The sequence below is a fragment of the Apium graveolens genome, chromosome 2, assembly GCF_009905375.1.
Source record: "Apium graveolens cultivar Ventura chromosome 2, ASM990537v1, whole genome shotgun sequence".
In the NCBI taxonomy this organism is placed as follows: domain Eukaryota; kingdom Viridiplantae; phylum Streptophyta; class Magnoliopsida; order Apiales; family Apiaceae; genus Apium; species Apium graveolens.
In genome coordinates, this window is record NC_133648.1 from 160,622,964 (window position 1) to 160,695,052 (window position 72,089).

The 72,089-nt window shown below is 34.1% G+C and overlaps 1 protein-coding gene across 1 annotated transcript; it reads left to right on the plus strand.

Annotated features, from left to right (window-relative positions):
• Positions 1-41,693: 41,693 nt before the first annotated feature.
• On the plus strand, positions 41,694-42,176 carry LOC141695202 (uncharacterized). Its single transcript, XM_074499459.1, has one exon. It carries the CDS (start codon positions 41,694-41,696, stop codon positions 42,174-42,176), a length of 483 nt encoding a protein of 160 aa, XP_074355560.1.
• The last annotated feature ends 29,913 nt before the right edge of the window (positions 42,177-72,089 follow it).

Below are 72,089 nucleotides of genomic sequence, written 5' to 3' on the forward strand. Positions count from 1 at the left end.
TCTTTAAAATATCATCAAAATAAAATGAAGTTACGAGATACTTCATTTGATGCAAACATCATTTTGAAAACTTGACCCTGCCAACACTCAACAATCGCCCAACCGTAGCCTTTCTATCGAAATGCTCTGGGTAGTGTTGCAGAAATATCCAATTGGATGATGAACTCATTACGGGAGTTTGCCGCGCCAGGAAGACCACTTACGATGATCAGTCGTAGTAGTGCAACCCCACCATTTTCTACATGTAGAGGAGAACCTGTCGGATTTACTTGTCAACCGAACACTGAACTCCTAAGGAATGGATCGCCTTAGCGGAACTTCCAGGCCATTTGGGCCAATATAATAAGGCTGGGCCGGCACCACTCGACCACTTACGCCACTCCTAGTTCAGATAAAATCCATGACTCTGAAACGTAAAGCTCGTTCCCCCTTTCCCCAAGTAGAAACTTGTTGATACGGCTCCACCAAGAAGTCGTATCTAGTTGGAAAGGAGAACTCACCGATATTTCCCAGGCGATGCCTGTTAATGGATTAACTTGTTCCAAGAATTTTACTTCCCGAGTATTGGGTAAGTAATCGATTCATTTAACAAAACAGCAACCTTGTTGCGAATATAAAACACACCATAGAGCCGGATCCCTCAGGTTTTGAGCGATTATTTAAATCCCCTTCGAAAGGAGGATCTTAAATATAAAAATGAGTTTTGGGATCCGCTCTAACTTTTAAAAATCATTTTGAAGACTCGCAAAACATTTTTAAGAATGCTTGGAGTGATGCTGATTTAACAAAATAAATCAGTCCCAATATATTAGAAAATATCTGAATATTATTATTTAAATAATATTTCCATAAAGAATAATCTTTATAAAAATAATTGAAGTAGAAGTTTTGAAATTTATACTTGAAATGAATATTAAATATCCAAAGATATACCTATACGAAAGTACTATCTTTATTTGAATAATCAAAAGTGAGTTTGATTATCGACACCTTATTCTTTAATAAAATAAAGAATATATCTCAGCAAATAATCGGAGTCATAGATCCTCAAATGAATATTCAAATAATATTCATTAAATAATATAAACTGAGTCATAAGCCCTCGAATGAATATTCAAATAATATTCAATAAATAATATAAAAGAGTCATAAGCCCTCGAATGAATATTCAAATAATATTCAGATAAATAAATAAAAGGTCATAAGCCCTCGAATGAATATTCAAATAATATTCAGATAAATAAATAAAAGGAGTCATAAATCCCCGAATGAATATTCAAAATAATATTCAATAAATAATATAAAAGAGTCATAAGCCCTCGAATGAATATTCAAATAATATTCAGATAAATAAATAAAAGGAGTCATAAGTCCCCGAATGAATATTCAAAATAATATTCATTAATAAAATAAAAGGAGTCATAAGTCCTCGAATGAATATTCAAAATAATATTCATTTAATATAAAGGAGTCATACGCCTTCGAATAATATTCGAAATAATATTCAATAATAAAATAAAGTTAAAGTTATCTAATAAACCTTATTCGATTAATAGTTTTGAAAACTATGACCATATATATATATATATGTATATATATATATATATATATATTTATATCCATATATACAAAATCTACTCGGGATCCTCGACTCCCGGTTTTAGAAAATATTTTCCCCTTTGGGTCCCTGTACTAAGGGTATATGCAAATTACCGCTATCCTCTAGCATAGGTATTATCAACTGAATCAATAGATATATATGGAAAGAATGCGAAACAGGCATGCATATATATATACCATAGCAGCATGCTTCAATATATTGCATCATTTGCTAATTAACCAACATGCATCTATCGCAAGATAATGCAAATACATATATTCATCACAACAACAGTTATAACGGGTAGAAAACTTGCCTGAGCGACTTGGGGTGATAAAAGGCTCGGGACGAGTCTGGTAACCTATAAACAATAAGTAAGTTGGAATTAAACCAAAGTCACTTGTAAATCTATACTTTAACTAACTTAGACTCTAACGCTTGTTTTGCGCTTATTGATTCTCTTAAGTCACTCGAGTACCCTCGGCTCCACCATTTTTAATAAATTAACCATTACGAGTTTTAAAGCGATTCCTTCGCGAGTGTCTTACCAACTGCCTAACACTCTTACCATAATTGTTTCATACATTAATTAACCCTTTTTGGTCTTTAACCTATGTTTCAAAGTAAGGCGAGGGGAAATGATTCGTTCGCGAAACGCCGTTACTTGAAACGGTCGTTTCTCCTAAACCGTACATCGGAATCAAACGAACTACATATCAAAACGAAGCTCGTAACATGAACTATCTAAACATGGCAATGGTCATAATCTAGCAGGGAGTTCTCGGGTCCAAATGTTATGAACAAAAGCAGTCTAAAGTAAATCGGACATTACGACGGTTATGTTTACGCGATTACCAATGTTTAAACTACTCCAATTAACCACCAACCAACTCATAACCATCAATACAACAAAACTTCACCGAAACCATACCACATCAGTCCATAATCTCCAAGATTTTCAACTCAAACAACCACAATCAAGACCTATGAACTATAATCAAGCTTCAATTACCAAAACACTTCTAAATCAAACCAAACTACTAATAATCACAATCCATGCTTCTCATTTCATAAAACAAACCATTAAACTTACTAACAAATAAAGTAAAGGCTAGGGTTTGAAGTTTATACCTTACTTGGGAGGTGTTAAGTTGCTAGGAAGCCTTAGGGAGCCTCCTACAAGCTTGATCTTTCCAAAGAAATCAAGAACACAAAGTTAGGCTTTGAAGTTTCTAAAAGTCCGATTTAAAGAACTGTAAAAATGAGGGTCTTACCATGATTATTTGGACGAGACTTGTGAACAAGAGTTGTAGGTCATCTCAATACCTTTCCAATGAGCTATAGAACACAATATTTGAGTGAGAAATGAAGGAGATACAGCAGTTTTAGTGTGCTGGTTCTGTTTTGGCCGAGAGCATGAAGAACAATGCCTTGGTTTCTTTTTGATTTTGATGAAAAATGATTTGCTTGGCTTGGTTGGTTTGATTTTTGTGTTTGTTTTAGTAAATTACCTAGTTGCCCTTGATTTTGTGTGGTTAAAAAGCCACCACATCTCCTTCCTTCCCATGTCATGCTTGTGTCATCCTCATGATGTCATCCTCCCCTCCTTGTCCTCTTCTCATTGGTTGGGTGACATCATCCTCTCTAATCTCTTTGATTAACTTCCTAATTGTTTGCCTAATGACCGCTGATCTGTTATACTGTTCGCTTAACTTTCGTTTTCGTTTATCGTTTGAGGGATCATACCCGGGATCTTATACTTAGGTTCCCTTAACCTTTCTCAATACACTATATTCCTTTTTATGATCCTCTATTATAATCCTTTAATTTAAATCCTTTTATCCTGTTACCTTATACTCAATTCTTTCCGTATCTATTGGATTTCCGGAAAAAATCAAAGTGTTCGGATTTGAATTCTGACGATCTTTACATACACTTATATCTCATATAAAGTACTAATAAAATCTCAGAATATCCATACCAGAACCCCTATATAGTGTGGCATGAAAAGTTTTCTCATTCAGCAAAAACACTATTTATAAGGGTTTCAAAATTTCCCAAAAATTGGGGTTATTACATCACCCTTGCGCTAGGGACCACTTTTCGAGGCCTTGGAACTGACATCCAGTGGCCAGTTTTTGGTGAGGACTCTGCATATCCGCCTCCTGATACACCACCCACTGAGGGTGATGATGATGATGACTCCGAGTAGGTATACCCTGTGTTCCTTTCTACTACCTTCACTGGGGACAGTGAAGATTTTAAGTTTGGGGGTGGTAGTTAAGGAATATTTTGTGTGTGTGTCATATAGTTGCATATTCATGATAGTTTAGTTCATATAATTGCATATTTTTTGCCATATAGTTTTTTTTTATTTATAGCTTTAATTGTTTATCATGTCATGTAGCTCATGCATATGCCATGATCCCTTTTGCGGTAATTTGCCGACTGATTTGTGATGTTGATGCGAGAGTAGTGATAGCATTAAAGTGATGTTGAGTCGTGTAGGTTGATATGCATGCTAGAAACACTTGTATTTTCACTAAGTCTTAGAGAATGCTTAAGGACTAGATTGTTGTTATGGCCTGATTTTTTTCGAGGACAATCTATTTATTATGCTTAAAATTTTATAATAGGTTCTTAGTGATAAAGACATCAAAAGGAAAAAATGGAGTAAAAAAGTGGAATTCGTTGCTAATTGTGGCTAGGCGTCAAATGGCTAGTAGCCGGCTCGTATGTTTATGCGAGTAGTCTAGGGTTGAGCAAGATGTAGCGAAATGCACTTGCTCAGAAATTTTGAAAAAAAAAGAAAAAAAAAGAAAAAAAAGAAAATAAAAGTATGTGTTTATGCATAATTGATCACGAGTGGGCTCTTTGGTATTCGAGTTATTAAGTTCTTAGGGGACTTTGTGCCTAGTGACCTAAGGCTTTTAGAGTCTGGGATCCGCTAACCTAACGCTCGCTACATGGATACCATTGTATAAGTCTTTTGTGGACCTCACTCATTGCACGGTCAAATAAGCATTATTGTTATGAATAAAAAGCATGATTCCGTAATAAGCTCCAGGATTCTTGTAGTGTTATAAGTCACTTTGTGCCTAGAATTTTTATTTTTTGTATAATCATGTGATTGCCTTGATGATAGTTGAGTCATAATAATTGATCTAGTTCCGAAGTTTATCTGTTAAGCATCTGCACATACCACGTTTCTGGCTGTATGTTAGTTTGCATGATGTAATTGATCTTTAGTCGCCTAATTGCATTTGTTGAGATGTCGTAAGTTGGTTGGTTGGTCGTAGTAAGGGGGATCGCTGTATTTCACATAGATTGCATTCATGCATGTTTTTATTTTATTTTTGAGTCTGTGACGCTTGAGGACAAGCATCGATTTAAGTTTGGGGGTGTGTTAAGTGGCATTTTATACCACTTAGAACGTCTTATAGTAGCTTAAATTGGTATCTTGAAATCAAGTATTTTATGTATTTGATGCCTTTTTCTAGTGTTTGTGCGTTTCAGGGTATTAGTTGCATTTCGAGGGAGAAATCATCAATAATAAGCCTTGGCATGTGTTTAGCATTGCAAGTGGGAAGAGAGGAACAAATTACAGTGAAGAACGGAGCAAACAGACAAAAATTCCAGAAAGGGTTTGAGCGCCCGCTCAGCTATGCTGAGCGGCCGCGCAGGGTCGAGAATTTAGAATATTTATTTTAGACTTCTATTTCTGTTTGGCTTCCAACTTATGAGTAATCCGAGTTTTATGGGACTCCTATATAAGTAGATTTCAGAGATGTTTCACGTGTGTTGGATCGTTGTATTAATCGAGGAGCGAAGGAGATAAGGAAGAAGACCGTTTTAGGACACCGCAACGAAGAGGAAGCATATTTTCTTGTGATTCTTTATTTTGTTGTAACGTTGGATGCTAGTTTTGTTTACTTTGAACCTATTACTCTTGTGACGTACTCTGGTTTAATATAATTAGTTTAGTTATTATTCTTTTGTGTTTATTTATCATGTTTTCATATGAACCCATGATGACAATGAGTGCTAACATGGGCTAATCGTGATCATGGGGTCGTAACGGATTTACTATGGAATTCTTTAGTTAGTTGTTTAATACCTTAGTGTGTGATGATTGTATGATATCTAGTATTGGTTGTGCGTATTCGTCTTATGTGCATCGCGAACATATAAGATAGGGTGTTAATCTCTTGTAAAGCGACAGTGGATCTCGAGATTTAGAACTTGCCATGCTAGCATAGGTTCATGTACGAGCCTACATGATTAGTGGGTAACTCTAACCATTTTATTCGCCCTGTGTTATTAAAAGGAATAACTTGTTCTTAAATCATTATGTTGTCAATTTCTGTAGACATATAGGAACTCAACATAATTGATGTCTATTCAACTTCTATCTTAATTGTGGATGTTTGGTAGAATGGTATTAGTACAATGAAAGTTGGCTTTTATCAGTTTCATGTTATTCAATTAATATCATCACTGTTGCATGCTAAGGGTAATAACAATGACTATTGAAGGAAGTAGTAATGAAGTTGTGATCTCATGAGTGTTTTAATATTGGTAATTTGAAGTGTTAATTAAGTGGTTAATTTTAGTAGTGAATTGTAGTTAATAATTAGTTACTTAAATCTAAGTGTTATTGTCTTAACATTGAGAAGTAATCATACATTGGTGAGTGAGTTTAATTGAACATAATTAGTCTGAGTCTCTGTGGGAACGAACAAGAAAGTATTCTATATTACTTGCGAACGCGTATACTTGCGTGAATATTAGCGCGTGTTTTCGCCCTAACACATATCTTGTAATTGATAGAGATTAATTGTAGCTGTTTAGCATATAAACATAAAATAGGTTATCATATAGGTGTGACAAGTGCTTAATTCAAGTATTCGTTAACCTAGCAGCTCTTAAGAATATTGTTCTTGAGAGAGTTTTGTAACAGTTTATTAAAGATCAATATAAACTGTTATTTAATTCATTTGTGCTTACTTTACTTCCATAATACATTGATTTATTAAGTAATTGTATCCAACGCCCCTTGAACAATTACTTTACTGGGAAACACCTTTTATTGTAATAGAGGGATGCTCTCCGTTGATGCTCTGTATTACGGGCGTTAGCTTGGACCTCTGTATTGCTATGATTCCACTTGTTAGGTATAAAAGGCAAAAGAGGGGGTGAATGTGTTTTTCTAGATTTTTGATTAATTATAATAATTTATGGATTAATTATGATAATATACTAGATGCAGACACACAAACAATTAATCCAAAACTCACTTGATTTGTACAAAATCAAATTTGTCTCACTACACATCTGTGTTCTTGAAAATAAGAACTCAGCTACTTCTCTTGAGAGAATTACAAGATTTTTCTAGATATGTTTGTTTTTCAAACTAAACAAAGGACTCGTGACATGCTTTAAAGATCAGCATGCACGGTTTACATAACTTGCACTAAAATAGACTAACACATTTTCTAAAGCTTCTTTGTCTATTTTCATTTCTAGTGTTAGCAAACATGTGCAGAATCTACTAGGTCTGTGACCCACCTTTGTCCAGTTCATCTTAGCCCATGATCTTGTATTCTTCAAACTGTATTTAAAGGCTTTCCAATTCAATGATAGAATTGTTTGTTGACTGATAATATTGGATTTTAAGTTGTCTGTATCATGAATTCTGAAGTTATTTGTCGAGATCTTTTCTGTTGTGTAGAGATGTCACATTACGATAAGTAAAATGACTTGTCAATATCTCAAGATCTCTATATAGGCTTTTGCATTATCGAGGTCTCCAGTTCTCTACAAGTAAAATTACTTATCAATATCTCGAGTTCTCTACATAAGCTTTTGACTTGTCTATATCTCCAATTCTCTACATGAGGATTTGACTTGTCGATATCTCTAGTTCTCTACATGCAGATTTACTTGTCGATGTCTCTTGGGACTTCTCAATAAGTCATTTTAGACTTCTTGACATAATTCTCTACATTCCTTGATCTGTGACTTGTCAATATATGACTTAGAACATTTTTCCTAGAACAACAGTATTCAACTCTAAGCTTCTATACTTCTCTCTGAGGCATGATCAAGATTGATCTTCTTCAAAGTTTATTCCTTAGCTTGATGGCTATTCATAAAAACATCCTCCAGTATATTTTACTTAGCATTTTTATAGACTCGAGAAATACAATTACAATATATAGTTTGATTATCATACAACTTATCCTTAGGGTTTTCAAGATGACTTAGTCTTGTTATGCACATGCAGGTCTTGCATAATACAATCCTAGGCATGGGTTACCCCCGCCTAGGAGGCAATTTTATTTCCATGCGTAGAAATTATGTCTACTAGGAGCTATTTGGCTTAAAGCCTTCTTTGTTTATTTTCCCCTTTTTGCTTTTAATAAGATAAAGGTTTCTTCATTCGATTATAAATCCTAGGCGTGGGTTATCCACTACTGGAAGATAATATTTTAGCGAGGCCTAGGAATTGTGGTCCATGGGCGCTGTTTAAGGCCTTCACGGACAAAGACAACTTAGACGTGGGTTATCCCAACCTAGGATGCATACTTTCAATCACACCTAGGAACCTTGATTCCTGGGCACGATTTTTTTAGACTTTTGAGACTTCTTGGGCTCTTCATGCCCACCACCTCCAGGGTTTTAGCCCTTCATTTATACTAGGTGTTCTATGATAATTTCACTCAGTCTTTTTCTAAGTTAGAAGTTTTCAATATTATCAATTGACCTCTTAGGATTTCTTTAAAGAGTTTTGTGGAACTTTGAAGTACGTGATTTTGTGCCTTCAGTACATATCTATTTTGTCAACTCATGATTTGAGTTTGTTCGTGCTTTTCTAGTATAAGGCCATATCAAGGCTATAAGGTCTTCTGATGGGTGATGCTTTGTTCTTGCATGTCTTTGCTTGCCGCATGCGATTTCCGAACTTATTTGTTCAGTTTCTATTTGGGGTCATTCGCGGACTTAGACATTTATAACTTGTAACTTTATGGCCCTTCAGGACACGAGTCGTGATCTTTTGGATCTTCTTCCCGTGCATTTTGATGATCTACCCGTCTTTTATTTTTGTCATTTGATCATTTTAGACTTGCACTCAGCGGGTGCTGATATATAAGTAAAATTGTCAACAAGATAAACAGAGCAAACATGCATAAATAGCTAATAATCCTGGAAGATGGGTTCAACACTTAGATGGACTGAATAAAAGTTTTGTTAACCTTATTTCTACTACTAATAAATACTAAGAACGTGTATCGCACATCACAGATATAATATGTCTTCAAATTTAAAGTGTGCCTGGTGCGAGGCACTTCATCACCGTTCAGGATTTAAAACTTGTAGGATCCTCGTCCCAGCATCTTCTTGACCTTGTCAGGACCATCCCAATTAGGGGCTAGCTTTCCATTTCCACTGACTTCCGAGCCCTCAATCTTTCTTATGACCAAGTCTCCTTTGTCGAAAGAACCTTTCTTTAACCCTTTTATAGTAATAGAGGGAGGCTCTTCGTTGATGCTCTATATTACGGCTGTTAGCTTGGGCGTCTGTATTTCTCTGATACCACTTGTTAGGTATAAAGTTCAACAAAAGGGGGTGAATGTGTTTTTCTTTATTTTTAATTAACTGTGATAATTTATGGCTTATGGAACAAAACGGTTGAATGATTTTTGTAGTGATAAAATACTAGATGTAGACACACAAGCAATTTATCAAAAACTTGCTTGATTTGTATTAAATTAAATTCTTGCTATACATCTGTGTTCTTGAAAATAAGAACTCGGCTACTTCTCTTGAGAGAATTACAAGTTTTTTCTACATCTGTTTGTTTTTCAACTAAACAAAGGACTCGTGTTTAGATATTTAGATATTTGTGTGTAAATATTATAAACTTGCATGAATATGTGTTAACTAAATACTTATGTGACCAAGTTTAGCAGAATATTATAAATCGATGAGCGAAGTGTTTTATCTGGAATTTTGTTTGTGATTTTCAAGATATTATTAATTGACAATAATTACTTTTCAAAAATATATTTTCTTTAAAATTATAAAAGTGATCTCATTAAATTTTTAAAATTCCAAGCTATTTTATGGTATAAGTTTTATAATTTATGGAATTATATTTTTTTTATAAAAGTCATTCTTTTGAATGATATTTGGAATTATGAATTAATATTTGTTGATTACTAAATTGCCCTTGCATGCATTTTATCATCCGAAAGGAGAGAGGGACATTAATGTCATTTCTAACCCCACTAGCATCTTTTCCACTAGCCAATTTACTATAATAGCCTTGCATGCTAAAACTTGGTTGTATTGGAGGAAGGGTAACTTGGTACTTACTCACTCCACTATCCAATCAACACTGAAAAACACACAAACTTGTCAAGTGGAATCACTTTTAGAGATCAATCACTCAACCAAGCCAGTTTCTTTCTCTCCCTCTTCTCTCTTTTCTCTCTCTCGGACGAACCGAAAAAACACACATACACACACAATCAAATTTCATTCAATATTTCAAGATCCTAGTGTAATCTAACTCCCCCAACCCTTATTCAAGTTATCTTTGTATGTTTTGTGTAGAAATTTAAGTGATTAAGTGTTGCATGCCAAGTATACTTAACAACTCAAGTGGAAGGCCTTGATTCCTATAAATTTAAGCTCCAATTCATTGTTTTTGGAGAAAGTAATGGTTGGTGAAGTGTTATACTCCCACCATTTCCCTCCCAACCATTCGGAAATGGCTTTAAAAGGAGCCGAATGGAACCAATTTTAGTTGCCTTCTTTGCATTAGTGTAAAAATCATGTTTCAAAGCATATATCTTAGTTTTAACTCATGCATGTCAATGATCTCTATAGTTTTAAGTCTTGCATGTTAGTATAAACTCTTGCATGCCATGTTTTTCTTAATATATGATGATATAAATGCTTGCATGTTAGTTTTATGGTGTGAACTAAAGGTATTCGTAGAGTACTTTCAAGTTGTTATTGATGATATAAGTGGTGAAGTTTTGATCTTGGTATTGCTTTGCATGCACTAGATAGTGACTTACTTTGTCAGATTAAAGTATATTAAGTTGTTAAATGAGTTTATTTCATGGTTATCATGATTTTACTTGAGGTTAATATTTGAATATATGCATGTATATTCAAAAGTGTGATTAAGTGTCATGTATGCCTAGTTATGTTTATATAATGATTTATTTTGATAATTTTGGAGTATGGAATGATCTCATAGGTGGATAAGAGGAAGAATATGAGGGTTAATGATTTAGGCTCCGTTTGGGATTGTTGTTGCAGACAGCTACAACAGCTTTTTGTTGAAAAGTTGTCAGAAAGATTTTTGGTAAATTCTAAAAGCTGCTTCATGGAAAAGCGCTTTTGGTCTAAAAGCTGTTGTTAGCAAAAAGCATGTCCCCCCATGCTTTTGGAAAAAAGCTATTTTCATCTTTTACAAGAAGTAGATGTTAGTTTCACCATCAAACCTTCTCAAAAATATTATTTTTATATATTATGTCTCAAAATATGCATAAATTAAAAAATTACCAAACAGTCATCTAATTTTCTTGACAACACTTTTTCCACCAGCACTTTTTCTCACAGTACAGCAGTTTTCAACAGCACTTCCAAACAGAACCTTAGTTTTGGTTTTCCTTGTTGTGAAGTGGGCTTAAGTCAAATGGTGTTAAGGAGAAAAGAGTAGTGTAGTTTGAGTGTTGAGTTGAAAATTTATCTAAAGTTTGGAGTGTTTTGAGTGAGCGGTCGTGATGCCCTAGGAGGACCAAGCTCCAAAGTGTTAGGAATTAATATAAGCTTGATTCCAGTAGCCATAGATTGAGAAAAACATTGTGTTTTGGTAGGTGCATTGGTGTAAAACCGAGAGCAACCAAAAACAAGGACAGTTTATGAGTTAGTGTGTTGAGGGTCCAATTTAGGCTGGTTTTGGGTAATTAAACCACGGGCCTTGATTGATAAAGATGTAATGGAGTCTAGGAAAGAATATTAAGCCATTAGAATCGACCTTGGAGTTAAATTAATGAGTTTTAAGTTGGGTAAAACAGAGCAGTTTGTGAAGGTTCAGCTGCAGAATTGTGTGAACTTCATAGGAAGCCATAGGTGAGCCCAAGTGAGGCCTTAGTGTCAAATAAAGTTTGGGAGTTAGTTTTATGATCTAAGAGTTAGGAAAAGTCATAATTGAGTGAATGCACTAATTAGAAAGGTTCTTTTTTGCGAAGGCACACAAGGTGGTGCCGAATGGTGTACTCAGGAAGTTGGGTTTGTGTGAAGTGTTTATAAATTCAATTAGGGGAGGCCTAGGTGTGACTTGAATTGTGTAAGATAGGAAAAGGTCAGTAGAATGGAATGTACTAAGAATAATTAAGGTAATTGGATTTATAATACTTAGGAATTTCAGGGTTTTGTGATTAAGAATAAGAAATGGGAAGGATCGAGTGATCAAGGGTAGAGTCTCTCGAGATCATTCGATACTCGTATAATTATGTGAACTATATGTCATGATGCCATGTGACTACTTTTAATGATACATGATTCTGTGCACTAAGTGATTATGTGATAGAAATGCATGATAATAAGTGCAAGTAATACTTATGTGTTGCATTAGAGTCGGTAGTATATAAGAGACCTTCGAGTTGTGTATAAAACCTTTAGTAATGAGGCTATATTATGTGTAGGTTCAAGAGGAGATAGAGGAAAGACTCTTGCCATCAAAGTTGAGGAGGGGAGCTCAAGGTTGCTTTTATGTTAGCTACGATCGTTAGCAAAGGCAAGTGTTCCTCCCTTGTCAAGCTTATTTTATGCAAGTATTCTATTTTCCATCTTATGGTTATTGCAAGTCTCTAAACCCTATCGTTCATGGTTTCAATTTTATTCTCACAAGAAAATGCTTATACTTATCAATGCTTTTAAATTGTCATATTCACCTATTTTTTCTTAACCTATTGATTATTGATATACTTCCTTCAATACTTTCTTCCTTAGTCATTGAACCTTATGATACCATGATTATGATTCTTGATCTTGTGAATTATGCTATATTTCCATGATTAGTTATTCCTACTCTTGAATGATTGATCTTTCTTCTTTAATTTCCCCTCTAGTAAGCTGATGATTCCTTCCATGATAAGATCCTCAAACTTCTAATCCTTTAACTTTTGATTGTAATTCTATTGTCTGAATCCCTTGAAAATAGAACAAGTTAAATCCTTAATTAGAATCTTTGTAATTTCCCTCTGGCACCAGTTTTATAAAAGATAATTGCTTAAAAGAGATTTTCAAACAAAAGAATGTTTTTTTAAGATTAGTGGATTGGACTAAGATGCAAGTCCCTCTCACACTTAGTACATCAGGCTTAAAAGTTGCCTAGGGATCCCAATTAAAATTTGTTAGAACCCAGCGAGGTTTGGGATTACTTCGCGCCTGATCACCGGCTGTAATTCGTAGCGTCATAAAATGATTATTGAGTAATGATTGATTTAAAAAGGATTTTGACTTTAATAATGATGCCATCTACCCAAACCTTGAATTATGAATTACTATAATATTAATTTATGTCTCATTATATAACTTATTGAGCATTTGGCTCATCCCTTGCTATTTATTCATGTTATTTCAGCTAGCAAGTATGGTTAGATTCAAGCAGACTGCTCGTAAGTCTACCAGTGGAGATGCCGAGGCGTATGTGAGAGCTCAGGTAGTATAGTCGGCGTTCATGTGAGGACCGGTAGTTGTGTGAAAGCTGTAATATTGGTTGATAGTGTTGGACTGTTCAAACACTGAACCTTTGTGATCTTTAATTATGTGATAAACAACCATTTGTAATAATTATGTTTATCAGTAGTTATCTTTAAGTTATAGTTTCGGGCTGTGACAGGTTTTGGTATCAGAGCTAAGGTTTAGGGTCCCTGAATAGTCCAAATAGGTTATAGGATATATATATATATAGGAAATACGAGAGAGTAGGTAGATATTATTCGAGTAAGTCGCTAATATTCCCTTCATATATATATATATATATATATATTATTTTTCAGCAAAGGATGCATTCATCCTCGTCCTCGGCGCCGTCCGAAACTATTGCTTTCTCTGTGTATGCTGACTTGAGGCTTCAGTTTGATAGGCTCCAAGTGAAGTACGACCGACTTATGGAGAGACTAGATGTATCTTTTCAAGATGATACCCGGCTTAGGGAGGAAACTAAGGCACAGTTGATTGCGAGACTTGAGTGCTTGACACAGTTTGTTAACCCTAAGCTCAAGGAGATGCTAGTACACCGCAACCACATCAACCAGTATATCGTCTAGATGGTAGCGGATGAACTCCAGGGCATCGTGAAGGTACTTCAAGGGGAATAGTGGAAGGAGATCCCAATAGCTCGAGACGATAAGGAGGAGACTTATGAGGAGAACTATTAGGCCAAAACTAGGAGCGGAATTCCTATTTCCTTTCAAGTTGGCTATCTTCTATGTTGTTGTATCTTTCGAACTATGTATTTTCCTTATTTCCTTTCAGAACTATTTAATGATTATGCACTATCATTTTGCTTCGATTTTGCTTTCATTTCTATATCTAGAACGGTACATCACCATTATTACTAATAATCAGAATCTGAATGCATGTGATCACATTAACTTCGTAACACCTCAACTTTCAAATATTTGTAATATTTATAACTGTTTTGTTATACCTTTTATTTCAGAATCATTCCACCTAAAAAGACGAAGCAAATCGGTACTTCTACTACAACCCCAACAGATCCCAATGTTCTTCGAATATTGGAAAGCTTGTAACAACAAACCACTGCAATATCTCAGCAACAACAAACTCTTCAACAAAAATTCCAACAACAATAATTTCAAATCCCAGAGAATCATGATCAACACCAATATCAACCAGATCCACCAGTACCTCCTCAACCTGTTGGGACTTTTAAAGCTTTTCAGAATGTGAACCCTCCAGCTTTTGATGATACCACTGATCCAGTTGTAGCCAACATATGAATAAGAGATGTAATGAGCATTTGATTTATTTCAACTAGGAGAAGAACATAAGATGATGTATTCTCGTTATTTCCTAAAAGGTGAAGTTATCTATTGGTGGGATTCAATTCGAGCTCTAGAGGAAAGTCAAAGGTTTGCTTGGGAGCGATCCAAGGAACTATTTCTGGAGAAGTTTACAGAGTTATCGAGATTGGTGACGAAGTATGTTAATACCAAGGAAGAGAAGGCCAAAAGGTTTCAACAGGGCCTTGAGTATTGGATTAGAGATAGAGTGTCGATGTTTGGGATTAGTACCTATGCAAGAGTGGTGCAGAAAGAAGCTTTGATTGAGAGCAACGGAGTGCAATCCAGGAAAGATAGAGATAACAAGAAAAGGAAGATGTCTTTTGGCAGAGATAGATCGGGATCCCGGGATCCGCAAGATAGGGATGTGAAGAGGGTTGAATTCCACAAGAATGGGCATTCTCAAAGGAAAGGAGAGATGAACAAGAGGCAGGATAACCAAGGGAGTTAATAGCATAATCAGGGCCAAGCAAGGGAAAATAGGCCACCAAGAGTTGAATGTAAGCATTGTGGAAAGAAGCATCTAGGAGTATGCAATTGTAGGATTTTATACATCACAGAAGCATGGTAAAACATTTTCTTAATATAAATTCCATATAATCGCATACAAATCATGAATAAATCGAGGGATCGATTACTAACCTTTAATAGCGATCCAAGAACGATGAACGGAGATCCTTAGCAGCTGCTCCTCAATTGTGAAGCACTCCACCGGTATCCACCAAGGGATCAAAATAATGGAGGGAGGAAGAGGTTGAGAGAATTAGTTGCCTCCCTTTCTTTTCTACTTTAGATTTAGGGTTTTTATTTTTGGTTTTTGGCAAATAGGGTTTATAATAGTATATTTATAGGCTAAATTTTCAGCTGAAAATTTTCCCATAAAATATTATTATTATTAACCCTTTAATTGATTATTCTTATTAACCAATAAACTAATAATTAAAACACCTTTTAATCATTAATCACTTTTCTAAACACTTTAGAAAAATAATTCTCTCACTTGATTTAATTTCAAAATTAAATTCTTAAATAATAATATTAAGAACTTTTCTTAATTAATTTATAATTAATTAAATATCATTTAATCAAGTATTAAATTTACCAATTAATTATTTATTTCACAAATAAATAATTACCAACCACTATTAATTAATTCCTCCACCATTAAATCATTCTCTTTTATGGTGTGACCCTGTAGGTTCAATATTAAGCCGGTAGTAGAAATATATAATAATAAAACTATGTTATCATTATTTATATAAATTCTCTAATTTATTAAATATGATTAATTAATAAATTAATCATGTTTATTCTACATCGTGAGAGATACTTCTCAGCATATCGCGATTATCCGGGTAATACGAATTCACTACTTAGAATACCAAGAACCTATTCAGTGAATGGTTACCGTACAATTAATTCCTTCTACCCTGCAATGTCATGATTAAATACAAGGCATGGAACTCATGTCAAGCCTATCTTATTTAATCATATGCTTTCCCATTAACTATGCTTAGTTCTAATTAATGTGAATTAGAAACTCCTTTCTAATTTCATTCACTCTGGCCAGAGATTTTTGAACTAGCATAAGTGCATCAACATTGAACATTCTCTTCCTTTCACTGGAAAGGGTAGATCCTTTATTGATCATACACTATCTTCGTGTACAAATTCCTACACCCAGTAGAGCCCTTATTATTGTCCCTGGAGACTAAGAACTAAACCAAAGTATAGTTCAGTGTACACAAGATGACTATGATGACCTCAAGTCTAAGGATACTTGTACAACTATCACTATATGAACATCTGCTGACACGTGAGTGAACTCCATCAGTTGTTCAGCTGTGTGAGTCATGTTCAGTGAACTTATTCTATAATAAGCACCTACATACTAGTTATAGTATCACCACACAAATGTCTATGGGAACAGACATCCTTCATAATGAAGCAAGCATAGTATGTACCGATCTTTGTGGATTACTAATTACCAGTTAGTAATCCTACGACCATGAAATATTTAAGTTCAGAGTTATCATCTTTTAGGTCTCATTATTATGATCTCGTCATAATCCATAAAAAGCTTTACTCTAAACTATGGTATATCTTATTTAAACACTTAAATAGATAAAGCCCGCAATAAAACCAAAACAAGTCTCTTATTAATATCAATGAAATCAAAACAGATTACATAAAAGTTATTCCTAAATCATTATACATGATTGGACTTAGGACACATCTCTTTCAATCTCCCACTTGTACTAAAGCCAATCACTCTGGTATCTAATACCCATCTTGTCTTTATGACGATCAAAGTGACTTTGAGAAAGTGGCTTTGTTAAAGGGTCTGCTATGTTGTTATGTATGTCAACTCTCTTGAGGTAGACATCTCCTCTTTCAACAATCTCCTTGATCAGATGAAAGTGCCGCAAGACATGCTTGGAATTCTTATGAGATCTTGGTTCCTTAGCTTGTGCTATTGCTACGTTGTTATCACAATACAACACAATAGGCTCCTCAAAGAGCTTGCCAACCAAGGTTTTTGACAAGCATGTGGAAGCGATAGGAGTCAGATGGATGGACACATATATTTTTATGTAATAGTGGATTAAATAAACACTAATGTACACATAGAATATTTTGAGTATAAGTGGGAGATTGTTAGTGTATACTGAAAATATTTATTTGAAGTATGTACATTTATTTCTGGCCAGTTTATTTGAGAATCATTTGAATGTTTACATGTTGTCTAATATTATATATTGTGAACAATCTAGTATCAAATGGGATACAGAATATTAGATTGTTAAATACGGTTATATAATATAATAAGGTTCACAGCACAGGTGGTGTTGGATAATCCACTGGTATGGCTGTAGTATTATTTAGATTAGTTTATATTGACTAATAAATAATGCTAGTATACTTTATGTATATTGAACAGGATCAAATTTAGAATTGTTCCCTTAATACTGATTAAGAAGGAGAACTAAGATTCTATGTTATTATTAATGCTTAGGTTCTTAATCTAGAAATAGTAATTGACACGTGTATATTATTTACATGCTTTGATTTATATATGAAATAATTCTTTTGAATTATATCATTATATTTTGGGTGATGGAATTATATACATGGTGGATATTATTTATTGAAGGAATCCATGTCCTGATAATATTCGGGTTAATGATGTCCCCTTGAAAGCTCAAAAAGATTTAATTATGTGAAACCCTGCAGGTGGAATTTATTCTGGCATAATTAAATAAAGGTTGAGTGGATGATCAAGGATAAAAGATATCAATTAAATAAATAATCAGTAATTTATTTAATTAATGGACATATGATATTTTAAACATGGGGAATATAATAAGCAAATAATATTGGAACCGAATTAATTAAATTACGGTATTAGAAAAGGTACTGCAAATATTAATTCTTTAGTGGATTGAATTAATATTTAATTACATTGGGCTAAGCTCAAGATGTAATTAGAAGGCCCAACCTAATTATCCATGGTCCCTATTGTAGCCTGTAAGTCATATGTCATAGCCTATTTGTATATTCGAGGATTCAACTCAACTCAAATAAGAATGTAATAAGTAAATAATGGATCGACCGTCAGAGAGATCTCGCAAAGTAACATCTGTCAGAGGATTCAGAAACAAGGTTCGTCTATAGACTTGAGGAGTTAATTCACTGGAAGAAGTTCAAGAAATTGATCAAGCCTCAGTGATGCAAATCAAGATTGTGGATTTAATCAAGTGACAGAGATCTCGTCAGAGTATCATTAATTACAAGGATTTAATCTGAAGAAAATCAAAGTATCAAAGTCAAGACATGAAGAAACATCACGGAAGTTAGTCACTCATGAACCAGACAGTACATCGAGTGTCAACGTTGAAGTGGTGGAATTGATTCATATATTTCAGTGATTTTCAGAAGATATTCAGAAGAATGGATGCTGCTCAAGATTACTATTAATTCTCTATTAATTAATTAAGTCATATAATTTAATTAAGAGAATAAATTATATCTGCAAAGATTAATTTATTTTATTAATTGAATTAATTGATTAATTAATTCAGAATTAATATTAAGGTTTTTCATAATTTTTAATTGGTTAAAATCTGTTTTAATTCCAAAAAGATAACTGATTGTATTAGTATGACAATCGGTATGACAATCAATAGTCATACCGAAAGTCATGCTAATTCAGTTGATTGTCTTACCAGAATTATTATTAGATTAAAATCACTTATTAATTCAGCAAAAACAATCTGTTTGAACTACTATGACAATCGGTATGACAATTGATTGTCATACCGAAAGTCTTGCTAGTTCATTCTGATTGTCTTACTAGTTCTAAAAGATAGTCCTACCGAAAGTCTTGCTAAGCCAAAGAGATTGTCATGCCAGTTCAATTCTATTCGGTTAGTTGTTAAAAGAAGCAGAAGCAGCCATTCAACTTAATCATCCAAAAAAAACAGAACCCGAGAACAAAAGAAGAAAAAGAAGCAGACACAAATATTTCATCTCATCTGCTTACTTCAAGATTAAATTTCTAGTTTGTAAAGTTAAATCCAATCTACTAGAAATCTTTATCTTGTTCTTGTGTAACAATCTAGCGGATCAAAATCCCTAGAACTTAATCTCAAATCGCGTTTAGCATTTGATTCTAATTATTGCAAAAATAGAAAAAGTTCATGTCGAATTTATTCTAAATTTGTGATAATTAATTTGAGATTAATTCCTTGTAATTGATACAGTTGTTGTAACACCTTTCAAGTTTAATAATATTCTTATTTAACTTGAATTTTGTTTCACATTTTTTTATCCCGCATTTATTCGATTATTCGGTATCGTTTGTATTCAACCCCCCTTCTACAAACGCATTGGGACCTAACATAGCCTATATATATTCTTATTATCTTCTTGCTTGGGATTGTGTGAAAACATATTGTAGCCACCAAGGAGCAAGAAGAGAGGATAACTTGAGAAGACGGAGGCCACACTTCGCTCAAGGGAATTTGGGAATACAATAGAAGAGCGTGGAATCAACCATTAACAAGGTAATCCTCTTTTCGTAATCTTTATCGTAAAACGTAGTAACACCCTAAGTCCGTGGTTCCCAACAACTTTAGGGTATTACTGTTACACCGATCATCAGATGTTTGTCTCCAAACATGCTACCTTCTTGGAAAAGCAGTTTATCCTTGAAGGAAACTGTGGGAGCAAAATTGAACTTGATGAAGTTCAAGAAGCACAAACTACTACGGGTCAAGTGGAAACACCTGTTCAGACTGAACAACCTTCTGTGGAACAGCCCATTCGTAGGTCAGGGAGAGTGTCTCGCCAACCTGAGAGGTATTATGGCCTTGTCTTTGAGAATGACAATGAGTTGTCAATCATTGATGATGACGACCCTGTGACCTATAATGAGGCTATGAGTAGTGTTGACTCAGAAAAATGGCATAGTGCCATGAAATCCGAAATGGAATCTGTGTATACCAACCAAGTATGGACTCTGGTTGAGGCGCCTGAAGGTGTTAAGCCTATTGGGTGCAAGTGGGTATACAAAATAAAGATTGGAGCAGATGGGCAGGTAGAGACCTATAAGGCCAGGTTCGTGGCAAAAGGATTCAGACAAAGGCAAGGGATTGAATTTGCTGAAACTTTTTTGCATGTAGCCCTGTTAAAATCAATTCAGATTTTGCTTGCGATTGCTGCTTACTACGACTATGAGATCTGGAAAATGGAAGTGAAAACGGTCTTTCTCAATGGGAAACTTGAAGAGGAAGTGTATATGACACAGCCAGAGGGTTTTCTTTCCAAGGGAAATTAACACCTAGTGTGTAAGCTGTTGTGAACCATATATGGTTTAAAGCAAGATTCTCGTAGATGGAACATCCGTTTTGATGAGACAATCAAAGAGTTTGGTTTTATCAAAAACATAGATGAACCATGTGTCTACAAAAAGGTTAGTGGGAGCGCGATAACATTTCTTGTATTATATTGAAAGAGGAGACGTCAAGAGAGTTGACACACATAACAACGTAGCAGACCCACTCACAAAGCCACTTTCTCAAAGTCACTTTGATCGTCATAAAGACAAGATGAGTATTAGATACCAGAGTGATTGGCTTTAGTACAAGTGGGAGATTGAAAGAGATGTGTCCTAAGTCCAATCATGTATGATGATTTAGGAATAACTTTTATGTAATCTGTTTTGATTTCATTGATATTAATAAAAGATTAGTTTTGGTTTTATTACGGGCTTTATTTATTTACATGTTTAAATAAGATATACCATAGTTTAGAGTAAAGCTTTTTATGGATTATGATGAGATCATAATAATGAGACCTAAAAGATGATAACTGTAAACTTAAATATTTCCTGGTCGTAGGATTACTAACTTGTAATTAGTAATCCACAAAGATCGGTACATACTATGCTTGCTTTATTATGAAGGATGTATGTTCTCATAGACATTTGTGTGGTGACACTATAGCTAGTATGTAGGTGCTTATTATAGAATAAGTTCACTGAACATGACTCAGACAGCCGAACAACTGATGGAGTTTACTCACATGTCAGCAGTTGTTCACATAGTGATAGTTGTACAAGTATCCTTAGACTTGAGGTCATTATAGTCATCTTGTGTACACTGAACTATGCTTTGGTTTAGTTCTTAGTCTCCAAGGACAATTATAAGGGCTCTACTGGGTATAAGAATTTGTACACGAAGATAGTGTATGATCAATAAAGGGTCTACCCCTTCCAGTGAAGGAAGAGAATGTTCGATGCTGATTCACTTATTCTAGTTCAGGAATCACTGGCCAGAGTGAATGAAATTAGAAAGGAGTTTCTAATTTACATTAAATAGAACTAAACATAGTGAATGGGAAAGCAAATGATTAAATAAGATAAGCTTGACACAAGTTCCATGCCTTGTATTTAATCGTGACATTGCAGGGTAGAAGGAATTGATTGTACGGTAACTACTCACTGAATAGGTTCTTGGTATTCTAAGAAGTGAATTCGTATTATCCGGATAGTCGCGATATGCTGAGAAGTATCCCTCACGATGTAGAATAAATATGACTAATTTATTAATTAATCATATTTAATGAATTAGAGAATTTATATAAATAATGATAAAATAGTTTTATTATTATTTATTTCTACTACCGGCTTAATATTGAACCTACAGGGTCACACCATAAAAGAGAATGATTTAATGGTGGAGGAATTAATTAATAATGGATGTAATTATTTATTTGTGAAATAAATAATTAATTAACAGATTTAATAATTGATTAAATGAGATTTAATTAATTCTTAATATTATTAATTAAGAATTTAATTTTGGAAATAAAATCAAGTGAGAGAATAATTTTCTAAAGTGTTTAGAAAAGGGATTACTGATTAAAAGGTATTTTAATTATTAGTTAATTGGTTAATAAGAATAATCAATTAAAGGGTTAATAATAATAATATTTTATGGAAAATTTTCAGCTGAAAATTTTGCCTATAAATATACTATTATAAACCCTATTTGCCTCAACCCAAATAATTAACCCTAATTCTAAAGTAGAACAAGAGGGAGGCAACTAATTCTCTCAACCTCTTCCTCCTCCATCACATTGTACTCCTGGTGGATACCGGTGGAGTACTTTACACTTGAGGAGCAGCTGCTAGGGATTTTCGTTCATCATTCTTGGATCGCTATTAAAGACCATCATCTTTTCATTAACGTAAAGCTTCTTAAGGTAAACATACTGAATTACGAATTAAATATTATTTTTCGCATGGATCCTGCGGAGGGTTTCGGTTTTTTTTTAAGATTTAAATTTACATTTTTGTTGCGTTTATGTGCTAAAAACCCTTTACGGACAAGCATTGAAGCTGTAAACAGATGAAATATGGATGACGACCAATGATATCATTATTTTCCATAATACTATATATTCTTACGAATCTTGAATAAAGTATGAACTTCTTTCATGATCAGCTCTATGAGGTGATAAGAAAATTGTTGTATTCCTTTCAAAAAAATATTTTTCCTCAAGACTTATTTTCTGATTGAGATAAGTTGTGTTATTGTGTGACTCTTTGTCGGAATAATGAAGAGTCTGGTGGAATGCCACCTAGTCATGTTCTGTATACCATATAGTATGAAAGACTGACCATGTTGACTACAAATATGGTTGTCTCACTCATATCTAAATCTTTATTCATTCTTTCCTTTTCAATTATGACTTATTGATGTATAGATTCTTCCGATTGTTTCCTTGAACTGTTATTCTTTACAAAAGGTTTCCAATTAGAATCATATACACAAATTCCCTTCTTGTGTATGGTCTATTCTTTGAATGTTTTAAAAGGAAGTGAAATGACCTCATGTAGCAGATGGAGTTACATGATAAGTATGGATAATTGTAAGCCAATAAATGGTGGACATATACGTGCAAAGAAGAATCATTATGCCAATAACGTGGTTGTCACGACGACATCAAATCAAAAGCGGAAATCTGTATACATGATACATTTCAAGTCTGAGATTTTGGCATGAATTGAAGTAGTTAACGAACTGTATGAGGTAAATTAACTAGAGAAATAAGAAAGTAAAGCTGCGTATATCGGATAAGGAAAATGATTGATTGGGCAGCAGAAGCGAATGAAGAGATTCTTAATAATAACCAGATAATCGATTAATACATTGTGAAGATGAAGCATACCTCAATCATGTAGGAGATACTTGTCATGAAGGTTCAAGATAGAAGAAATGCTAGTTACGAATAAACTTTGAGTGTGTTCTTCGAGGAATGGTTTGGCTTTCCCACTCAAGTTAGTGAGTTATGGTAAATTTGATGCTCATAACTGAGCCAGCGAAGAAGGTTCATAATGGAAAGACATAGGTGGAGATGAAGATATGGTGGTTTAAATGCAACAATTTTAAAGAAGTAATGCTTTAAAACCAATTGAATTATTTCACAACATTATGATAGTGTTGGTTGAGACCGGGTGTTCATTATCAGAAGTTGAACAAGTTAACTAATAAGAACAAGTGTATATTGTCAAGGATAGATGAATTTTTAATTAAGGAGCTTGAATTGAAACATGAACTAGAAGAATTCTAGAATAATTTGTAATTGTACTCATTAGTGATATTCTGTTATAATTAGAAGATATGAGAAAAGGTATGGTATAATAAGAATTGTTCGCTATAATCTTAAGTTAAAATAAAAATATGGGTTGTACTGGTTAGTATTATATGTGATGGTGAAATGGTGAGTTTAGAAGGTGGCAGTTGATTGGTACACTTGGGGATTGATTGTTGGTTGTTTGATTGATTGTTGGTGTCAGCTTAAGTCCAACTTGTAGTCAATAAATTAATAAACGAACTGCTTAAAACCCGAATTTTCAGAAAATATCCTACTTTTAAAGATAGAAAATATACTTTCGTGTGTTATTGATATTCCTGTTGATAGTCCAAATAATGGTGATCTCGGTTTCGAAAGAGGTTGTTACCGCCAATCCGACTATATAGGATTGGTTTTTGATTTCATTTAGCTAGTCATCACTTGGTGCAATTATTTAATTAAGTGAGTTAATTGGTTAATTTTACCAATTAATGGTCAGTTAGATGGAAATCGATTCCAATTAGATTAAGTCAAATTTTTATGTGATTTTTAAATCCAAAATCAAAGCAATGAGGAATTTGGAGAAGGTAAGGACACCAGTAGAATTCAGAAATTGTTGCAAGTGTATGAAGCTTTACTTGGATGAATATGCCCTTGTAATAGACAAGAGAAATAAAAAGTTATCGGTATAGACAAGTGAGAATAATGTTTTTAAGAACTAAAGATTCGAGATAGAGCAAAGAGAAGGAAGGAGGGAAAGGAAGAAGGGAGGTGGAATAAAGAAAAGATTAGTAATTACACCAATATGGATTTAGTTAGACAATCAAAGAGATTTTATCAACTACAATAATGTTTTATTAAATGACTTAAAGGTATACCAATATAGAACAACGATGTAACGAGAATTACTCCAAAATACCGGAAAACTCGCGAATACAAGTATTCAACGTATGGTAGAAGTTAATAATGATAGCATATGAAAGAAGGATGTGGAAGCATCGGTTATTGAAGGAAAAAGTATGGAAATTACACAGACTCCAACAGATTAAGGTATACCTTCATCTAGAAAAAAATAAAATATGAGACAAAGATACGGGTTATAATTGATTTAAGATGATAGTTATAGTTGATGGAAGGATGATAGAGAAACTTTATAAGATGCCAGGATATAGGTAAGATGTGGGTATTATGTGGGACAGAAGTAAAGTGAAAAATTTGATAGGAAATGCATCCCAGGAGTACGATTAAGTACCGAGGGCTAAAAGAAAATATCTAATGACCGGACATGTAGAGAATGGGGGAAAATGTTAATTGAATCATTATTGATAGGTTATCCAAACCTAGTCATTCTTTTAATTTATAAGCAGTTTATCCAATAAGTGGGTTAGTTGCTGCTTGAATAAATTGTGGTACGTCATCATATCCAGGAATTGATTGGAAATGATCAATATTATTTGATTAGAGATTTGACAGGAGTATTCAGAATACGATGAATCATGTCAAACCAGAATAGTATATACCACTCCTAGATAAACGGACATTAAATAAAGCAGAACTAAAAGATAGGAATTTGGCTCAACATCGCTAACTCAAGGGATTCAAGTTACTCCAAGAATATGATACAAGACATAGATGTCAAAGAAGACTTTCTGATATTATGGCATAAAGAAAGAATAAGTGTTATATGTGACTAGACGTCAAGGAAGAACATTGCAGTCAGTTTCGTATGAGAACTCCCTAAAAAAATGATAATATGGGTTAAAATATGCGGGTGATGCCTCCAGGTTAGTATATTTTTCTTCTAAATAGTAAAAGATTTTCGCTCGGGAAATATACTCGATTGTGATTCAAGGAAAATAAGATATGGTGATAAGTTTGTGCGTCAATCATATCCAGTCGAGATTCTCTCGTTAATTCTTATTTCTGGTGTAATTTTAAGAACGTTAGAAATCGAATATGCCATGGTTTCAATATATTATTCGCAGATGGACAAGAAGATTAAGGGAACGATTAAAGAGCCTCAAATGCGATTGGAAGCGATTACAAACTAGGTTAATTGAACAAAAGAACATATGGGAATGAGGTTCAACAACCAGTAACTATTGCAAATATTCATGAGCACGAATTACTAGAATTAAAAAGAAAAGAGAATTAATATGCATTATTATGGTCCTTTTGGAACAGTAAAATAGGCAGGATAAGTGTAGGTGAGTTGGCTTCACCGCCACATGTATAGCAGGTTCATAGGGTGTTTATATGTGTATACTCATGAAGAGTATTTTAGCTCCATTATATATAAAAAGGAGACTTGAGTTGAGTTATATGAGCAACTAATAGAATATGATGTCAGCAAAAGGTTGTTGAGTAATGATTGATCTTGCGAGTAAAAGTTTATGAAAAGTTATAAGGTTGAGGGATCAACCTGAGAAAATGGAAGTGAGATACTTGAATGTATCATTATCTGATCCTTATTGTGATTTTGAGTACATGATCCTTTTAAGGAGGAAGGATGTAATATCCGGGACATAGCGTGTAATTGTTTTTATCAATAAATAATTAGTATGTCATTAATATGTACATTTTGGTGAATTACCTGATGATTGATAATAATATTTGGATGTTTATATATGATAAAATGTGAGTATGTTAATTTTATTATGTCCAGAATAAAATATAGTTGATTGTGATATTTTTCTGGTAATTTTTGGGCTGTTATATGATTTTAAATTGATTTATGAATTTATTAATTATTTTCTGAATATTTACAAAACTATTTTATAAAGCCGGGAATCGTCCAACTTCAACCGTTCTTGCTTTTTTACAACCCGAAACTGTAACGCCCCCAAATCCGGGGTCAGAAGATTTGGTCGTCACTATGAAACCTCAATCCAAAATAACCTGTTTAATCAAAATTAAATGCCAGCGGAAGATATTTATCATAAATGACCCCAAACTAATCCAAGATCTTTTAAGGTTACAGTTCTAGAAACAAGATATCCAAATTCCACAAATATTTTTTTCTCACTTTCTTTTAAAACTCTTTTCAATAAATTCCAACTCATAATTAAACCCACTAGTATAACTTCGAAATGAAGTATACTAGGCCCAAATAAAATATACAACTATAATATAATCTAATATAAATAACTTTACACAATAAAACTTACACTAGTCCGCAAACCCTGGACCAACCACCTTCCAAGAGCTTCTTATTTGCTTCCTTGAATTACGGAGCTAAGCAGTGCAAGCTAATCCTCACTGGAGGTTAAATTTAAAAACAGGCAAGTATGAGCGGAAGAAATGCTCAGCAAGATCATTATAGCATATATAGGGTCGTTTGATATAAAATCGATATCTGCATTAGAGCAGAACATTTAAAATCATAATTGCTGAATTATAAACTCTTTTTGATATTTTCAAGCGAAAGGCTTCAACAATACTTTGAATCTTGACGAGGATCAAACTCGTAAAACAGTGTTTACGGAAATATCGTAAACCACAATAACATGAAACCATGATTATGGATCGAATCATAAACTTTACTCAAAACCAAACTCTTGAGATTAATACTTATTTTGTTGTCATATCAAATTAGATATCAATACGAACTTTGATGCTAACAACATTCCATACTGAAGTCAACATCATTCATCTATACTAATACCACCTTTGATATTTAACAACAACGTAAGTATCAGCATAAATCACAATCTGAATCAAAACCGCACTTTACCATTATTCCAAAACAGAAACAGTTGATAAATCATTTATTCTATGAATATCAAAATAATATCATAATTTAGATTAGGATCATCCTCCGACGGACGTACTATCACATGCTGATCAGCCCGTGTGATAGCACAAGGTCATGATTCATAGAAACGTGACCCCAAAAACACAAGTACTCAAACAAAAAGGCATAACTAGCCTGTGGCAAAATGGTGTCATAATATTCATATGGCACTTAGAAATAGCCCTCCGCTGGACCGTCCGTCCCGGTCACTTACGCAATTATGATCCAATCTTAAAACCTTTTATTGAAATGGGGTCATGATACTCGACACCCGAAATAATTTTATTCCCCCAATTCTTGGGTAGGAATATTCATAACCAAATCACTTTTCTCAAAATCCAAAATATTTGTAAATCCGATAATTGGATAAGTAAAATCACTTAGCTACTCTGAATATAGAATAACGGAAGAATACTTGCATAAACAGAATTATTTAATTCAGCGATATGTAAAACATTTATCTATTCCGAACTGAGAATAGGAAAAGCAATACTTGCATAATAAGCTTCAAAATAAATATCACTTGAACAATAAGTGATGATAGGGAGACTTGCCTTTGGGTTTTAGTAGTTAGTCACACTCGCAAAGACGCATCTATTCTGACATTCTGTCTCAAAGCATCACCGTCCTGCTTTTCAACACTTTACTGATATGCTGCTCCTGCGATTGCTAGAAGCCTGATATCCAATACCATTCCATTTCATTCTTTATCCAACGTCTTGTCTTGATCAACTCGAGAGATCCACATCTATAATTAAAAGATATAGCTTTAATCGTCTAATCGATAATCACTCGATGAATTACGCGTCAATACCCTATCGTCTACCCATACGATAGCCCACACACAAGGAAATCAGTCAAACACAAGACTTATGACCCACATATGCACATAATTCATATAACACGTAATCACATAACTCACGTATCACATAATTCATATAACACAGGACTCAGTACGTTTAAAACTAAAATCGGATCAAAAATACAATTGTTTTTTTGATCAATATGCGACTCAGAATCACTCGTAAAATAAGAGACATTTCGAAACAAAAGGATTTGGGTTTCGAAAGTATTTTTATTGAAAGCAGAATATTTTTCTGAGTCTGGAGGCGTTCGTTTCGTATTAAACGGACGAACGATTGATTTATTATGAATTTTTGAACATTTTTCGGAATTAAAACGGTCTCTGAGTCATTTAATAATAAAATAATAGGGTTCAGACACCCTAAAATAATTTTATAAGATTTATCGAGCCTGGAAAATAATTTAAAATAATATCTTAAAGCTCGAAACTATTTTTCGGAATTTTTAAATCAATTTTAAATAATTAAATCTAATTAAATAATCAACTAAAATTAATTAACTAAATAATTTGGATTTATTTTTGAATTAAAAATAAATTTTCAGAATTAAAAATAATGATTTTTGGAATTTTAAAATAATTAAAATAATTTCTGAAATTAATTTATAAAAGAAATATAACTTTTGAAAGTTTTTAAAACAGAAAGCTTGAATTTACAAAAACACAAAACATTGGGGAGTTAAATTGCAAAAACAGCATTTCAGAATTTATTTTGAACAACATAGGATCAAAACCGGGTTTTTCACCGGGTCAGAATTCGGGTTAACGGGTCAGGAAACGGGCCGTCAGGAACAGGTTCGACCCGCCGGAAATCCGGAAAAAAAATCCGGCAGCCCCTCCCCTGTTCCGATGAGCTCCGAATCAAGCCCCAACATCACCGTTTTTCCTCGATTTTTAGTCGCTCACAACCCAGAAACACGACTATATCAGTAACCACCACAAACCAGTCGCCAATCTCAGAATCCGACCATTATCTCCATTAACGCCGGCGAACGTTCGACGTTTTCCGGTGACAATGCGAATTCAGTCGTTTTCTAACCAATTTCAAAGATTTTTATACTAAATCAAACCTGTATAACCTACAATCGATTACTAAGATCAAATCCTACAAACAATTCATCAATAACTAAAACAAAATCAAGATAAAACAACCAAGAAACAAGAACTCAACTTTGACGATTCCGAACTCAAACAAATCGGGTAAATATATAAATCGATTCACTGAATCATTCTAAAGCTGTTTGTAACTTCAAAAACAATCAATAATCAAAAGAAACCCAGGAACGATTTTAAGCCAAGAACACTAAAAATCGATATTTATAACCACTTCACCTCAGATTACGATTCTGATATGGATAGAAAGAGCTCTTCACAAGCTTTGATTTGATTATCAGAGCATCACAAACGGATTAGTAGATCTTTCAGAATCATAAGATGAAGAGGAAGAACAAATTATCACCCCCACAACTATGATTTCTATTTTGATAAAATTTTGATAATTATAAAAAATAATAAACCAATTCAGCTATTTATATTTTTGGAAAATAAATACCCCTAAAATCAATTAATGGTGTTTTATTCCCATAATTAAAATAATTAAGTCCCAAAATTATAATTACGGGGAATAATTTTAAAAACAGTAAAATGTAAAATTCGTATCAAAATTCCCCAAAAATTGCGAATATTTCAAAATTGTAGAAATACTGGGTATTTGAAATACGATTGATTTTATAAAAAATAAAAACACGAATTTTGTAGGGTTTGACGTCCCGGTGGGTCCTGGTTCGTTAATTTTTGAAAAACAAAAACGATACTTAATTTAACCCAAAAACTCGAACACGTATAAAATACATTCACACACATAAAATGAGATAAAACGAGTAACACAAATAAACACGTATCCAAATTACGGATCGATTCATATAAATGCATCTTAACCACGTAACAAGTATCTCGTTGGATCCTATCGGATCCGAAAATACATTACTTAGCCGCTAAGTAACTATAAACGATACAATTTAATACCAGAATTGGATAATTATCAAAACCGAGCTTTTTATAAAACACTATATACGAGAATAATATAAAAATATCCCGTCTCTCAAGAATACGGGTGTTATTGATTACCGAAATGATTGTCGTATCGAAAATATTGCGCCGGGCCGCGCACAAGTCAAACCGTAATCCGGATTGAAAAAATCAAAACACGGAAAATGTCCGGAATTACCAGATTAGGTTAGGAAGGAGTTTTCCGAAGAGTTTCAGGTTGCAAAAACGCAAAAACGATTGAAGTCGGATGATTCCCGGCTTTATAAAATAATTTTGGTAATTATTCAGAAAATAATTAATAATTCATAAATTAATATAAAATCATCTAACAGTCCAAAAATTACCAGAAAGATATCACAATTATCTATATTTTATTCTGGACATATAATAATTCAAATACTCAAATAATATCACATATAAACACCCGAACATCAATTCCACTTATCAGATAATTCACCAAAATTCACGTAAAATCACATAAATAATTCTAAATAATGATAATATTTGAAAATATGGGATATTACAATCTACCCTCCTTATAAGGATTCCATCCTCGGAATCAGCAGAAGACATCACTTAGGGTTTTCTAACCAACTTTCCATTTCCAAATAACCTCAATTTTCCATAATCTCAAATAAATCTTGTATTCCTTGTATAATAAAACTTTTACAGGAGCTTCACTGTGCACCACTGTTCCATTCACATCATTTGACCAATTCCTCAATAGAATCGCTTTACTGATTGCGAGTAAGAAGAATAAAGAGAAAGATATAGGGAAGAAAAGAAAGAAAGATAGAGAGAGAAATAAAAGAACAGATTGACTTCGCTATACGCCCCTGATATTCTAATCGCATTGCAGTCCACTGTCGTCCTTCGTAATTCCATCACATCGTCTTACTTTGACTTGAACAGGATACTCAGCTTAACTTGATTGGCATACCTTCGAATATTTGAAATGATAAAATCATAGAAAAGAAAAGAATTTCATATCATAACAGAATAGAATCTGAATTGGAGAAAAAGTATTGTTGAAATGAAATAATAACTGAGAGATCAATATGATCAAACGAACTTGGTATTGCGTGCCCAAATTAAGACACTACTAAAGGTTGTTAACCTTCATGTATTCACAACACACACAAGTGATGGCGTCCCATCCAACTCCTATCACACAGACAGGTATACCTTGCGTCCCCTATAGTTAGGGTTGTTCATCTCAGTCAGAATAAAAGAATATCAAAGGAATTCAAAATCAAATGAATAAAACTGAAAAGATTTCAAAGATGATATTTCTGAAGGAAATGAAATCCAGAGAATAAAATTCTGACACCAAATGAGCAACTGGTGTCACATCACCAAGAAACTATCCACCAAATAAGAAAAGTGGAATTAATTATCATAACTTGACAGAGCTATCAAAACCTGAAAAATAGGCTTCATTACAACCTCTGGCACATTTAAAACACAGTTATGATTGAAAATGAGTGTTAGGGAATATCTCCTCTAACAATTACTTCTTTTTGAGAGATGTCAAAAGGAATTATAGAAATAGAAGGTATTGCCAAAGTCTTAATATTTATCTTCAATTTGACTCTCCAGTTGACTCGCCATCTGATTCTAGACGCTTCTTCATGTTCCAAGGATATCGATAATCTTCATCGTCGTCAAAACGTAGTAGCTTCGAAAGGTTCCACAATAGAAGTTTTGCAACTGCCAGGAGTTCCATCCAGCTCAGCACAACCATCTCAAACGAATACGCCTTATCTTAACTTATTCGTTGGTACTATATCCAATAGTCCAACAGGAACTCGATATGAGCTCAAACGTCCTCACATAGCTATACACACTCCTACACACTCTCGTTTCTAGTTTACTATAACCTCAGCTCTGATACCAACCTGTAACGCCCCCAAATCCGGGGTCAGAAGATTTGGTCGTCACTATGAAACCTCAATCCAAAATAACCTGTTTAATCAAAATTAAATGCCAGCGGAAGATATTTATCATAAATGACCCCAAACTAATCCAAGATCTTTTAAGGTTACAGTTCTAGAAACAAGATATCCAAATTCCACAAATATTTTTTTCTCACTTTCTTTTAAAACTCTTTTCAATAAATTCCAACTCACAATTAAACCCACTAGTATAACTTCGAAATGAAGTATACTAGGCCCAAATAAAATATACAACTATAATATAATCTAATATAAATAACTTTACACAATAAAACTTACACTAGTCCTCAAACCCTGGACCAACCACCTTCCAAGAGCTTCTTCTTTGCTTCCTTGAATTACGGAGCTAAGCAGTGCAAGCTAATCCTCACTGGAGGTTAAATTTAAAAACAGGCAAGTATGAGCGGAAGAAATGCTCAGCAAGATCATTATAGCATATATAGGGTCGTTTGATATAAAATCGATATCTGCATTAGAGCAGAACATTTAAAATCATAATTGCTGAATTATAAACTCTTTTTGATATTTTCAAGCGAAAGGCTTCAGCAATACTTTGAATCTTGACGAGGATCAAACTCGTAAAACAGTGTTTACGGAAATATCGTAAACCACAATAACATGAAACCATGATTATGGATCGAATCATAAACTTTACTCAAAACCAAACTCTTGAGATTAATACTTATTTTGTTGTCATATCAAATTAGATATCAATACGAACTTTGATGCTAACAACATTCCATACTGAAGTCAATATCATTCATCTATACTAATACCACCTTTGATATTTAACAACAACGTAAGTATCAGCATAAATCACAATCTGAATCAAAACCGCACTTTACCATTATTCCAAAACAGAAACAGTTGATAAATCATTTATTCTATGATTATCAAAATAATATCATAATTTAGATTAGGATCATCCTCCGACGGACGTACTATCACATGCTGATCAGCCCGTGTGATAGCACAAGGTCATGATTCATAGAAACGTGACCCCAAAAACACAAGTACTCAAACAAAAAGGCATAACTAGCCTGTTGCAAAATGGTGTCATAATATTCATATGGCACTTAGAAATAGCCCTCCGCTGGACCGTCCGTCCCGGTCACTTACGCAATTATGATCCAATCTTAAAACCTTTTATTGAAATGGGGTCATGATACTCGACACCCGAAATAATTTTATTCCCCCAATTCTTGGGTAGGAATATTCACAACCAAATCACTTTTCTCAAAATCCAAAATATTTGTAAATCCGATAATTGGATAAGTAAAATCACTTAGCTACTCTGAATATAGAATAACGGAAGAATACTTGCATAAACAGAATTATTTAATTCAGCGATATGTAAAACATTTATCTATTCCGAACTGAGAATAGGAAAAGCAATACTTGCATAATAAGCTTCAAAATAAATATCACTTGAACAATAAGTGATGATAGGGATACTTGCCTTTGGGTTTTAGTAGTTAGTTACACTCGCAAAGACGCATCTATTCTGACATTCTGTCTCAAAGCATCACCGTCCTGCTTTTCAACACTTTACTGATATGCTGCTCCTGCGATTGCTAGAAGCCTGATATCCAATACCATTCCATTTCATTCTTTATCCAACGTCTTGTCTTGATCAACTCGAGAGATCCACATCTATAATTAAAAGATATAGCTTTAATCGTCTAATCGATAATCACTCGATGAATTACGCGTCAATACCCTATCGTCTACCCATACGATAGCCCACACACAAGGAAATCAGTCAAACACAAGACTTATGACCCACATATGCACATAATTCATATAACACGTAATCACATAACTCACGTATCACATAATTCATATAACACAGGACTCAGTACGTTTAAAACTAAAATCGGATCAAAAATACAATTTTTTTTTGATCAATATGCGACTCAGAATCACTCGTAAAACAAGCGACATTTCGAAACAAAAGGATTTGGGTTTCGAAAGTATTTTTATTGAAAGCAAAATATTTTTCTGAGTCTGGAGGCGTTCGTTTCGTATTAAACGGACGAACGGTTGATTTATTATGAATTTTTGAACATTTTTCGGAATTAAAACGGTCTCTGAGTCATTTAATAATAAAATAATAGGGTTCAGACACCCTAAAATAATTTTATAAGATTTATCGAGCCTGGAAAATAATTTAAAATAATATCTTAAAGCTCGAAACTATTTTTCGGAATTTTTAAATCAATTTTAAATAATTAAATCTAATTAAATAATCAACTAAAATTAATTAACTAAATAATTTGGATTTATTTTTGAATTAAAAATAAATTTTCAGAATTAAAAATAATGATTTTTGGAATTTTAAAATAATTAAAATAATTTCTGAAATTAATTTATAAAAGAAATATAACTTTTGAAAGTTTTTAAAACAGAAAGCTTGAATTTACAAAAACACAAAACATTGGGGAGTTAAATTGCAAAAACAGCATTTCAGAATTTAGTTTGAACAACATAGGATCAAAACCGGGTTTTTCACCGGGTCAGAATTCGGGTTAACGGGTCAGGAAACGGGCCGTCAGGAACAGGTTCGACCCGCCGGAAATCCGGAAAAAAAATCCGGCAGCCCCTCCCCTGTTCCGATGAGCTCCGAATCAAGCCCCAACATCACCGTTTTTCCTCGATTTTTAGTCGCTCACAACCCAGAAACACGACTATATCAGTAACCACCACAAACCAGTCGCCAATCTCAGAATCCGACCATTATCTCCATTAACGCCGGCGAACGTTCGACGTTTTCCGTTGACAATGCGAATTCAGTCGTTTTCTAACCAATTTCAAAGATTTTTATACTAAATCAAACCTGTATAACCTACAATCGATTACTAAGATCAAATCCTACAAACAATTCATCAATAACTAAAACAAAATCAAGATAAAACAACCAAGAAACAAGAACTCAACTTTGACGATTCCGAACTCAAACAAATCGGGTAAATATATAAATCGATTCACTGAATCATTCTAAAGCTGTTTGTAACTTCAAAAACAATCAATAATCAAAATAAACCCAGGAACGATTTTAAGCCAAGAACACTAAAAATCGATATTTATAACCACTTCACCTCAGATTACGATTCTGATATGGATAGAAAGAGCTCTTCACAAGCTTTGATTTGATTATCAGAGCATCACAAACGGATTAGTAGATCTTTCAGAATCATAAGATGAAGAGGAAGAACAAATTATCACCCCCACAACTATGATTTCTATTTTGATAAAATTTTGATAATTATAAAAAATAATAAACCAATTCAGCTATTTATATTTTTGGAAAATAAATACCCCTAAAATCAATTAATGGTGTTTTATTCCCATAATTAAAATAATTAAGTCCCAAAATTATAATTACGGGGAATAATTTTAAAAACAGTAAAATGTAAAATTCGTATCAAAATTCCCCAAAAATTGCGAATATTTCAAAATTGTAGAAATACTGGGTATTTGAAATACGATTGATTTTATAAAAAATAAAAACATGAATTTTGTAGGGTTTGACGTCCCAGTGGGTCCTGGTTCGTTAATTTTTGAAAAACAAAAACGATACTTAATTTAACCCAAAAACTCGAACACGTATAAAATACATTCACACACATAAAATGAGATAAAACGAGTAACACAAATAAACACGTATCCAAATTACGGATCGATTCATATAAATGCATCTTAACCACGTAACAAGTATCTCGTTGGATCCTATCGGATCCGAAAATACATTACTTAGCCGCTAAGTAACTATAAACGATACAATTTAATACCAGAATTGGATAATTATCAAAACCGAGCTTTTTATAAAACACTATATACGAGAATAATATAAAAATATCCCGTCTCTCGAGAATACGGGTTTTATTGATTACCGAAATGATTGTCGTATCGAAAATATTGCGCTGGGCCGCGCACAAGTCAAACCGTAATCCGGATTGAAAAAATCAAAACACGGAAAATGTCCGGAATTACCAGATTAGGTTAGGAAGGAGTTTTCCGAAGAGTTTCAGGTTGCAAAAACGCAAAAACGATTGAAGTCGGATGATTCCCGGCTTTATAAAATAATTTTGGTAATTATTCTGAAAATAATTAATAATTCATAAATTAATATAAAATCATCTAACAGTCCAAAAATTACCAGAAAGATATCACAATTATCTATATTTTATTCTGGACATATAATAATTCAAATACTCAAATAATATCACATATAAACACCCGAACATCAATTCCACTTATCAGATAATTCACCAAAATTCACGTAAAATCACATAAATAATTCTAAATAATAATAATGATAATATTTGAAAATATGGGATATTACAGAAACTCTTCGGAAAACTCCTTCCTAACCTAATCTGATCATTCTGGACAATTTCCGTGTTTTGACTTTTTCAATCCGGATTACAGTTTGACCTGTGCGCGTCCTGGCGCAAAATTTTGGATACGATAATCATTTTAATAACATTATATTCATATAAAGTGTTTTACAAGAAGCCCAGTCTTGAAAATTATCCAAAAGTTATAATAATTATCCAAAAGTTTTGATAATTATCCAAAACAGGATGATGGTTATACAAAACATTATCCAATCGGATCGTTTTTGTAGTTACTTAGCGACTAAGTAACTTATTTTTCGATCCAATACGATCTAACACATATTAATATTCCATAAATTTAAATAGCCAATACATTATTGTATTTTGTACAGATAAACATTTACAAACAGTAAAACTAGATAATTTCCAGAAAAAAACCTTAAAATTCTTCGAGTTCTTCATAATCAAACGAGGATTCGAAGGCGTTATCGAACTCCGATTCGAGCGTGCCATATATCAAATCGAAGTTCTCAAAAAGTTCTTTCATAATCAATCATCCATTTAAGAGCAGAAATCAAGGTAATTTTTATATTATTTAATTGTTTTAATTCGAATTATTTAATGATTAAAATATGAATTTTTGTTCTTGATGTTGTTTGTCTGATTTGATGCTTGAACATGTAGATCTTTTCTTCCTGGTCATTTTGGTGTATTATATGACTGATTTGCAGTTCAATAACATGTTCAAATTGCTGTTTGATTCTCGAATTGAAAAATTAGAGTTTATAGCTTTGAATGTTTTTAATTGAAATTTGGGCCTTTTTTATTTAAGGGTTATTAGTTAAAATTAATTATACAAGTTTCTAGATCGTGAAAAGACGAATTTATTGATGTACATATGAAGAAAGAGCGATTACTCGAAAGCTTTGATCAGAATTTAGAAGTTTCGCCGGCGGCGGATTTTTCCGTCGATTTTCCGGCCAAACAACAAGGTTTCTGGTGATTTTAAATGCATAATCAAGTTCATCTCATCGAATACTTGTGTTCTGCTCATTTTCATCGAGTTCTGGGCAGTCGACGGTGGCCGGCGACAGAGCCGCGTCGTCTCGCCAGAGAAGATGACCGGAGATTGGTAAATTGCAGATAGGTCCTCCAAGTTTTGTAGAAATTGCAATTTTAAGACTCCTGTTTTAAACACTTTTAAAAATCAGATTTCAGTTTTAGAAATATTTAAAAATCATATTTCTGTTTTATTATTTCAGAAAATGTATTTTCATTTGATAATATTTTCAGAAATTGATTTTTATTTATTTGAAAATTCAAAAATTCTTTAATATTTTCTGAAAATTATTTTTAAGTTAAAAATAAATCTTAATTATTTATTTAATTAATTTTAGTTGATATTTAATTTTTTTAATTTAAATATTAATTAATTAATTAGTTTAATTAGTTATTAATTAGTTTTAGTAGATATAATTATTTATTTGGATTTAAAAATTTCCAAAAATAGTTTCGAGATTTAAAATATTAGTTTAAATTATTTTCAAGGCTCGATGATTATTATTGCATTGTTTTAAAGTCAGATTCTGGTGTTCGAACCATATTATTTAATTATAAAATAATTCAGAGACCTGTTTTAACTCCAAAAAATGTTCAAAAATTCGTATTAAATACCTGGAAAATCATTTTGACCCCGAATCTTCTTTGAAAAATTATTTTGATCGAATATCTATGTGCTACGTGCTATCTGATTGATGTGTTATATGCCTATGTGGTTATTGTTTGACAGTTTTTGCTATAACTTCCAATCCGTAAATCGGATTTGGGTAAAACGAAGGATAGATAAAAGCTTATGAAGTCTATGTGACGATTAGAATAATATTATTTTGAATATTGAAAGATACTTGTGATGCCTAGCAGAGTAAGCGAGGTATAGAAAAGAAAGCCAATGATCAGTAAATAGAACTGAAGTGTAGAAAAAGGAAGCAAGTGATCGATGAATAGAAGCAAGACATAGAAAAAGAAGGAAAGTGATTGATGAGTAGAACTATTAGATGAGTACAAGTAAGGTTGGAAATCATCTGTGATAATGCAAGTACTTCGAAACCTTCATCAAGATATATTGCAAATATTTCTGAACTTTCTCATAACATGTTGTTAGTATTCAGGATAAATCATGTTATGTATTGCAAGCTCTTTAAACTATTCAACCTTGAACCCTAATCATTTCATTGAACTTGTGTTGTAAGCTTTCTTTCTTGTAAACCACCAATGGTTGATTTTTTTCCAGATACTAAACCATGCAAATACAATACTACTCCACAAATACATACACACCATTAACCAAGTATTGCAACAGAACTTCTTGACCATACATATTCTTATATACCCAGGAATACCCTATAACATCAAAGATCTATACCCAGTATTATCATTGAACCATTGTTCATCAGATACTTGATTCTTCATAAAGCTTGAAACCGTTCTTCATATTCATACCTTGATATACCCTGGTGATACCTATGAAATGTTTTCTGCTTCGAGATAAATGTTTTATCAATGTTAATTATGATTTTATTTTATTTAATTACAATGTTTATCATATTGGATCGTTTTAGAATTGGATGATTTTATAAATATGGACTTGATTCACGGTCAGACCAGATTCGTGGTCATGATAGGACAATGTGTGCCTTGGATCCAGTATATAGAGCAAAGCTGGAAGCCTTGCTCGGGGTTAGTACGTGACTGATCAACATGCTAACCTTGGTTTTTAAAATGAAAAGTGAATACGCAATTCTAATTATTCCTTATCCAGAAATTTGATTCTTTTAAATCATTTCAATTGATCATTGTTGAACCTCAGTTATTGTTATTATGACTTGTTGAGCTAGTTAGCTTACTCTTGCAAATCTGTTTATGTTTTTTACAGTTAAAAAGGAAATTGTTGGTAATGAGGATTCCCAGTCCAGAGTGCAAGCTAAGATTCCAACATAAGTTGGATCGAGTTAGCAATTTATATTATAGATGAGTTATGTAAGATTGTAAGGATGACATCATTATCATTTGGAATTTTAACTAGTTGGGATTTGGTACGATGTAATAAAATTTAAGGTTGTGGCTTGTTTTCATACTTTAACCTGTTGCGATCCGTGGTTGTGTAAAGAAGGGTCAATGCATATAATATTTTATCTAGATGTTAATATATTGTGTGTGTGTTGTGAACCCCAAACTTCTGACCCGGGTTTGGAGGGCGTCACACCAAGGACGCCTACGGAAGTGAGAAGTTTCTAGGATTGAAAGGATACTATAGAATATTCATAAAAGATTTTCAAGCCATTGACTAAGTTGACAAGGAAGAACTAGAAGTTTAAAGGGAATGCAGAATGTGAAAGAAGTTTTCAAGAGCTAAATTGGAAGTTAGTTATCGCTCCGGTGTTAATACTAGCAGAGGAGAAAGGAGAATTTGTGATATTTAGTGATACTGCACATAAAGGATTGGGTTATGTGCTAATGCAACACAATAAGGTGATTGTATATGCATCAAAAAAGCTCAAACCTCATGAACTGAAGTAACTGACGCACGATTTGGAGTTAGCATCCATTGTATTCGTGCTCAAGATATGGAGATACCACCTATATGGAGAAAGATGTGAAATTTACACTGACCATAAGAGCCTAAAGTATATATTTATACAAAAGGAACTCAATATGAGGCAACGAAGATGGTTAGAACTGATAAAGGGTTATGATTGCTCGAGACACAATCATCCGGGAAAAGCAAATGTGGTAGCTGATGCTTTGAGTAGAAAGGAGAAGTTAAACATAATGACATTGTTAAAAGAATTGTTTAAGGATATTGAGGAGTTTCAACTAGAACTTTGTATTGGCGGAGGAATGGAGGAAATGTGTCAAGCTATTACCTTCCAGCCTGAATTGTTTGAGAAGATAAGGAGACGTCAGGAAGAGGTATTGAACAAGGAGAATAATCAACTAATATGAGAAGAATTATGCATGCAAATGACCAAGGTGTGTATAGGTTTTCATCAAGAATCTGGATTCATCAGATGACCGAACTAAAGAATGAGATATTACAAGAGGCACAGAACTCAATATTTTTAATTCATCTAGGAAGCACGAAGATGTACCAGGATTTGAAGAAGAAGTTCTGGTGACCAAGTATGAAAAGGGAAATTGCAGAATGGGTCACCAAGTGTTACAATTGTCAAAGAGTGAAAGCGGAACATCAGAGACCTAGTGGTTTAATCCAGCCTTTAAAGATTCCCGAATGGAAGTGGGAGAATATTACCATAGATTTCATAGTAGGATTTCCATGAACAAGATCCGGGCACGATACTATATGGGTTATAGTTGATCGCCTTATGAAGTCGGCGCATTTTCTTCTGATTAATGAGAAGTCTTCGTTGGACAAGGTTCACTTGTACGTGCATGAAATTATATTAAGTCATGGCATACCTGTATCGATAGTTTCGGATCGAGACCCATGATTTAATTCAAGATTTTGGAGACAATTTCAAGAAAGTCTTAGAATAAAGCTGAATATGAGCACGGTGTATCATCCACAGACAGACGGTCAAAGAGAGCGAACTATTCAGACAATCGAAGACATGTTGTGTAGTTGTGCAATCAATTTCGCATGAAGTTGGGATGATCACCTACCACTTGTAGAGTTCTCTTATAACAATAGTTATCATTCCAGTATTGGCATGCCGCCATACGAAGCTCTATACGGAAGGAAGTGCAGATCGCCAACAAGTTGGGACGAAGTTGGAGAAAGAAAGATTTTCGGCCCCGAAATGGTTCAATAGATGAAAGAAATGGTCAAATTGATCCAGAAAAGATTGCTTGCTACTCAAGACATGCAACAGAAGTATGCAGACCCAGCTCGAAAGGACGTGAACTTCCAAGAAGGTGAAGCAGTATTGCTAAAAATATCACCATGGAAAGGATTGACCAGATTTGGGAAGAAAGGAAAATTAGCACTGCAATTCATTGGTCCTTTTGAAATTTTGGGTCAAGTGGGGAAAGTTTATTACGAGCTAGCTTTTTCGCCACAGTATCGGCATGTTTATAATATATTTCATGTGTCATTACTCAAAAAGTATAACCCAGATGTCAAGCATGTGATAAAGTTTGAGCCTATAGAAATCCAGGAAGATTTGTCTTATATAGAGCAACCCCTCAAGATACTCGAATGGCAAGAAAAAAGTCTAAGGAATAAATTAGTGAGATTAGTGAAAGTATTTTGGAGGAATCCCAAGGTTGAGGAATCAACGTGGGAGTTAAAGTGTGATATGTGAGTGCAATATCCTCATTTGTTCTCCTAGATTCTGAGGACAGAATCCTTTAAGGGGGAGAGGATGTTACGACCGGTATTTAATTACTCGTAATTGAGTTGTATTTAGAGATTTGTGTGTAAATATTATAAACTTATATGAATATGTGCCAATTAAATGCTTGTGTTACCAAGTGTAGCAGAATATTATAGAACGATGAGCGAAATGTTTTATCTGGAATTTTGTTTGTGATTTTCAAGATATTATTAATTGATAAAATTTACATTTCAAATATATATTTTCTTTAAAATTACAAAAGTGATCTCATAAAATATCTAAAATTCCAAGCTATTTTATGGTATAATTTTTGTAATTTATGGAATTATATTTTTATTTATAAAAGTCATTCTTTTAAATGATATTTGGAATTGTGAATAAATATTTGTTGATTACTAAATTACCCTTGTATGCATGTGATCATCCAAAAGGAGAGAGGGACACTAATGTCATTTTCAACCCACTAACATCTTTTCCACTAGCCAATTTACTAGAATAGCCTTTCATGCAAAAACTTGGTTGTTTTGGAGGAAGGGTTACTTGGTACTTACTCCACTATCTAATCAACACATAAAAACACATAAACTTGTCAAGTGGAATCATTTTTAGAGATCAATCACTCAACCAAGCCACTTTCTTTCTCTCCTTCCTTTCTCTTTTCTCTCTCTCGGTCGACCAAAAAAACATACATACACACACACAATCAAATTTCATTCAATATTTCATGATCCTAGTGTAATCTAACCCTCCAACCCTTGTTCAAGTTATCTTTGTATGTTTTGTGTGGAAATTTAAGTGATTATGTGTTGCATGCCTAGTATACTTAACAACTCAAGTGGAAGGTCTTGATTCTTATAAATTTAAGGTCCAAACCATGAGATACATTGTTTTTGGAGAATGTAATGGTTGGTGAAGTGTTATACTCCCACCATTTTCCTCTTCACCATTCGGTAATGGCTTTAAATTGAGCCGAATAGAACCAATTTTAGTTTCCTTCTTTTCATTAGTGTAAAAATCTTGTTTCAAAGCATATATCTTAGTTTAAACTCATGCATTATAATGATCTCTATAGTTTTAAGTCTTGCATGTTAGTATAAACTCTTTCATTCCATGTTTTTCTTAATATCTGATGATATAAATTCTTGCATGTTAGTTTTATGGTGTGAACTAAAGGTATTAGTAGAGTACTTTCAAGTTTAAATGATTTCATGACTATATGTTCAAGTGGTGAAGTTTTGATCTTGTTATTGCTTTGCATGCACTAGATAATGACTTGTTTTGTTAGATTAAATTATACTAAGTTGTTAAATGAGTTTATTTCGTGGGTATCATAATTTTACTTGAGGTTAATATTTGAATATATGCATGTATATTCAAAAGTGTAATTAAGTGTCATGTATGCCTAGTTATGTTTATATAATGATTTATTTTGATAATTTTGGAGTATGGAATGAACTCATAGGTGGATAATAGGAATAAAAATAGGGATAATGATTTAGTTTTGGTTGTCCTTGTTGTGAAGTGGGCTTAAAGTCAAATGGAGATAAGGAGAAAAGGGTAGTGTAGTTCGAGTGTTGAGTTGAGAATTTGTCTAAAGATTGGAGTGTTTTGAGTGAGCATTCGTGAGGCCTTAGGAGGCCCAAGCTCCAGAGTGTTAGAAATTGATATAATATTGAGTCCAGTAGCCATAGATTGAGAAAAACATTGTGTTTTGGTAGGTGCATTGGTGTAAAACCGATAGCAACCAAAAACAGGGACAATTTTGGAGTTAGTGTGTTTAGGGTCCAATTTAGGGTGGTTTTGGGTAATTAAACCGCGGGCCTTGATTGATAAAGATGTAATGGAGTCTAGGGAAGGATAATAAGCCATTATAATCGACCTTGGAGTTAAATTAATGAGTTTTAAGTTGGGTAAAACAGAGCAGTTTGTGAAGTTGCAACTGCAGAATTGTGTCAAATTCATAGGAAGCCATAGATGACCCAAGTGAATCCTTAGTGTCAAAACAAGTTTGAGAGTTATTTTTATGAGCTAGGAGTTAATAAAAGTTAGAATTGAGTGAATGCACTAAGTAGAAAGGTTCGTTTTTTCCAAGGCACACAAGGTGGTGCCGAATGGTGCACTCGGGAAGGTTGGGTTTGTGTGAAGTGTTTGTGAGTTCAATTAGGTGAGGCCTAGGTGTGACTTAAATTTTATAAGATAGAAAAAGGTCAGTATAAGGGAATGTGCTAAGAATAATTAAGGGAATCAGATTTAGAGTACTTAGGGATTTCAGGGTTTGGTGATTAAGAATAAGAAATAGAAAGGATCGATACTCATATATTTATGTGAACTATATGCCATGATTCCATGTGAATACTTGTAATGATACATGATTCTTTGCACTAAGTGATTATGTGATAAAAATGCATGATAATAAGTGAACTCATGTAAGTAATACTTATGTGTTGCATTAGAGTCGAGTAGTATATAAGAGTCCTTCGAGTTGTGTATAGAACCTTTAGTAATGAGGCTATATTATGTGTAGGTTCAAGAGGATATAGAGGAAAGACTCTTGCCATCAAAGTCGAGTAGGGGAGCTCAAAGTTTCTTTTGTGTTAACTAAGATCGTTAGGAAAGGCAAGTGTTCCTCCCTTATCAAGCTTATTTTATGCAAGTATTATATTTTCCATCTTATGGTTATTGCAAGTCTCTCAACCCTATCGTTCATGGTTTCAATTTTATTCTCACAGTGAAATGCTTGTACTTATCAATGCTTTTAAATTGTCATATGCAGCTATTTTGCCTTAACCTATTGATCATTGATATACTTCTTTCAATACTTTCTTCCTTAGTCATTGAACCTTATGATACCATGATTATGATTCTTGATCTTGTGAATCATGTGATATTCCCATGATTAGTTATTCCTACTCTTGAATGATTAATCTTTCGTCTCTAATGACCCCTCTAGTAAGATGATGATTCCTTCCTTGATAAGATCCTTGATAAAAGATAATTGCTTAAAAGAGATTTTCAAACACAAGAATAATTTCTTGATATTAGTGGATTGGACTAAGACGCAAGTCCCTTTCACACTTATTACATTAGGCTTAAAAGTTGCCTAGGGATCCCAATTAAAATTCGTTAGAACCCAGCGAGGTTCGGGATTACTTCACGGCTAATCACTGGTTGTAATCCGTAGCGTCATAAAATGATTTTTGAGTAATGATTGATTTAAAAAGGATTTTGAATTTAATAATGATGCCATCAACCTCAACCTTGAATTATAAATTACTATATTATTAATTTATGTCTAATTATATATCTTGATGTGCATTTGGCTCACCTCTTGCTATTTATTCATGTTATTTCAGCTAGAAAGTATGGTTAGATTCAAGAAGATTGCTCGTAAGTCTACCAGTAGAGATGCTGAGGCGTATGCTAGAGCTCAGGTAGTATAGCCAGCATTCATTTGAGGACCAGTAGTTATGTAAAAGATGCAATAGTTATTAGTGTTGGGTTGTTCAAACACTGAACCTTTGTGATCTTGGATTATGTGGTAAACAGCCGTTTGTAATAATTATGTTTATCAGTAGTTATCTTTTAGTTTAGTTTCAGGCTGCCACAACCCATACCCATGACATGCTTTATAGATCAACATGCACGGTTTATATAACTTGCACTAAAATAGACTAACACGTTTTCTAAAGTTTTTTTGTCTATTTCCGTTTCTAGTGTTACTATATATGTGTAGAATCTACTAGGTATGTGATCCTTCTTTGTCCAGTTCATCTTGGCACTTGATCTTGTATTCTTCAAGCTACATTTATAGGTTTTCCAATTCAATAATAGAATTATTTGTTGACTGATAATCTTGGATCTTCAAGTTGTATGTATTCTGAATTCTGAAGTTGTTTCTCGAGATCTCTTTTATCGTGTAGAGATATCACATATTGATAAGTAAAATAACTTATCGATATCTCAAGTTCTCTACATATGCTTTTGGCTTGTCGAGGTATCCAGATCTATACAAGTAGAATGACTTGTCAATATCTTTAGTTCTTTACATAAGCTTTTGACTTGTCGATATCTCCAGTTCTCTATATGAGGATTTGACTTGTCAATATCTCTAGTTCTCTACATGCAGATTTACTTATCGATATCTCTTGGGACTTCTCTACAAGTCATTTTAGAGTTCTCGACATACTTCTCTACATTTCTTGATCTGTGACTTGTCGATATCTGACTTAGAATATTTTTCCTAGAACAAAATTATTCAACTCCAAGCTTCTATACTTCTCTCTGAGGCATGATCATGATTGATCTTCTAGGGTTTATTCCTTAGCTTGATGGTTGTTCATAGAAAAATCCTCCAGCCTACTCTACTTACCATTTTTACAGACTCGAGAAATACAATTACAGAATATAATTGGATTATCATACAACTTATCCTTAGGATTGTACAGATGACTTAGTCTTGTTATGTACAGGCATATCTTGTACAATAATCTCCCCCAATTGGTGAGAAGATTACTTGTCACAAATTCATTCCTGATAACAAGACTAACCCCAAGCTAAAATTGAAGAAAGTAAGACTGAAAAATTTACAAGTATAACTTTTATACAATCTTGCAATTATATACAGAGTTGAGTTTACATGATAATCTGAATTTCACAAAGCATGATTTTTCTCTAATTAGATCTTTGAGTCTGACTAGTCATTCAAGTTCTTCAATAATCTCAGTTCCTCTTAGAGCTTCTAGCAGTTTGACCAATTCACTAAAGGAGTAACTCAAGATGATTTATTATATACCTTGATAACTTGTGAGTCTTGATATACAGAAACACACCATTTGGAGAAATGCTGCTCAATCCCTTAGCCTTTAGCTTATAAGAACTTTGCTCAAACATCTCAATTTCCTGGGCATATTTCCTTTTATTTTCTTCCCTATTATCCTTTTCCGTAGCATGTCTTTTATTCCTTTCACTCACCCTTTCATCTAACTTTGCCTTCCTCATTCTTGTAAAAGCATCCCTTGTATTCATCAAACTTATCACCTCTCAAGTTCTACAGCGGAGTAGTTCTAAATTACTTCTTTATTTAACAAATTGAAGGTCCCTTCTTGAAGTAAATTCCGACTTCTCCCAAAGATTAAATAAAGACTTTGACTATTTCTTCAGCTAGCTTTATGTGGTAGTCATCATCTATTATGATTTTTGAGATATGTAGAAAGTCACATTGATTAAAATAATCCCAAAGTGCACCAGATTCAACTTGAATTCTTTTTGGTTTTCTCTTAGTAGACTTGAAATGAGATTTAATTGAGGCTTGAATGAAGGAGGTTTGAGGAGTTTCCTTAAGGAAGTTTGGCTTGTCGTGATAGATATTTTGGGTAGATAGTTCACAATAGATTTTTACATGTACTTTGGCTTTAAGTTTTGACGTTTATGTTGAGATTGACAGAGTTTTAGATATTTTGGTTATTGGTGTTTTCTTTGAGTCGCTTCCATCTCATCCATCCTTCTTTTTCTTTTTGTTGTCATCCTTTCCCTTCTTCTTATCATCTTTGCTAGAATTATCTGTTACGACCGGTATTTCTAAACCCTATCTATATATTATTGTGTTTTTATAATTAAAATTAAAATTATATGGAATTATAAATGTGGATAATCTATATGACTGAGTGCCTATAAACTAAGTGTTTAATGTATTAGTTTATATAAAAAAAATTTGAAAAGAAAATCTTATCATTTAGTATTTTTAAATGATAATCAAAAGTACATTTTATATGAAAAATTGATTATAAAAATCTTTTAACAATAAAATTTCAAATTTTATATCATTAAACTTCTAAAATCATAAGCTATTTTATGATATTTATTTTGTGATTTATGGAGGTGCATTTATATTTATAAAAATTATTTTATATAAATTAGTTGAATTTTAAATTGCAAATTACTTAGTTGCCCATGCATGCAAATACCCTCCAATTCAATTTAAAAGGGCATAAGAGACAATTCATACCCCACTAACCTTCTCCTATCCACCAAAAGACTAAACTACCCTTACATGCAATTTTGCTTGGTTATTGGAGAAGGGCACTTTAGTACATTCCAAATTCCACTATTGAATTAGTGCATGATGAACCATAAAGAGAGGATTTAACCCAAAACCACACTCCACTCAAGCTCATCATTTTCACTCTCAAATTTTCTCTCCTCCCCATCTTTTTTTCTTCATTCGGCCGAGGCCCCTTCCCCATTCCCTTCAATTTTTCTTCATCAAATCCTTTCCATTCTAGTGTAATTCCATTACCCATTCATATAAGATACACTTTACAAGAAGTTCCATGCTTAGGAGATGAAGTTTAATGCTTGCATGTCTTGATTTTTACGTGATCTCCAAAGAGAAACTCTTAATTCATGTGGATTAAAGAGTTCTCTATGAGATATACTTTTTATGTGCATAAAATAAGTGTTTCCATGAATAAAACTCTTTTAAAACCTTTGCATGCTACTGATATTTAGTTGTAAAGTCATATTCTACTTTGTATGTTAGAGATAGGGCATTATTTTCAAGTATAATCATGTTATATATGCTCTTCTTTTCGAAAATGTACATGCATGCTTAGTTTATGTTAAATTCGACCTTATATGTGCTTAAAATGAATTGTTTCCTTGATATTATGCTTGATCTTAGTTTTTAAAAGGTAGTGTGCATGATCTGTTGAAGTAGTTAAGTATTTTAAGTCGAATTTATGAGCTAATAACCCTCCTGTTTAGTCGAACTTGATTTAGTGATCATCTTGAGTTGCATGTTAAGTTTTATTTTGCATGTTGGTACTATAGGGCATGGATGATCTCCATTATTGGTTGAGGCCTTAGTTTAGAGTCTTATAGTAGTAAGCTTTCCTTGGTTGAGATTTAATTCGTGGTTTTAAAGTGGGAGTTAAGGTGAAAAGACTAGGATAGAATCCTGAAAATTTTTCCAGATTTGCATGTGAGTTTTGTGTTGATTTTGAATGGGCATTTCTTAGGAATTGTATGGCCCAAGCCACGGGGAGTAAATACTTGGGGTATAATTGAGTCTAGAAGTTACAAATTAGAGAAACCCAACCATTTAGTGAGATGCACACACCAAAAAATAGAATTTATCCAGTAGGGGACGGTTTTGTTGTAACTTCGTAATGAGGAGTTTTGACCATGTCATGGGTAGGCCCTCACTAGTCCTTGGTTATCCCTAGTTAGAGGGAGTGTCAGAGGAGTTTTTCCAGCCATATTTCATAGGAATTGAGTTAGAATCATGTGTCATAAGTTAGTGCAAAACATGACACTTTTCTGTCCAAGAAAACTGGGGAACAAGGGACTTTAAGCTTAGGCCCGGGTAGGCCCAAGCTAGGCCCTTGATCCAAACCAAGTTTGAGAGTTGCCTCATGGTCAGAAGAGTTTAGTGTAGAATTTTAAGAGGTAAACTTGAAGTGTGAGTGTGTCGATTGTACTCATAAACCTATTGGTGTCACCCTGAAATCACTATAATGAGCAAAATCACTTAACTATTAGTTTTATGGCACTTATGAGTGAGGCCTAGGTTGACCACCATAGTAGTAAGATAGTATGAGGTCAGTAGAGTGTAAGGCCTAAGTCAGGGTCCATAAGAATCTGATGGTTTAGAAAAGGCACTTCGAGTTATGAGGACGATCTTAAGAGTTTTGGCTAGTTTAGCATAACTAAGTGACTTGATTAAGTGGAGTGAGATCATCCAAGACTAGTGATGCAATATAGTGTGTATGGATATATTATTATGTACTTAAATATTCTATATGAACATGAGTGGCTATGTGAACTATTATGCTTATAAGGTAATTATAAGCGTTTATGTGTATATAGGCCTAAGTGCCAATGTACGTAATTTTGGTTTATAATTAGGTTGAGTTAGTGAGTATATATTATAATGAGGATATTATTTTTTTGTGTAGGCTCTCGAGATGAGGGTAAACTTGCCATTAAAGTCGAGTGAAGCTCCAGTTGCTCTCATCTGCCAGTCAAGTCAAGCCTTTCTCAAGGCAAGTGTTTCAACCTACCTTTTTATTTATACTGCAAGATAGTGTTAGCCCAGATTTTATATATGATGCGAGTATTCTAATTCACCTTGATATATATGATCCAAATGGTTTCAAATTTATCTTTCGTATTATATGCAAATGCCATGAACCCTCAAGTATCTATTGCAAGTAGGTTAACTTTTCTTGGAGATTTCTATGCAAGTAATTCAAAAGTCGTACCATGCTAATATACCAAGTAATTGTGATGTGGAACCCTGTGCAGGTTATACTCACTAACCTTATCTTGATACCTAAAAGTCAGATATCCCTTAAAAGTCATTCAAGATTGCTTGATAACCCTATTCTTATTCCTAAAACATGATACCCTATTATACTTTGAAATGATGATCACCTTCTTTATATTTCAATACCTATGTCTTATCTAAAACCATTACCTTGAACCTAGTTTGACTTAGTTCCTTCATACTATCCGATAACCCTGCTAAATCTCATTGTCAAATTCCTTGTGAATAGAAACCTTGCAATTCCCTTGATAAAGTATAGTCTAGTTGATCATGGCCTTGAAATTTAGTGGACCTATTACCTGTGCTTCAAAGTTGATCTAGAACCCTTGATAAAGATGCTCACCGTTTAAGAAATTAATCGTCACTTGACATCAGTTTTTAAAATAAAAAGTTAAAATTTGGATTTCCAGTCCCAAATGGGGACACATATTTTCTTTAGATAGTGGATCTGGACTAAGACGCAAGTCATTTCCGCTCTTAATTTGTAGGCTTAAAAGTTGCCTAGGGATCCCATTAATGTTCTAGAACCCAGCGAGGTTCGGGATTACTTCGCTGCTGATCACCGACTGTAATCCGTAGCGTCATAAAATGGTTTTTGATAAGGAAATAGTTTTGAATGGTTTTATTATAATAAAAGATGCCATCATCCTGAAAGTTTATCTCTTGATACAATATTGTTGAATCTTTTGATTCCATTGTTAATGTATTATTCTTGTTTATGTATATTATAGAGCTTGATGAGCATTTGGCTCACTACTTGCTTACCCTGATATTACAGCTAGCAGATATGGTAAGATTCAAGCAGACAACGCATAAGACTTGTGATGCTGATTCGTATGTTCGAGCTCAGGTAGTTAGTGATTTTGTGTATGAGGACTCGATATTGAAATCAGGTTGTATTAGTTAATAGTGTTGGGCTGTTCCAAACCCTAAACTGTAAGATCTTGGATTCAGATGTATTTACTTCCTTTTATTAACTAATATAATTACTCGTATATTGTCTTTTGTAAATGTTTGGGGCGTGACAGGTTTTGGTATCATAGCTACGGTTTAGAGTCCCTGGATAGCCCGAATAAGTTATATATGTATATAGGTTTATAGAATATTATACGAGAGTGTAGGTATAGGATATTCTAGTCATTTGCTACTAATTCTCTTATATATATATGCATCGTTTGGTAGCAAAGGGCGCATTCCTCGTCATCTTCTGAACCGTCCGACTCAATTGCTTTCTCCGTGTATGCTGAGTTCGACAGGCTCCAGGGCAAGTACGATCGAATGTTAGAGCGATTGAAGAACGTGTATCCGGACAGCCGAAACTATGATGGAAAGCCTAAGGAGCAGATGACTGCGAGACTTGAGACCTTAGTTCAGTACGTTAACCCTAAGCTTGATGAGATGTCATCGCACCGAGACCGTACCAGCCAGTATACTATTCAGATGATTATGGACGAGCTCAAGTGCATTGTGAAGACACTTCGTGAAGAGAAGACTACCGGACCCCATGGAGTGGAGCCTTAGTTTTTTCCATTATCTACTTTCCATGTCGTTTTATTGTTGGACTTTGTATAATATCCTGTTGTTTCCTTTAATTAAGCATGTTATCCCTAGATTCAGACTCTATTCTAATATTGATTTACCTTGACCCTATTTTCAATAATTATGCATTATCGTTCTATTTGCTTTCAATTATTCTTATGCTTTTATATGCATCACCCTTATTGTTTAATTTGAAACCCAATTGAATGGAATGATTTGTTACACCATAACCATGAAATTTTCTGTATTGTTCATACCTGTTTTGATATAACTTTTATTTCAAGATCATGCCACCTAAAAAGAAGAACCCGACAACAACTTCTACCACAGATCCTAATATTCATCGACTTCTGGAAACCTTACAACAGCAAATAAATGCTATAGCTCAATAACAACTAACTCTTCAACAATAATTCAAAAACCAAGATAACCGTGAACCACACCAATCACCTGATCCACCAGTACTACCTCGACAAATTGTTACTTTCAAAGCTTTTCAGAATGTGAAGCCACCTGCATTTCATGATACCACTTATCCGGCAATAGCTAATACATGGATTAGGGAAATGGAAAGAGCTTTTAAATTGGTTCAGTTAGGAGTAGATCAGAAGACGCCATATGCTACTTATTTTCTGAAAGGGGAAGTCATCTATTGGTGGGATTCAGTGAAAGCTATGGAGACAAATCAGCCGGTTTCTTGGGAAAGGTTTAAGAGGTTATTCCAGGAAAAGTATTACCCTAAGTATATGCAGAATCAGATGGAGCCTAAATTTCTTGAATTGAAGCAAGGAATTATCTCTGTATTGGAGTACGAGAAGAAGTTTACGGAGCTGTCAAGGTTTGTGACGAAGTATACCAACACTGAGGAAGAGAAAGCAAAGAGATTCCAACAAGGATTAGAGCCTTGGATCATAGATAGAGTGGCTATATTTGAGCTTGATACTTATGCTGGAGTAGTACAGAAGGCTGCTCTGATTGAGAGTAATGGGATACATTCAAGGAAAGAAAAGGATAACAAGAAGAGAAAGGTTCCATTTTATGGAGAGAAGTCTGAAGCCGGAAGCTCACAAGACAGGAGTGTGAAAGGGATTGGATTCCACAAAGGCGGAAATTTTCAAAAGAAGGAAAATTTGAACAAGAGACAAGATTCTAAAGGGGACAACTAGTCAAGCCAAGGTCAAGTTGGAGAAAATAGATTTCAGAGACCAGAGTGCAAGCATTGTGGAAAAAGACATCCAGGAGTGTGTAATAAGTTGAACATGACATGTTATAGATGTAATCAGAAGGGACACTTAGCTAACGAGTGTAAGATACCGAAGCCGGGAGTTACATGCTATAAGTGTGGAAAGACTGGACACATAGCTAGGGAATGCAAGTCAACCGGACCAGTCAAGGCTTTGATGAACGTGGCCAGTACTAGTGCAAGCATGCCAGGTGAGGTATTGGCATTACCTCCACCATCTACCGCAACTCCGCAAGCGACAACAAGGACATTTGATTTAAAGATGAAGGACGCTCTTCATAATTCTGAGGTGATAGCAGGTAAACTTTTAATGAATAATGTTGAAGCTAAGGTATTGATTGATTCTGGAGCTAACTCCGCAAGCGACAACAAGGACATTTAATTTAAAGATGAAGGACGCTCTTCAGAATTCTGAGGTGATAGCAGGTAAACTTTTAATGAATAATGTTGAAGCTAAGGTATTGATTGATTCTGGAGCTACTAGATCTTTTATATCAGAAACTTTCATTAATAAACTTAAATATGATAAAATGACCCTGAACGAGGTAATAGATGTGGTAATTGCGAACCAAGAGAAGATTCATGTGAGTCAATTCTGTCCTAAGTGTGAGATTGATATTTCGGGGCATAAATTTTTAGCAGACTTGATACTTTTCAAGTTAGGGGAGTTTGACATAATCTTAGGCATGGATTGGTTAGGGAAGAATAACGCCCAGATAGATTGTAAATCTAAGAAAGTATATTTAAAGACAGAGATTGGAGAGAAACTGGTATTTAAGGGTCAGAGGCAAGAGCGACTATTTCTTACAATCGTCCAGGCTAAGAAATTGCTTAGGAGAGGTTACGAATTGTTCCTAGCCTATGTAGTGGATTCAAAAAGAGAGAGCCTCTGCATGGAAGATATCCCCGTAGTCAATAAATTTCCAGATGTGTTTCCAGATGAACTACCAGGTTTACCGCCCAATTGATAGATTGAGTTTGAGATCAACCTTGCTCCAGGCACGGAACCAGTTTCAAAGGCACCTTATAGAATGGAACCAGCAGAAATGAAAGAGTTGGCAAGACAGCTACAGGAATTGTTGGACAAAGGAGTGATACGGCCAAGTACATCACCATGGGTAGCACCTGTTCTATTCGTAAAGAAGAAGGATGGAAGCATGAGGTTATGTATAGACTATCGGGAGTTGAATAAGATGACGATTAAGAACCGTTACCCACTACCAAGGATAGATGATTTATTTGATCAGCTGAAAGGAGCTAAGTGCTTTTCCAAGATTTATTTAAGATCAGGATACCATCAATTGACGATCAAAGAAGATGACATCCCGAAGACAGCATTCAGAATAAGATACCGACATTATGAATTCTTAGTAATGCCTTTTGGGTTGACTAATGCTCCTGCTGCATTTATGGATCTAATGAATGGGATATTTAAAAAGTATTTGGACAAGTTTGTAGTGGTATTCATTGATGATATTCTTATATATTCAAAGTCAGAAGAAGAACATATGCAACATCTATGGTTAGCATTGGAGATACTCCGACAAGAGAAGTTGTATGCCAAGTTTTCTAAGTGTGAGTTCTGGTTAAAGGAAGTTCAATTTTTGGGACATGTTATTGGAAATGAAGGAGTCAAAGTGGATCCGGCAAAGATTGAGGCAATTATGAGTTGGGAGAGACCAAAGACACGTACGGAAGTACGAAGTTTTCTAGGATTGGCGGGATATTATAGAAAATTTGTTAAAGATTTATCGAAAATCGCCACGCCATTAACTAAGTTGACTAGGAAGAATCAAAAATTTGAATGGAATGCAGAATGTGAAGATAGTTTTCAAGAATTAAAACAGAGGCTGGTTACAGCTCCAGTACTAGTATTACCAGACGATCAAGGAGACTTTGTGATTTTCAGTGATGATTCACATAAGGGCATGGGTTGCGTGCTAATGCAACACAACAAGGTGATTGCATATGCGTCAAGACAGTTAAAACCGCATAAATTGAAGTATCCTACACATGACTTGGAATTAGCAGCTATAGTATTTACACTTAAGATCTGGAGGCATTACCTTTACGGTGAAAGGTGTGAGATCTACACGGATCACAAGAGTTTGAAGTATATTTTCACTCAGAAGGAGCTCAATATGAGGCAAATGAGATGGTTGGAATTAATTAAGGACTATGATTGCTCGATAAATTATCATCCGGGAAAGGCAAATGTGGTAGCTGATGCTTTGAGTAGGAAAGAGAGGTTGAATATGGCAGCGGTATCAAAGGAATTATCTGGAGAAATCAGGAGATTTGAATTAGAACTGTGTGTTTGCGGAAAAGCTGAGGAGATTTATCGTACTATGACTTTTCAGCCATCATTGTTGGAAAAGATAAAGAAATGTTAGGAAGAAGTGATGAAACAGGAGAATAATCAACTGACCGGAGAAGAGATTTGTACTCAAAGGGATGAACAAGGTATATTAAGGTTTTCCTCAAGAATTTGGATTCCTCATGTGACTGAATTAAAGAATGAGATATTGTAAGAAACTCATAATTCTAGATTTTCAATCCATCCGAGAAGCACCAAGATGTACCAGGACTTGAAGCTGAACTTTTGGTGGCCAAATATAAAGCGAGAAGTAGCAGAATGGGTTGCGAGGTGCTATACTTGTCAGAAAGTGAAGGCATAACATCAAAGACCAAGTGGATTAATTTAGCCTTTAAAGATTCCAGAATGGAAGTGAGAAAACATTGCCATAGACTTTATAGTAGGATTACCACGAACGAAATCCAGACATGACGCTATATGGGTTATAGTTGATCGCCTTACGAAGTCAGCACATTTTCTTCCGATCAACGAGTGGTTTTTATTGGACAGATTGGTCCACCTGTATGTGTGTGAAATCGTATTACGACATGGCGTACCTGTATCAATAGTTTCAGGCAGAGATCCACGATTTAACTCGAGATTCTGGAAGCAATTTCAAGAAAGTCTTGGCATCAAGTTGAATATGAGTAAGGCGTATCATCCGCAGACTGATGATCAAAGTGAGAGGACAATTCAAACAATTGAAGACATGTTGCATAGCTGTGCGATTGATTTTGCGGGAAGCTGGGATGACCACCTGCCAGTGGTAGAATTCTCCTATAAAAACAGCTATCATACCAGTATTGGCATGCCACCATACGAAGATTTATACGGACGGAAATGCAGATCACCAACCAGCTGGGATGAAGTGGGAGAAAGAAAGATTTTAGGCCTAGAATTGGTGCAACAAATGCATGAGATAGTCAAATTGATTCAGAAGAGTTTACTTGCTGCTTAAGATAGGCAAAGAAAGTATGCACACCCGACATGTAAGGATATCAGATTCCAAGTAGGTGAAGCCGTATTGCTGAAAGTATCACCGAGGAAAGAATTGTCTCAATTTGGCAAGAAAGGGAAGTTAGCACCTAGATATATTGGTCCTTTTGAAGTTTTGAGTCAAGTAGGGAATGTGGCCTATAAATTAGCTTTGTCGCCTCGGTATCAGCATGTGCATAACGTGTTTCATGTGTCATTACCTAAGAAGTATAATCTTGATGTCAACCATGTGATAGAATATGAACCTATAGAGATTCAGGCAGACCTGTCATTTATGGAGCAACCTGTCAAAATACTCGACTGGCAAGAGAAGAGTCTTAGAAATAAGTTGGTCAAGTTGGTAAGAGTACTTTGGAGAAATCCCAAGGTTGAAGAGTCAACGTGGGAACTAGAGTCGGATATGCGTAGCCGATATCCTCACTTATTCTCCTAGATTCTGAGGATAAAATCCTTAAAGGGGGAGAGGATGTTACGACCGATATTTCTAAACCCTATCTATATATAATTGTGTGTTTATAATTAAAATTAAATTGTATGGAATTATAAATATGGATGATCTATATGACTGAGTGCCTATAAACTAAGTGTTTAATGTATTAGTTTATATAATAAAATTTTGAAAATAAAATCTTATCATTTAGTTTTTTTAAATGATAATCAAAAGTACATCATTTTATATGAAAAATCGATTTTAAAAATCTTTTAACAATAAACTTTCAAATTTTATATCATTAAACTTCTAAAATAATAAGCTATTTTATGATATTTATTTTGTAATTTATGGAGGTGCATTTATATTTATAAAAATTGTTTTATATAAATTAGTTGATTTTTAAATTACAAATTACTAAGTTTCCCATGCATGCAAATACCCTCCAATTCAATTTAAAACGGTATAAGAGACAATTCATACCCTACTAACCTTCTTCTATCCACCAAAAGACTAAACTACCCTTGCATGCACTTTTATTTGGTTATTGGAGAAGGGCACTTTAGTACATTCCAAACTACTATTGAATTAGTTCATGATGAACCATAAAGAGAGGAGTTAACCCAAAACCACACTCCACTCAAGTTCATCATTTTCACTCTCAAATTTTATCTCCTCCCCCTCTCTTTTTCTTCATTCGGCCGAAGCCCCTTCCCCCATTCCCTTCAATTTTTCTTCAGCAAATCCTTGCCATTCTAGTGTAATTCCATTACCCATTCATCTAATATACACTTTACAAGAAGTTCCATGCTTCAGAGATGAAGTTTAATGCTTGCATGTCTTGATTTTATGTGATCTCCAAAGAGAAACTCGTAATTCATGTGGATCAAAGAGTTCTCTATGAGATATACTTCTTATGTGCAGAAACTAAGTGTTTCCATAAATAAAACTCTTTTAAAACCTTTGCATGCTACTGATCTTTAGTTTTAAATTCATATTCTACTTTGCATGCTAGAGATAGGGCATTATTTTCAAGTATAATCATGTTATATCTGTTCTTCTTTTCAAAAATGTTCATGCATGCTTAGTTTGTGTTAAATTCGACCTTATATATGCTTAAAATGAATTGTTTCCTTGATATTATGCTTGATCTTAGTTGTTAAAAGGTAGTGTGCATGATCTTTTGAAGTAGTTAAGTATTTTAAGTCGAAGTGATGAGCTAATAACCCTCTTGTTTAGTCGAATTTGATTTAGTGATCATCTTGAGTTGCATGTTAAGTTTTATTTTGCATGTTGGTACTATAAGGCATGGATGATCTCCATTATTGCTTGAGGCCTTAGTTTAGAGTCTTATAGTAGTAAACGTGCCTCGGTTGAGATTTAATTCATGGTTTTAAAGTGGGAGTTAAGGTGGAAAGGCTAGGACAGAATCCTGAAAATATTTCCAGATTTGCATGTGAGTTTTGTATTGATTTTGAATGGGCATTTCTTAGGAATTGTTAGGACCAAGCCACGGGGAGTTAATTCTTGGGGTATAATTGAGTCTAGAAGTCACAAATTAGAGAAACCCAACCATTTAGTGGGATGCACATACAAAAATTTAGAAGTTGTCCAGCAGGGGACAATTTTGTTGAACTTAGAAATGAGGAGTTTTGACCATGTCATGGGTAGGCCCTCACTAGGCCTTAGTTAGCCCTACTTAGAGGGAGTGTTAGAGGAGTTTTTCCAGCCATATTTCATAGTAATTGAGTTAGAATCATGTGTCATAAGTTAGTGCAAAACAGGACACTTTTCAGTCCAAGAAAATAGGGGAACATTGGACTTTAAGCTTAGGCCCAGGTAGGCCCAAGCTAGGCCCTTGAGCCACACCAAGTTTGAAAGTTGCCTCATGGACATAAGAGTCTAGTGTAGAATTTTTAGAGGTAAAATTGAAGTGTAAGTGTGTCAATTGTTCTCATAAACCCATTGGTATCACCCTGAAATCACTATAATGAGCAAAATCACTTAACCATTAGTTTTAGGGCACTTATGAGTGAGGCCTAGGTTGAAAACCATAGTTGTAAGATAGTATGGGGTCAGTAGAGTGTAAGGCCTAAGTCAGGGTCCATAATAACTTGATGGTTTAGAAAAGGCACTTCGAGTTATGAGGACGATATTAAGAGTTTTGGCTAGTTTAGCATAACTAAGTGACTTGAGTAAGTGGAGTGAGATTATCCAAGCCTAGTGATGCAATATAGTGTGTATGGATATATTATTATGTACTTAAATGTGCTATGTGAACATGAGTGGCTATGTGAACTATTATGCTTATAAGGTAATTATAAGCTTTTATGTGTATATAGGCCTAAGTGCCAATGTGCGTAATTTCGATTTATGATTAGGTTAAGTTAGTGAGTATATATTATAATGAGGATATTATTATTTTATGTAGGCTCTCGAGACGTGGGTAAACTTTCCATTAAAGTCGAGTGAAGCTCCAATTGCTCCCACCTGCCAGTCAAGTCAAGCCTTTCTCAAGACAAGTATTTCAACCTACCTTTTTATTTATACTGCAAGATAATGTTAGCCCAGCTTTTATATATGATGCGAGTGTTCTAATTCACCTTGATATATATGATCCAAATGGTTTCCAATCTATCTTTCGTATTATATGCAAATGCCATGAACCCTCAAGTATCTATTACAAGTAGTTTAACTTTGCTTGGAAATTTCAATGCAAGTTATTCAAAAGTCGTACCATGCTAATATACCAAGTAATTATGATGTGGAACCCTATGCAAGTTATACTCAGTAACCTTATCTTGATACCTAAAAGTCATCTATCCATTAAAAGTTGTTCATGATTGCTTAAAAACCCTATTCTTACTCCTAAAACATGATACCCTGTTATACTTTGAACTGATGCTCGCATTCTTTATATTTCAATACCTATGTCTTATCTGGAACCATTACCTTAAACCTAATTTGACTTAGTTCCTTCATACTATCCGATAACCCTGCTAAATCTTATTGTCAAATTCCTTGTGAATAGAAACCTTGCAATTCCCTTGATAAAGTATAGTCTAGTTAATCATGGCTTTGAAATTTAGTGGATCTATTCCCTGTGCTTCAAATTTGATCTAGAGCCCTTGATAAAGATGCTCACTGTGTAAGAAATTAACCGTCACTTGGCATCAGTTTTTAACATAAAAAGTTAAAATTTGGATTTCCAGTCCCAAAGAGAAACAAATATTTTCTTTAGATAGTGGATCTGGACTGAGACACAAGTCTTTTCCGCTCTTAATTTTTAGACTTAAAAGTTGCCTAGGGACCCCATTAATGTTCTAGAACCCACCGAGGTTCGGGATTACTTCGCGAATGATCACCGGATGTAATCCGTAGCGTTATAAAATGGTTTTTGATAAGGAAATGGTTTTGAATGGTTTATTATAATAAAAGATGCCATCATCCTGAAAGTTTATCTTTTGATACAATATTATTGAATCTTTCGATTCCATTGTTAATGTATTATTCTTGTTTATGTATATTATAGCGCTTGCTGAGCATTTGGCTCACTACTTGCTTTCTCTGATATTACAGCTAGCAGATATGGCTAGATTCAAGCAGACAGTGCGTAAGACTTGTGATGTCGATTCGTATGTTCGAGCTCAGGTAGTTAGTGATTTTGTGTGTGAGGATCGATATTGAAATTAGGTTGTATTAATTAATAGTGTTGGGCTGTTCCAAACCCTAAACTGTAAGATCTTGGATTCAGATTTATTTACTTCCTTTTGTTAACTAATATAACTACTCGTATATTGTCTTTTGTAAATGTTTGGGGTGTGACATTATCATCCTTTTGACTCCCACTACCTTTGCTCGACTGACTTGGATTTAAGCCAAAAGATTTGTGTTCACTTTTCTTTTGTTCATCATCATCCAAGTCATCATATTTTTTATTTATTTGTGTCCTTGTTAGCATAGTGTCTGCATTTTTCAGATATCTAGCAAAAAATTTAATAATCTCCATATCCTTATGAGTTTTATTCTTATTATTCTTCAACTCGGTCTCTAGGATCATCATCAGCTTCTTGCAGCCCATAACTTTTGGCAGTTGGAAGTGTTTGTATCTTCTAGTGTTAGGGAAAATATAGGCCACTCATTTGCTTGGCTATAGGTAGGCTTCAGGGAAAGCTCCTATTTAACCATTTTTGAGTTCATAAAGAAAAAGTGTGTCCTCTAGACTCATTATCTTGACTTTGTTGATGAATATATCCAGTTCAGAGGCCCTTCTTGACTGCAAAAATGAGAGGGAGACCTGCATGCACCTATCAACACCAGAATTATTTACATTCACAACTACTCTCTTTTCTTTGAAACTTTGTCTTGTCACCGATACCACTCTCAGGAAGTTAATATTGTGGTCCACAGCCTTCTTGTAAGAAAAGTGATTGAAGTTGAGGGGGACTCTCAGGCCTTCAAGAAATTCAACAAACTCTTTTTCCAGACAAGGGCGTTCAACTGCCATCTTGAGACTTTCAATTCCAATGTTATCTTCTCTTTGGATAGATTTTAGCTTGGACTCCATCATCTCCCCTATGCTTGGAAGCAGGCAAGGTTAAATGTTGAGGGATCTGGGCCCTTACCATTTATGATGTTTTCTGGAGGGTTCAAAGCACCTATGAGAGCTCCCAGAGACACATTTCTCTGCATTTGGAAATATTTTTTGGAGTCTATCAAAATTTTTATATCTTGTTGTTGATTTTGAACCAATGAGGTAAGTTGAGAGACTTGAGATAAGAAAGATTCAATTGAAGTTTTAAGTTATGTGATTTGACTTTGCAGTGCTTGGACTTGAATTGATGAGGATGTGGATAGACTAGGTATTGAAGTGGAAGGGATATATGAACCAAATGTGTCATGCACAACTCTTTTGATCTCCTCCATGACCCAAGCTGAAGGCTCATATCTTGCCTTATGTAGTTCATTCAATTTTACCTTGGTGTCATTATTTTGAGAGATTTGGTTCTGGATAACTCTATAAAGAGACACGAAGGATTTCTTGGGTTGCTTGACACTAGCTTCCATGGATTTGAGATCAAGCTTAGCTATTTTATTAGTGAATTTGCTGAAAGTGTTCTTGATCTCCCTTTGACTGGGTAGAAGCTCATCTATCTTGGTCGTCACCATTTTCTTAACTTCGTCTTGATGTCTGTCCAATATCTTTTCTAAGGCCTTACCAATAAAGTAAATGCCTGGAGTTGAGCTTTATGGATTTCTGTGATAGTATCCTAGACTTCTTGAGGTGTAAGCTTCATTGCATTGTTGCCAAGAATGGTTAGATATTCTTCCTCGAATCTAGATAGAGATTCCTCCATGTCAATTGAGAAAGAATTTGACAGCCAAGCATCAGCTCCCTGATTTTATATACTGGAGATGTTATCATAACCATTATATATAACAACAGTTTACGTGGACTGGAATTTACGTGGATAACCTTTCTTCTTACACCAATAACCATATGTATATCATAACCTTTCTTCTTACATGTAAATTCCCTTACAATTGAATCAAAAACAAAGGACCACTCCCTTCTCAAATTCTTCTTGTTGAGCGAGCCTAGCCAGGTTTATCTTCTCACTGTAGTTGATGAAGTCCATGAACCCAGCCAACTCTTGAGTGGTAGGAGCCTCAACCATGTTGTCAGTGTAGATACCCAAGGCCTTATTGATGTCATCTGCATTGAACTCAATAGCTATACCCCTTATGGTGCAGTTAACCACCATGGAAACTGTTTGATTTTCATGGATGATGGTGTTGACAACTGAAGTGTTCCAAAAATCATTGAGAACATCCAGGTAGAGTACTGGATTGGTAGTTAGGGAACCTGAGAGATATGAATCCGAGATGAACTTCATAAAACATTTGAAATTGTCTGGTGCCTGAGTTAAATTAACAAAGGCAAGAAAGTTGGTTCCATCCTTGGGAATAAGAACACTTACATTGTTAATAGCCATTTGATAGACTGGGTTTTAGTGGCTAAATGTTTCTGAGAGAGAGAATGGTGAAAAAGCTTGAAACATTTGAGAATGGTGAAAAATTACAGAAATTACGTCAATTGAGATCTTGAAAGTGTAAAGAGGGGTTGTGTCGAGATGTCTGGCTCAGCTATGGAAGTTGACACAAATTGTTATTTCTTACTATACTATGATTATAACGACTCGTATTTCTGTATTATTAAAAGTGTAATTATTGAATAATTAAATAAATAAAATATGTGTATTGGTTTTGACATCAGTGTGTGGTATTTAATATTATCTGTATGTGACACTATGGTGTTTGAGGATTATTTGTGTGATTAATTGTTAAGTCGTATTGGTCATTCTTACTATTAGAAGTGATTTTATGGAGAATTTATTTCTATAAATATTGAGATTATTTATAAAATTATTTTTATTGCTTTATAATTTAAATAATTAGTTTTGGGAATTTATAAAATTTAGAAAACAATATTTCATCAATTATTTACTCTTGAATGATTTTCTGATTATATTTAAGTGTAAATTCAGTATTGAATTCAAGGATATTTCAAAAAATCATGAAATTTATATTTTACTAAGTTTGCAATATTTCGAGAACTTTAAAATTATTTCGGAAATTTTTCGGATTAAATTCACCTGCACGTTTGTTCGTTAAATCGTTAAATGCGGGTCTGATGCGCGATTCAAAAATATTTTAAAAATAATAAAAAATTTATTTTATTAATTTTTGAATATTTGGGAGATTTTAGGATTAATTTGAAATTATTTCGAATTGTTTTTATCTGTGAGGTGTGACGTTAAATCGCAAATGACGGAATAAAACTTGGCTTCTAGAACGGGAAGACACATGGCAAGAGTTCATAAAACCAAATAGAAACATGCCAATTGTTGATTTGTAGTGGAATAAATGAAAAATAATAATAAATCAGATACACAGAATACCCCTGTATCATCTCTCTCATTCTTTTCTCACTCAATCTCTTTTCTCACTCTCCCCTCGTTCTTCTCTGTTCTCTTTCATTCCTCCCCCCCACCACCAAATTTCTTCCTTTTCCGGTGAGTATGGTCGCGGTCCATTTTTCTGGTTTGATGTTGTGGTTCTGTTTTTGCTTACATATATGTATATACATGTGTGTATATATGTCTGTGCAATCATTCGGTTTCTGAGCCGCCTCTATTCGCCGCCCTTTTGCTTTTCTGGCGAAGGATTTGGTGGTGAGAGGGGCTACGATTATGTATGCACTTGTGTGTGTTGGGTGTGTATGTCGTGTCCCCTATGCTTCTATGTGCCGCTTTTGTTTTTTTGTTGTTGCCTGATCTTCTGTCCTTCCTGACCGTGATTGTGTTTTCCGGTTATTTGTGCATAGGCGCGTGTTGCTGTTTGATTGGGACTTTTATTAATATTTTATTAATTTCCTGCAGGGAATTATTGAATGATCATTTGTGAAATAAATGATTTTTGCGTGCAGGAAATTAATTTGTATCAGTAGAATTTAGTTGGACACCAAAATATTATCGGGTACCAATAAATTTTGCCGAGGTCAATGATGAGCCTCGACGAGTCGACGGTGGACCGTGATGAATTATTTTGAGTCCTAAATTTATAAAAATATTAAATTAGTTCGTAAAATTATTTTTAGGAACAAAAATAATTATTTAATTATTTTCAAAGGTTGTATCGTTTATTGGATTGTGGATTTGATTGGTTGTGATTCAGACGTCGATTATGTTTCGACGGGTAGGCCGATAAACAGAGGAGACGCTACCCGATTTTTGGAAATTAAATTCGAAAATATGGGGACATATCTTGTGATTGTCAGGATTACTAGTCGAATGTATATAACTATATAATTATAAATATTTTACGAAACGTACTTGCATGTTGTGATAAAATATTTTGTAAATATTTGACAACTCTATTTTCCGGAATGACGGGTATGTGTATTTCTGAAAATGATTATTGAACCGAGTTTTGAGTACGTGAACCCTGATTGTTATGTATATTACAATAATACGTATAATTACGAGTCGGGTTATGATATCGTTCGGGTAGAATTGATAGCGAGGATATGTCAAGCATAGCTGGTCATTTAACATAGGGTATTTCGACTCTGTAGGTTCTAATCGGAAGACTCGAGAGTTGACATCGGACTAAGGATAGCCTAGTGGTCGACCGACAAGCTCAGTAAGGTTCCAATCGAAGGACTTGAGTGTTGAAGTCAGATCCAGGATAGTCAAACAGTTAGATGATAAAGCCCGAGTGTCCAAGTTGATCCAAAGTCAACCAGTAATAGTTATAAAGCTCTGCAAGGCAAGTAGCCCCGACCATACTTTTATGGTTCAGCATATATGAATAAATTTTTGTTTTATTCTCGAACAGGAACATAAACGTTTTAAGTTACATATCCCCTGTAGTTATAAATTATGTGTTTAAAAATCTGTTTTGGGGAAAAGTAACTTCGAAAAGTTACATATCTCCAACTGAAAATGGTTTTTGTGAACAGAATTATGTATGTTGTAGAATGAACTGTTTTTAACTTAGATAGGTACAGGTGGTTCGAAAACTAGATAAAAATGATCAGATATTGGATAGGTAGAGGCCAGAATGGCCTATTGTGGTTGCGTAAGCGGCTAACTCGGTTGCGCGTATTACTTAATCCATTAGTCCAGCAGGTCAGAGACCTAGCTAGTCTCTGAGTTCCAGAACAGGTTTATAGGATGGCAGATAGAGCCATCTGGTGTTGATAGCCTGATCAGCTATCTTCACATGTCCAATATAAATCTGATTTGGTTTGTGGTTACCGTAAAGGAACATGTGATTTATACAGTTGAGTTATAAATGTGAATAACATGCTAAAATTGGACTCTGGTATTTATACACAACACATGACTGATGTTATTGTTTTACAAAGCATGCTAGTTTTGGATATCCAGTTTATACATGTTTTATTTGTTTTGTAACAGGTTATAATTTTTGTTCCTATAACTGTTTTTATAAACTGTTTACTTGTTATTCATATAGTGGTATTGCTAAGCAATTGATTGCTCACCCTTGAAGAATGTTTTGTATATATGTATTGCAGATGCCTATGAGACTCTGTAGTCTTAGTTAGGGCAGATTTCAAATTTCTTCCGTACCAAGCTCCTTAGAGGTAGTTGTGTCAGACCAGATGTGGTCTGTTGAGTTGTTGTAATAAGCTAGTTGTGCCAGACTTGTTAAATAGGTTTGGTTGTAATAGTTATGTAACCTAAGTCATACTTAAACCTGGAAAAGATCTTGGTAAAGGGGTCGTGTTTATGTATTAATATTGAGTTTGATTATATTATGTTTGTTGTTATTTTTGTTGGTGCCGGAGGAGACGACCTAATTACAAAATGGTCCCTTTCTTTTTGCAAAAGTTATGCTTTGGTCCCTGAAATTTCAGAAACTTACAAAAAACGGATTCTTGTCTAATTTTATTATAAAAATGATATTTTATTATTTTAAAAATCAGAAAAATCAGTTATTTAACTATTTTATATTTAGAAAATTATTTTAATTACTTATTTATTTAAAAATAAATCGAATTATTTTATTAATTAATTTTAATTAGTTTTTAATTATTTTAATTAATTGATTAATTTAATATTAATTGATTAATTAATTTAATTAATTATTAATTAATTTTAATTGATTTAATAATTAGATTTAATTATTTAAATTGATTTAAAAATTCTGAAAAATAGTTTCAAGCTGTAAAATATTATTTTAAATTATTTTTAAGGTCCAATAATTATTATAAAATTATTTTAAAGCCAGATTCGGGTGTTCGAACCCTATTATTTAATTATAAAATGATTCGAAGTCCAATTTAACTCCGAAAAATGTTCAAAAATTCGTATTAAATTCCTGGAAAATCATTTTGACCCCGAATCTTCTTTGAAAATTATTTGGATTGAATATCTTACGTGTTATGTGTTATATGTGACCTGATTGCTGTATAAAATGATTGTTTATGCTTTGTTTGACTGTTTCTGCTGTAACTTTTAATCCGTACGTCGGATTTGGGTAAAATGAAGGGTAGTTAGAAGCTTGTAACAAATAGAATATGATGAGAAGTAGTATTGATAAGTATATGTGATGTTTAACAGAGGAAGCGAGACATAGAAAGGGAAAGCAGGTAGGTAGTGAGTGGGAATCAATTGATAAGTGCTAGTAAAGTGAAAGCGAATCGATAAGGCAAGTGTCCCTGAACTTTCTTGTAGTATACTTGTGAATACTCTTAAACTCTTTTGATTATGTTACAATGATTCCCAGAAATTCCTAGTCTATATTGTAAGTACTTTAAATTACTCAATCCTAACCTTGATTCTTATTGATCTTGAGCCATAAACCTTGTTTCTTGTAAACTATTGATTGTTGAATTCTCAAATACAAACCACACATATATGATACTACTTCCCAAATACATATATACAACACATTGATTCCCGGTACTGAATTGCTTGATATACCAACCCTTTTTCTTTGTTTAACAAGAAGACCACTCCTTGTAACCCTTGAACCTTGGGTCTTCTACTTTTGATTCCTCCTTTGATTAAAAGCCAATTCTTATGATCCCATTGTTATACCTACTTGGAAATCTTGAATAACCTTACACTTAGAGATAAATATTGTTTATGATTCAATTATTAATACACATTGTTTATCAGATTGTTATTTTGGAATTGGATTATTTTCAAATATGGACCAGATTCGTGGTCGGGCCAGATTCATGGTCAAAATAGGCCAATGTCTGCCTTGGATCCAGTATATAGAGCAAATCTGGAAGCCTTTCTCGGGGTTAGTGCGTGACTGATCAGCAGCCTAACTTTAGTTTTTAAAAAGGAAAATGAATATCCAATTCTAATCATTGCTTATCAGTAAACTTGATTTCTTATATCATTTCAATTGATCATTGTTAATCTCAGTTACTGTCTTTGTGACTTGCTGAGCTAGTTAGCTCACTCTTGCAAAACTGTTTATATTCTTTTCCAGTGAAAAAGAAAACTGGTGGTAGCGAGGATCCCTAGACAAGTGTACGAGCTAGGTATCCAGGTTGAATTGGAATAGACTAGCAGAGGATATTTGGCTTGGTTGTGTTTATAGTTTGTAATAAAGTAGAAACTTCGAATGTAAGATAAAATAAATTGGGATTTGGAATGTTTGTAATATAAATAAGGTTGTGGCTTGTAGACATACTTTAGACTGTGTCTATCCGTGGAATATGATAAGTAGGGTCATTGCATATATATACTCTTATATTTATAAATAGGTTTAAATATGGTGTGTGTTGTGGACCCCTAAACTTCTGACCCGGGTTTGGAGGGCGTAACAGAGCTGGCCCAAGTATTACTTTTGGAGATGACATCAAGGGTTATACTGTGGGATATGACTTGATTTCTAAAGACAATGTCATCATTTAGGAGGTTGCCTTAGTGGATGGTCTCAAGCACAATTTGTTGAGTATCAGCCAGCTTTGTGATAAAGGCAATTCAGTAACCTTTAACTTAGAAGCCTGTGTTGTGACTAACAAGAGAATCAACAAAGTGGTTCTCACTGGTGTGAGAAAAGGAAATGTGTACCTAGCTGACTTCAACTCATCAAATGCAGAATCTGTTACTTGTCTTCTTAGTAAAGCAAGTCAAGATGAAAGTTGGTTATGGCACAAAAAGCTATCCCATTTAAACTTCAAGACCATGAATGAACTTGTAAAGAAAGAAATGGTAAGAGGCATTGCTCAAGTGAAGTTTTCTAAGGATGGATTGTATGATGCCTGCCAAAAAGGAAAGCAGATCAAAGCATCATTCAGGAAGAAGCTTGATTTAACAATTGAAGAACCTTTGCAACTGCTACACATGGATTTGTTTGGACCAGTCAATGTGTTGTCCATCTCAAGGAAAAGATTTTTCCTAGTAATTGTAGATGATTTGTCAAAGTTCTCTTGGACATATTTCCTAAAGTCTAAAGATGAGGCTAGTGAAATCATCATCAATCACATAAGGCAAGTCAATAATCATCTTGATTTTAAAGTTAGAAGAATCAGGAGTGACAATGGAACTGAGTTCAAGAATTCTATCATGAGAGCATTTGTGAAGAAAATAGGGTTTTGCATGAGTTTTTAGCAGCAAGAACTCCACAACAAAATGGAGTAGTAGAAATGAGGAACATATCACTTATTGAAGCTGCAAGGATAATGCTTGAAGAGTCTAAGTTACCAACATATTTATGGGCTGAAGCTGTAAATACTGCATGCTACACTCAGAATATTTCTCTGGTTAATCAAGAAAAATGCATGACTCCCTATCAATTGATCAAGAACAAGAAGCTAACTCTAAATTTTCTTCGTGTCTTTGGCTGCAAATGCTACATCTTGAGAAATCAAACTGATCAGAATGGGAAGTTTGATGCTAAAGTAGATGAAGGAATTTTTGTTGGATATGCTATTGGTAAAGCATATAGAGTCTACAATCTAAGAACCAACATTGTTGTGGAATCAATACATGTTGTGTTTGATGATAAAAAGATTGAAGGACTGCAAGATGGAGATTACCATGAGAGCTTCAAATTTGACAATGTGCAGATGGTTAGTGATGACAGTGATGATGAAAGTGATCAAGAAACAGTATCAAAGGATAATGCAGAAATATCCACTACCAATGAAGCATAAAATTCAACATCTGTCGAGTTGCAAAATGCTTCATCCGTCGGGAGACAATCTGCCTTATCCGTCGGGATACAACCAGCCTCATCCGTCGGTACTCAAAATTCACCATTCATCGGGACTTCAAAAGAAGCCGGGAGTCAAAATAGATCAATTACAGAAAGCTCCCCTTTCTCAAATCAAAGATCCATTAACTCAGGGGGAGTTTCTAATAATCAAAACTCAATCACACATCAAGACAACAATGAGGCCTCTTCATCTAGAGCTAATCTACCTGAACAAAGGAAATGGACAAAGGATCACCCCTTTGAACTTATCATTGTTGATATATCTTCTAGAGTTCAAACAAGGAGAGTAACTCAAGAAGAATGTCTATACATCAGCTTTCTTTCTAAGGAAGAACCAAGGAAGGTAGAAGAAGCATTGTTGGATCCTGATTGGATTTTAGCTATGTAGGAGGAGCTAAACCAATTTTAGAGGAATAAGGTATGGAAGCTGGTGCCCAAACCTAGAGGAAAGGATCCAATAGACACCAAATGGGTATTCAGAAATAAGATGGATGAAAATGGCATAGTAGTCAGGAACAAAGCCAGATTGGTTGCTAAGGGCTATTGTCAACAAGAAGGAATAGATTTTGATGAAACAATTGCTCCTGTTACAAGACTTGAAGCCATCAGAATCTTCTTAGCCTATGCAGCCCATGCCAATTTCAAGGTCTATCAAATGGATGTCAAAAGTGCCCTTCTGAATGGAGATTTGGAGGAGGAAGTCTATGTTAGTCAACCTCCTGGTTTGGAAGATCCAAATTTTCCATAATATGTTTACTATCTTTTGAAAGCACTTTATGGACTGAAGCAAGCACCTAGAGCCTGGTATGACACTTTGTCAAAGTTTCTTTTAGAAAATCACTTCACTAGAGGTACTGTAGACAAAACTCTTTTCTTTAGAAATGTTAATGGCTCTAGTATACTTGTTCAAATTTATGTAGATGACATTATTTTTGGCTCTACAGATGAAAAACTTTGCAAAAAGTTTGCCAAATTGATGCAAAGTAAGTATGAAATGAGTATGTTGGGAGAACTAACTTACTTTCTTGGTCTGTAAGTTAAGGAAGTTAGTGATGGAATATTCATTAGTCAAACTAAATATATTTATGATCTTTTTAAGAAGTTTGATCTAATGGATTGCACATCTGCAAAAACTCCCATGACCACTGCAACTAAGCTTGAATTAAACACTACTGAAAAGTCGGTGGATATTTCAAGTTATAGGGGCATGGTTTGCTCACTTCTGTACTTAACAGCCAGTAAACCAGATATAATGTTTGCTACATGTTTGTGTGCTAGATTTCAGGCTGATCCTAGAGAATCTCACTTAGTAGCTATTAAGAGAATTTTCAGATATCTCAAGGGAACACCAAAACTTGGCATTTGGTACCCTAGAGATTCTGGTTTTGATCTAACTGGTTATTCAGATGCAGATTATGCAGGTTGTAGAATTGATAGAAAAAGTACAACATGAACCTGTCAATTTCTAGGAAACAAGCTTGTGTCGTGGTTCAGTAAAAAGCAAAATTCAGTTTTTACCTCTACAGCTGAAGCTGAATATATTGCTGCTGGCAGTTACGGTGCACATATTTTATGGATTAAAAACCAATTGCTAGACTATGGTCTGCAAGTGGAAAGAATTCCCATTTTCTGTGATAACACAAGTGCAATTTCCATCATTGAAAATCCAGTGCAACATTCAAGAACAAACCACGTAGACATCAAGTACCACTTCATAAGGGAACATGTGATGAATGGTACTGTGGAACTACATTTTGTTCCAAGTGAAAAGCAGCTTGCAGATATATTTACCAAGCCCCTGGATGAATCCACCTTTTCAAGGTTGGTAAGTGAGTTAGGTATGCTAAATTACTCTTGAATCTTTATAAAATAATTTGCAAGTTGAATTGCAGCCATAAATTTAATTGATTTTTTAGTCTCATATGGAATTTTGGCTAAGTCAAAATTTACATCTCAACGGATGATCTTTATCCATCGAGTTTGATCATCCGTCGGAATACTATTTGTTAATAAAAATCAATTATTCTTCTGGAATATTTTATGACTCGACGGATAACAGTTTATCCTCATCCTTCGAATTATCTGAATTCTAGCCGTTAATTTCCTGAACATTATCCATCGAGTATACTTACAGTTTGTAAGCATAACACGACGGATAATTGGTGGAATTTTTACAGTTTATTTTTTAAAACGGCTATTTTGGGCAATTCTTATTGGTT

Excerpts from the sequence above, each read along its gene's own strand:
- LOC141695202 (XM_074499459.1), top strand. The coding sequence starts at position 41,694 with ATGGTCAAATTGATCCAGAAAAGATTGCTTGCTACTCAAGACATGCAA.